Source organism: Andrographis paniculata, unplaced genomic scaffold (assembly GCF_009805555.1).
Source record: "Andrographis paniculata isolate CXL003 unplaced genomic scaffold, ASM980555v1 Contig69END, whole genome shotgun sequence".
NCBI classification, from domain to species: domain Eukaryota; kingdom Viridiplantae; phylum Streptophyta; class Magnoliopsida; order Lamiales; family Acanthaceae; genus Andrographis; species Andrographis paniculata.
The window spans coordinates 4,579,862-4,651,950 of record NW_026137605.1 but is presented as its reverse complement, the minus strand read 5'-3'; the positions used below and the strand labels follow the sequence as shown (position 1 = coordinate 4,651,950).

At 32.3% G+C, this 72,089-nt stretch overlaps 4 protein-coding genes and 1 pseudogene across 6 annotated transcripts; all 5 read left to right on the top strand.

The window, feature by feature from the left end:
* Window positions 1-4,284: 4,284 nt before the first annotated feature.
* LOC127263922 (WUSCHEL-related homeobox 11-like) lies at window positions 4,285-6,279 on the top strand. The gene is made up of 3 exons (XM_051293230.1): window positions 4,285-4,915; window positions 5,139-5,314; window positions 5,986-6,279. The coding sequence occupies exons 1-3, from the start codon at window positions 4,300-4,302 to the stop codon at window positions 6,007-6,009; spliced, it is 816 nt and encodes a 271-aa protein (XP_051149187.1). The 5' UTR covers window positions 4,285-4,299; the 3' UTR covers window positions 6,010-6,279.
* A 17,352-nt stretch (window positions 6,280-23,631) lies between these two features.
* Window positions 23,632-27,896, top strand: LOC127263949 (ABSCISIC ACID-INSENSITIVE 5-like protein 2; annotated as a pseudogene).
* Window positions 27,897-30,401: 2,505 nt separating this feature from the next.
* LOC127263868 (pentatricopeptide repeat-containing protein At2g34370, mitochondrial-like) lies at window positions 30,402-32,526 on the top strand. The gene has a single exon (XM_051293139.1). The coding sequence runs from the start codon at window positions 30,520-30,522 to the stop codon at window positions 32,137-32,139; it is 1,620 nt and encodes a 539-aa protein (XP_051149096.1). The 5' UTR covers window positions 30,402-30,519; the 3' UTR covers window positions 32,140-32,526.
* LOC127263869 (metacaspase-9) lies at window positions 31,967-36,266 on the top strand. Of its 2 annotated transcripts, none has more exons than XM_051293140.1 (3): window positions 31,967-32,110; window positions 33,434-33,803; window positions 35,551-36,266. In XM_051293140.1, the coding sequence occupies exons 2-3, from the start codon at window positions 33,455-33,457 to the stop codon at window positions 36,156-36,158; spliced, it is 957 nt and encodes a 318-aa protein (XP_051149097.1). In that variant the 5' UTR covers window positions 31,967-32,110; window positions 33,434-33,454; the 3' UTR covers window positions 36,159-36,266. The 2 variants fall into 2 exon arrangements, with proteins under 2 accessions (XP_051149097.1, XP_051149098.1); XM_051293141.1 differs by having other exon boundaries at window positions 32,041-32,154.
* A 7,539-nt stretch (window positions 36,267-43,805) lies between these two features.
* LOC127263819 (uncharacterized) lies at window positions 43,806-51,140 on the top strand. 2 transcript variants are annotated; one of them, XM_051293055.1, is made up of 8 exons: window positions 43,806-43,973; window positions 45,351-45,462; window positions 47,785-48,032; window positions 48,316-48,468; window positions 48,574-48,727; window positions 48,905-49,044; window positions 49,367-49,402; window positions 50,079-51,140. In XM_051293055.1, the coding sequence occupies exons 2-8, from the start codon at window positions 45,384-45,386 to the stop codon at window positions 50,838-50,840; spliced, it is 1,572 nt and encodes a 523-aa protein (XP_051149012.1). In that variant the 5' UTR covers window positions 43,806-43,973; window positions 45,351-45,383; the 3' UTR covers window positions 50,841-51,140. The 2 variants fall into 2 exon arrangements, with proteins under 2 accessions (XP_051149012.1, XP_051149011.1); XM_051293054.1 differs by having other exon boundaries at window positions 43,806-43,979.
* The last annotated feature ends 20,949 nt before the right edge of the window (window positions 51,141-72,089 follow it).

The window sequence follows — 72,089 nt, the reverse complement described above, 5'->3', positions numbered from 1 at the left end:
CGGGACGGGTTGTAAATTTTGAGTTTTAGACCCGGCCGGGTTCGGGGCGGGTTACGGGTTTTATTATAAACCCGCCGCATTCCAGACCTGGACTCGAACCCGGATATTTAATAATTATTATAATTTATTTATATTTTTATACAATATAAATTATATTATTTTTTTATTTAAAAAAATTTAAATATAAAATAGAAATTTAATTTTAAATTAAATTTATCTTCGCATTTATTTCTCCTACAATTCTCTTTATAATTGCTACTACAATTTTAACCCCGAACCCTCCGGGTTTAGGGCGGGACGGGTCCTGCGGCCGGATTGAAGTGGAGCAAGGCGGGTCTTAGGTCCAAATATTTTCTAACGGGCGGGTCCCAGGGCCTGCAAAACCCGTCCCGAACTTGCCCGTTGACATCCTACTTTTGTCCGAGTATGTATGTAGTTTATCTCACACACATATGTAGCTCTTCATTAAGTAATAAACCATAAATTTGTCACATGTGAAAATATTCCATTAATCACATAACTCTGCTTAATTATCTAACAAAATGCTCCATCCGTCCTACATTGTATGTCTAGATTACCGTAGATATAAAAATTTAGGATAAGTATAATTAGTAGATAATTAAGAACGTACTAGTAAAAATAATTATTCTGCAAGATTAATAATTATACATTAAGATTAAAATAATTAATTAATTTAATTAAAATTTTAAAAATTAGAAACGACAATTTGGACATAATAGGTGGACGGATGGAGTAATATTTTATTCTATTATCACATAAATGCAAAAGACTTGTTTAGATAATGACTTTTAAAATTCTTGACATTATCCACCAATAATATTTTTTTATTAAAAAATTACACTATTAAAGATTTGTTTTCTATATAAAATATTTAGTCAAATAATTATTTACATCACAACAAATTTATTTTTATAAATTCTTTAATATTCCAAAATTTTTATTTAAATAGAGTTTTAAAATGCTACTTCCTTCATCCCACATATCATGTCACACTTTCTATTTTTCTTCGTCTTAAATGTCATGTCATTTTTTTTTTATTGAAAAGAATTATACACTTTAATTGCATTTTAAATTTTATAATTTATATATTTTTTTTATTTTGATTATACTAATAAGTTATCTTAATCTTAATTTATGATTATTTTTATTATATTATAATTATTTTTACTAATACATTTTTAATTATGTACTATTATACTCCTCCTAAACTCTCGTGTCTACCGTAACTATGACATGATATCCAGGACAGAGGGAATAATATTTAAATGATAAAGAAACCCTCTTGATTTAAACAATTTTGTTTAACCAAAATGGATGAAGTTTAATGTTGAAAACTCTTTGCAAGATTTAAGAAGCAACTCACCTAACACCAATTCAATCAAAATGAGATGATCAAGTCCCGTAATTGATAGTCTGATGATGTGGAAATAAACTTGTGACCGTGAATTCAAATTTTTGACGCATTTAGGTCTTGCCTTCCAATATTGCACGATAAAATATAATATATTGAATTATTACTTTCATTTTGTATATTATTATTATTATTATTATTCCACAAATATATTTTTTGTAAATCTCAATCGAACCATCTTAATTGCTTTAATTTTCAAATCACACGAAAAATAATTATACTCCCTATGTCCTATTGAAAGGTTGTTATTTTCTATTTTCGTCCGTCCTAAAACAAGGTTACAATTTTCTAATTTAGTAATTTTACTACATACCTAATGTAATAAATACCCTTTCAACTTACATTATATTATATAAATACCATTACTTTTATATTACACAATACTAATAGGGGTATTTTCGTCTTTTTCACTATAATCCATTTATAATACTAATTTTTAAAATTTTACGTGCAAAAAATAAACGGCAACTTTGCACCGGGACAGAGGGAGTAATCAAAATTGCAAATATCCGAAAAATAAATAAGATCAAAAATTCCCATCAGTAAATAAGAGAGACTCGATTAGGAATGTTGGTGTCGATTAAGGTGGATTGGGAAGACAAGAAATGAGACATTAAAAATTGTTTTGGGGAGGATTAGGTGGTCGAATTGGGGGCCAAAAGTGTAGGGAAAAGTAGGGTTTGTCCAAAGCTAGGGTGGAATGTGGGGATGTGCTAAAAGCACCGGCAAACCATATTGCCATGTTTTTGTAATCATTTTTAATTAATTATCAGACAAAAGCCTAATTAGCTAATTAATTAATCAAACCAGCAGGTGGCTCTATTTTTATATTTATATCTTATAATCATTATATTAATTGTTTTTATCCAAACCATTTAAGTTTGGCTAATTAATTATTATAACATTAGTAACACTAAATACTTCTCGACCAAAAAATATCATGTAAAAAATTATCGTAAAAATATGCCAAGAATGACGACTTACACACCATTATAAATTATCCACTACAAAAAAAAATAGTATATTTGTAACGGAATTTCGTTCCTAAATTTTACGTAGATAACGTAATTCCATCTCTAATTCCGTCTCTAATATCATTAGTAACGAAAAAAGTGAATTTAGGAACATTTGTTCATTTTTTTTTTCATGGTCGAATTCAACTTATAGGAAATATAATTCTCTTTTTTTCTCATAGGATATTTAATTTTAATTTTTTGTACTAATGAGTTGAATTAATATCAAATTAGTGATTTCGGATTTATAAATCATAATTAAGAATGAACAACAAAAATTATACAAAAATAATTATATGGGTAATATTGTAAATGTATAATTGAATTTGTTGCGTGTAAGTTTGCTACAACCGAGTAAATATATCAAAATATTTGTAAATATAAATAGGTATTATCGTAATATTTTTAAATAAAGAATTAGTTATTGAAGATATTGTTTATTAAAAGAATAATAAAAAAGAAATATAATATTTTATAGAAATAAATATTATAGATTATATATAGTATGAAACCAAATAAATATTTAATATTATACTTATATTTTTCTTTTTAGTTTGGATATATGTTTGAGTTGTTTATTAAAATAAAATTTGATATGATATTTTATAAAAAAAATAATAATTATAATTAATATAAAGTCCAAATAATAAATTTAAATTTAAATTTATATTTATATTTAAACTCAAAGGAAATACACTCTTTGACATTCCTTCTAATTTTATCAAATATTTTTATTTGTTTATATATTTGATATTATTTCAGTAGATATTTAATTATATTTCATTATTAATGATACAATAAAAATGACTGTAATGTATTTATTTTTCAAACAACTTTTGTTTTTTGTGACGCAATTATGATATTTATGACTATAAGAAATTATTAAATAATTATGAGATAACATATTACATGGGTGTGTTCTTTGGGGGGATTTCTCCGTATTTATATTATTCGTCTAATCTTTTTTCTCCAAAAATATCAAATCAAATACCTATTTTTTATTTTTTATATTATATTAAAAATTAATTTTACATTCAAAACATCAGATCAAAACCTATTTATATCATATTATACAACTATTTTAATTCAAAAATTTTACTATTCAAATCTCAATTCATAATTCAAACACCCAGAAAAGCACACCGTATAAATCAACATATTATTAGAATCCACAATTTTAGAAATATTATAACACAAATAATTTTTTCAATATATAATTATATATTATTATGATAATAATACTCCAAATATATTAATATTATAACAAAATCATTCTTAGATGATTTCAAGCATATTACTATATAATGTGTAATATATTACAACTATTAAATATAATCTACTCCTTTCAATACAAAATATATATATATATGTATATGTCCATAAATTTGAGTATAACATATGCGTGCATATATATACAAAGAAAATGTCATAAATTTGACCGACGAAAAAAGTATAAATATTAGTCAATGTATAATTACATTGAAGAATAATAAAATGTATTATAAAAATTTGATTAAGATAATTTAATTCACGATCACATAGACAAGATCGAGTTAATATTCACACAGGATGAACGGTTTATACAAATTTAGGCTTCAAAATAAAATGTATCATATGAACCTTAAAGAGAAGAAAATAAATGGAATTAATTCATGTAATTTGTAGTAAAATTGTGAAAATTAATATGAAATTGCAAAATTAGGTAAATGAAATATTTGATTAGTGTATTTCAATTAGGGGCAAAATAGTCATTTCACTTTGAGAGAGAGTTTGCTGTTGCAGTATATATATATATGTGCCTAGGTCGCCATTATTATATTGTAGAATGTATAGATGACAACAAATTGTGAAGGCATGGGAGACCGTCAAGCAGCTGAGGCAAACTCCAAGTTCGGCAACAACGGAGAGCCGCCGGTGAAGTCGCGGTGGACGCCGAAGCCGGAGCAGATCCTCATCCTCGAGTCGATCTTCAACAGCGGGATGGTCAATCCGCCCAAGGACGAAACCGCCCGTATCCGGAAGCTTCTCGAACAGTTCGGCGCCCTCGGCGACGCCAACGTCTTCTACTGGTTCCAGAACCGCCGATCCAGGTCTCGACGCCGCCAGAGACAAATCCAGGCCACTCTCAACAATATCGCCGCCGGTGGCGTTGGAGAGATGAATCCGCAGCAATATCAGCTTCCGCCGCCGGCGCCGGGAGGGAATGTTATTGATTTCGATCAGAATTACGCGGCGGCGGGAGGTTTTCAGGAGAATTCATTGTGGAATTTCCCACTCCCGACGAGCGGGATGAATACTGCAGGCCTGGTAGGTTCATCTTCTTCCTCCGCCGGCGGATTTGGGGGAAATTCCTCCGACGAGTTCTTCTCATTTTCCGGCGATGCTCATCCCGACCTCCAGCTGCAGTACGATCTCAACTCCGATCTCTGCCTCACCGATGCATCCACTTTCCAAAATTACCAACCTGCAGGTGAGAAATTCGTCACTTCAATTCTGTTTTTCCATCAAATTCCCTCCCCAAATTTTCTGAATTTTCAAAATTAGGGTTAGCTACACAAACCCTAATTCCTATTTCCTAATTCCTCATCCTCCAATAATTCAAATTCATCGCTATTCTACAACAACTAATTACCAATCTTCAATTCTCACATATATATATATATACATACATATCCAATTTGCTGTTGTTTCAGAGGTGATGACAGTGTTCATCAATGGAGTGGGGACGGAGGTGGTGAGGGGAGCTCCGGTGGACCTTAAGGCCATGTTTGGTGGAGATTTTGTACTGTTCCATTCGTCAGGAGCGCCAGCAGAGGTGAACGAATACGGATATGCGGTGCATCTGGAGCATGGAGAAAGCTATTTTCTGGTAATTATATATATAATTAATTAATCATCAATTAATTAATACTATTTTATACCAAAATTTCAGCATTTAAATCATTAATTTAATCAGTTTTGCATTGGGAATCTGCATGTCTGAAAATATCCAGATTTTACTAGTCGTTATATTTGCACTGAATTCCACTGTCTTCCTCGTCACTTTCTGCTCTCTTTTTTTAAGCTGTAAAAATCATTTAGAGCTATTTGAATTTTAGAAATGATTAAAAAATCAAACACACACATACATAGAAAATGTGTGTGTTTACACGTTTAGATATACCTATAAATATGCATATATTATTGGTTTTGTCAGTAGGATTTGTAATTCCGAAGAGATGAATTGGAAGAATAAAATTGAAATCCTTTTGTTCATAATCAAATAACAAATTAAAGACACATACAGATATATATATATATGTATATGTATGCAGAATTATTATTCTTTGTATTATCAGTAGGGTTTTTGGTTTAGAAAAATTTCAAAATTTGTTCAATTTATGTTCATATTTGGTTCTTGCAATTTAATTATGGTGAAGATATCTTATATGTTTTTACTATCACAATACATCCACTTTCTCTGTTGTATTAATTTTTCTGATTTGTGTATATATATTTATTCCTCTCTCTCTCTATACATACATTTATGTATATATTCAGGTGCCAAAATGTTCTTCAATTTGAGTTGAGGAAGTGATGTATGGGGCAGTGGAAGTATCTGCATATCTGTTGAGAGACATTTTAATAAAAAATCGTCAGGTATTCCTATCAGAATAATATATTTATATATATATTTAATTTGTTATGGTCATCCCGGGATTTCTTGTTTCGATATTGTTGTTTTGTTCCATGCTTTGCTAAAAGATGATTATTAATGTTATATATAAATGCTGATGAAATATATATATATATGTATGTATATTTGTATTGAATATGGTAATGAGAATCGTATTGCATATTTCTGTTTATTGTCCTTTGTCTACTTCAAAATTCAATACCAAAGTTTGTATCTACTGTCTTCCTATCAATATATATATATATATATATATATAAACACTATCAAGTAGTTCTAATCTTTCTTCCTCTTTTTTATGTTATTTTCTAATCCCTTGCAAAATTGTAACATAAATTTATTCACATATACCAAATTGAAAATCAATTAATAACCGTGACTTTTTTTTACAAAATACTATATAAAATTATTCATCAAATATTTTTTAGATACAAGGTCACTACCAATTTTTTTGGTAGTGTCAAGCCGAAAATAAACACTCATCAATTTTTTTTATTATATAAATATCATATTTAACAATTATTTTTATTTTGAAATTTTTTGGAATTTAGATAAATATTGTTGTGAGATGAAATAAATATTTTTATTATGATATTAAAGTAACGGGTGGAGCAAAGTAGAGATGAATTTTATTTATTTCAATTTCAATCTCAACAAAGTTAAAATATAAACACATTAATGCATCATTAAACATATGGTTCTAAAAGTAAATTTACAACCAGGAAATTTAAATATGTCATTTTAAATTAAGTTAATAATTAGGCAACTAATAATAACTATAATTAAAGCCGAAAACTTTGGGAGTATCACGTTTAATATAATAATTATTATTATTATTATTATATACAATATATAAGTAATTAACCAATGGGTGTGGATGCTGGATCTTTACTTTTAATCACTAATTATTTAATTTGGCATCCAATAAATATATATATATAATAAAATAAATCTGATTGCTATATATTATTATAATCTATTTAATAAATATTATTGCATTATATTTGTGTGTATTAATGTAGTGTCTTTTATGATCATCTTTGAAGGTGACAAGGTACCAGAATCCCTTGTCTCCCTACAACATTATGAAATAAAAATAAAAATATCTTATACTACATATATAATTATTATAAAATGTAATTGATTGAAATTTAAAGATTTAGGGTTGCTGAATTATATAAATAAGATATAAGTTGATGACAAACGAGTGTATTATCCTACACTACGTCAAAAAATCACTTTTGTAACAAAATTTTTTTTGTCTCTAAATCTATTTTTTTTTCGTTACTAATGATATTAGAGACGGAATTAATAATAGAATTACATTAGCTACGTGAACTTTATGGACGAAATTCCGTTACAAATATATTATTTTTTTGTAGTGCTATTGCTCCATCGGTATATATATATATATATTCATTTTATTATTTTAAGTTATTCATAATCAATGTATCAAATTTTAAATTTAGTAAATATAATTTTTTTCAAAACAAACATGCAATTAACTACAATTATATCACTTTATAATATCGACTATAGTTTTGAATACATTTAGTCGATATACTGAATATTTTTAACCTAAATGAATGCATAGCTAAGATTTCAAATGAAGAAAATATCAAATATATTTAATACTACATTCTTGATTTGACAAATTTCAATGTTTGAAGATTTTTAAAAATATCAAATTTTGTTAGTCGAGACTCATCCGTCTATTCTTTAGAGGTCGGTTGTTTACCTTTTAATTGATTACTATAATAAGTTCACAACGACTTACATTCGATGTCGAGTGAAATGGTACTTTTCGATATTTGTTAAAATACATTGTGTTGTAATGATTTCAAATATATCAAATAAATTGGATGAAGCTGAGTGCTTATTATTATAATTAATTGTTAATTGATTAAGTCATCGAAACATATTTACTATTTATATGTTTTAATTAAATTTAGCTAATTAACATATATGGATTCCATTAATTCTTTTAGATTAATAATTACAATTTCTGTTGGGGTGCAAATCCAAGTCCCACATCGAAAATTGCGAAGAAAATTCGACACCTTATAAGTCCCAAGTGAACTCTACTAGTATGAGGCCTTTTGGAGGATATCCAAAAACAAATCCGTGCGGTTGTGACGAAGTGTTTGGTAAATTAACTTATTGATATTAGCTGTTTACATGTGAAATGACAGTTAAGGGTATTTTTATATTTTATTTTGTAATTATTATTTATATGTATTGTGTTACATATTGCTTAAATTATGATTTTACTAAACTTATAATTCCAAATTATTTTATTTTATTATATTTTATTTGTTTTCAACATAAAATTTACGTGCTAAAAATATATAAAAATAAATTTATATATTTTACAATAAATGATTTTATGCGTAAAATTAAATAACTTTAATTTCTTTAAATTCCAAAACTTAAAATTATAATTTAACAAAAATAATTACTAAATACTTCAAAAAAAAAAAAGAACACCGAAACATAATAAAATGAGAGTCACATAATATATGCATATTTAAAATATGCATAATGTAGTAAAAGTCATCCAAACTAAAATTCAAAATATAACACAACCTAAAATTGTCTGCGTCGCTTATTTGGTTGAGTTGATATAAGACCATAAGCTATATTGTCTCGAATTCTAGACATTTGTTTGGAGGTAGAACTTCCAACATTTTCATGCTCGAAAATAGCTTCAAGATCAAACTCATTGCGAATATCCAACGGGACAAAATTAGGATCATCATCCATAAATTTAAATGCAGGATCAACAATCTTGCTCAACCTGATATAGTTATGCAAAGTAAAAGCTGTACAGATGATTAAATTTTGTACTTCCACCGAATATTTTGGCATTGCTTTGAGTATTTTCCATCGAGCCTTGAGAACTCCAAAAGCCCTTTCAATAGAACTCCTTAACGATGAATGATAATAATTGAAGGTTTCTCGATATCCCCTTGGACCATTGCCACGAAAATCCGATTGATGGTACCTTATCTTCGAATATGGTGTCAAAAAACCATCTCTCTCTGGATAACCTTTGTCTGCTAAATAAAATTTTTCTAGAAATGCAACAAAATTATTGTGTAATAAAACAACTGTTTCTAAATAAACAAGCAGAAATAATGTGAAATTAAAAAGGAAAAAAAAAATACCTAGCGGGGGTTTTGGAAAATTTATTTTAGGATCATTGATTGTGTCTAGAAATATCCGTGCATCATGTGTGGACCCCTCCCATCCAGTCAAAACATAAGTAAACAGTAAGTCAAAATCACATACGGTAAGAACATTCATAGTTGGTGATCCTTTTCACTCCTATATCATAGTTGTATTTCTTCGGGAACAACTACAGTGATATGTGTGCCGTCAATAGCTCCGATACAATCCTAATGATATATGCAAAATTTGCAAATGAAATTGAAGAATATATATAAATATATAATTTTGAAAGAGAAATTAAAAAAAAAAATATTACAAATACCTTGAAATGTGGCATGTATCGAGGATTGTTAATGATATATGATGGTATTTCCCGGAATTCAAAATCTCTTGGCTTCAATATATCTCTCGAAAGACCACCAATAGCATTCAAAACTTCTTTAAAGATTCGACTCACAGTTTCTCCAGAATGTTGAAATCGCTCTTGCATATCTCTATTCGAAGCACCTTTACTAAGTACAAAAACAAATATTCCAACTTTTTCCAAAATTGACATTTTGTATGAAGCTCTTAATCCATACTTATTTTCTAAATCAAAGCATAATTTTCGAAAAGTATTTTGATTCATTCTAAAAGTATTAAAACATCTTTTTTCATGTCCACTAAGCAATTCGTTTACCCATCTTTCACCGGTGAAGTACGAAGTGAAACATGGCTCTTTACATAAATAAGTAATATAGTAATTCATAAGACAACCAATTGCACATGCAATAATATCCCAATAATTATTCTCAACTTCTATTATTTGAAAAAGTTGTAGACAAAACTCTTTGTCTTGCAAGAGTCGTCTATATAATTCTATCAAACCACTGTGGCTCATATCTGCAAGCATAAATGAACAATAATGTGTAATAGTATAAATAAAAAAAAATACAGAGAATACTAAAGGATATAAACAATTTATAATAAATAAATGAACTTAAAAAAATTAATTATCAAACATAAACAATCAAAATTCAGTAACACAAAGTAAAAATAAAAATAAAAAACCTAGGGAATCACACCTCAAATAGCAAATCTCAACAATTCACAAAAAAAATAAAAAAAAATAAAAAATGCAAAGATATTACTATTCGTTCTTTCGCTCACTATACATGAACTTAATCCATCCAAAAATTCCCATATTATTTGGCAAATTAGCTAAAATTAGCCGCTTTTGTGGGTCTTCAATCATTGTCACAGCAAAGCTAAATTCCGGACTGCCAGGTACTAATTCTTCTAAAGTACACAACTTTGCTAAAGCATCTGTAACAATGATAGCTTCTTTATCCTTAGAAGATGAGGATGTAGGGACATTCATAGCGCTCAATGATTGAATAAAAGAAGTCATCGAGTCATTTCTAGTTGCAATTGACTGAAGAATTTGGTCAAGCTTTTCATTGATGAACTCTTTTCCTCTTGTTTTCTTAGTTAAATTAGTTCTTGCAATCTTTTCATTTCCAATGTCACTGTTTTCAAGGCTCCGCTTTCCTTTGATTTTCGCACGGTCAGTACTTGTAAGACCATTGAAAGTAGAGGTATGTTCTTTCCAAATATCATTCCACGCACAATCAATAGGATTGTTGTAACTAGTACCATCATATATAGAATCATCATGATGGTCATATGACAAATCTACATGTGGTGTATCACCAAATATTGAGTCATCAACATTAATAATACGTGGTGAAGAAGAGATATGAGTTCTTTCTTCATTATCTTGTGAGCAATAATACCCAGGGGTGTATTTATGTTCTCCCGTTGCCAATAAATGAGCAAAAAGTGAATCCATTTTAGACTCTAGCTCGGGCTCTATCCCTTCTTCTCGAAAACTTTTAAAATTGTTATTTTCCTAAAATAATATATATATAAGGTATATACGACTTTAGAAAATATAATAAAATAAAAATATGTCAAAATAAAATTCTAACCTGAATTTTAGCATCCCACCACTCATCATTTGCGCACACTGTTTTTTTTTCATGGTCCCATCCTAATCCAGATTCTTTTCCCTTTAGTTTTTTCCAAAGACTCCATCTAGTTCTCATCCAATCATACTTATTTTTCAATTTATTTTTTTCCCAAGTTTTTTCTGTTATTTTCTGAAACTTTTCTTGTAACTTTTTCCATGGCATCATTTGTGAGATTGTTGCACCTGATTTTCCTTTATTCTTGCTAAGACATTCGATGCATAAATCAATAAATATATGAAGATCCGATGTTGTCCAAATTACTCTTCCTGAGTCTTTTCCTTTATCAAAATCTCCTCCATCACTAGTTTTGGTCAACGTCATCTAAAAAAAAAACTAACGTATAAAAATATAATTTAAAACATATATGTGCAACTAAAATTGTCTAGCACAATGAAGTTGGATTAAACAAGATTTTCACTACTTAAACAATTTTCAAGATGGTGTTTAACATTGTAAGTAAAATACCTTACAATAATTGTTTTTGCATATGCTCTAAACTGCATGTTCTTCCTTATTAAACATAGAAAGAATTCTTAAATTATTGATGTTTATTGGCAATGACCGGTACTCTTTTATATCCATACTTACACGATAGGATATGATGGATGTTATTGATCTTGTCTGCAGTACAATACAGTAAATAAAACTAGAAACCCATCTCATTCCATCACTCCGTATGCAATGCATACCAATCAATACATGCATACACATACATATATGGATTCACTAACTCAAATTTATTTTTTCTCTTTTCCCCTTCACAATATATATATATATATCATCACATCAGTCTCACCCCAATCCACCCCACCTAGTTGCGTCAATCAATGAATCAATCATCCTCAATCACAAATATATAGATATCTATAATTATATACTATAGTACTACAACTCCATCAATTCTAATTGAGTTGTTTTGTATAATGTCGTATCTATAATTTTGTATACTGGCTACTTATTCTCTGTTCTTGCAGATTTGAAATAATCAATTCCTTCACACAACTTTCCTATATTGCATTTGCATGTCCAACCCATAAGTAATGTATGGTTACTGCTGTTACTTGATATAATGCACCAAATCCAGTTTAATTCAATTTTTTCCTCTTCTGTTAACATTCATTCTATTTAAATGGAACCTACACGTTGAGTAGAATTAGGATTACATCCATTAATGTAAACTGAATTGATTGGAACTGAAATATAATTTGTGTTACTAGTGTCTGAAATGATGAAATGATGTGTCTCTCGATAACCTAATTTGCCTGAAGTTATGATATGTGTTCCTATTCTAAGCAATTTTCTAAAAAAATATAGATACTAGCTAACCTTAAGATCTTTCCAAGGTCTCAAGCTATTCAATATAATTGTATATGTGTTAGAGTTCTATAATGCTTGACATGTTTAAATATCAAATTAAACTCTCGTTATCTAAAACCCAACAAATTAATTTTAAATCTTCTATCATCATCGTTACCACTCCTTATCTATTTTTTTCTCTAATCAGAAATAGAAGTATCTAATTAGCTTTATATGTGGCTAATTAGGATAGCAGAGCAGATTACAGAATGCCAACAAAACGGCTGCGAAAATGACGAGAGAGAAACTTAAACCCACACCAGGCATACGCCTCCCACAGATCATGAACAAAAATACAATAATAATAATAATAATAATAATAATAATAATAATAACATACCTCAATAGAGAAGAACGAACGGCGGCACAGAGAATAGAAACAAGAGAGAAGAATGATGGAGTGGACGAGATCAAGGAGAAGAACAAATAGTGAATCGCAAAAAAAAAGAAAAAAATAATAAAAGAAGAAAATAGACGAGTGTTATAAAGAAAAAGAGAAAAATGGATAAAGTTATGGTGCAAGGGTAAAATTGGAAAAAAGATAATTAAAATCAAAACACTAATCCAAAACGATGGAATTTACAGCTTTTTGAAAATTAGTGTTTTGGATCCAATTAGCTATTCCAAAAGCTAATTTACCAAAAATATAAATTAGCTTTTTAATTGATCAAACAGCTAAAAGCTATCCAACAAGCTAAATGCTCTTCAAAAAGCCATTTTCTAAACACCCCCAATCTCAACAATTTCTATATTACTCATTTTGAATAACGACGTGTTGGTAAAATTACACTTCCATTTTACAAATAAATATTTTATCATAAATTGACAAATGTGTTTGTTGGGATCTTCAATAAACTTCACATAATGTTATATACATATATATTAAAAATTATAATATCAAATATTTAGTTTTTATTTAACTACAGTCCCTTTGATTTGCTTAAAGAAATAAAAAGAAGTAAAACCAGTTCGATTTTGTTTTTGGATGAATCATTGTAAAAACAGCTTTTTATAAAAAAAAAAAAAAAAAAAACTGTTTTGATATAATAGAGTTGAAAGTACTTTTAAACTATCAAAATTACTGACATGTTGTGAATAAAATTATATTTTTCTATATAAAAAATTATTTTTAAATTTTTTAAAATTATATTTAAATATTATAAATAAAAGTATAGAAAATAACTTTCTAAAATGTAATTATTTATATTTTAAAATTTTAATTTACAGAAAATATACAAATTAAAAATATAATATTAAAATATAATAGGAGTATTAAATTATTCATATTTTTCCATTTATTTTAAAATTTTATAATTTATATTAATAATTTTAGTATAATTAAAAAAATTGTATTCTTCTATTTAAATTTGGTATCTCAATTATAATTTAAAAATTGAATTCAAATACACTTCTGAAATTATTATTATTATTATTATTATTATTATTATTATTATTATTATTATTATTATTAAAGATAAAACAATAATTTTAGTTGAAAAGTATTTTTGCTTATTTCAGAAGCTATTCTCAAAAGCACTTTTCAGCCTCAAAATGTGCTTCTGCTTTTGGATATAAGCTAATGCAAGCAGATACAAAGTAATTTTTTTTAGAAGTAGAAGCTAAAACCAGCTGTTGTTAAATGTCAATCCAAACGTATATATATTATATAATAAAAAAATATTATAATATATTTACATTTTTCTATAAATTAATAAACTATCCCAAAATAAAATTCCATAGTGCTCTGAAAATATATAATTACAATATCAATATGACAGTTTTGATTAAATATCATTTTTCTAATGTCGAAGAATAATAATAATAATAATAATACTAATAATAATAATAATAACAACTTGGCCTTAAACGAAAATTAATTGGACTTCATTTTGAGTTCATTCTATATTCGAAGTTATTAAATAAAAAATAAATATACATAAGCTCAGCCCTAAATAAAAGTAATTTTGACGTTCGTCCAAACTTCATTTTACATTCAAAATTATTAGGTTAAAAATAAATAAATATAGATTCATATTGAAAATTTAATTTGGGCTTCTATCCAAACTCATTTTATAATTGGGATTATTAGGCTAAAATAAATATTATCTTAAATAAACAATAAAATTATTAGTAAAATAGAATGACAAAATTTTTAAATAAAATAAATCTATACTATATTGGATCAATTGCTTATTAATTTGAATAGAATATCGAGCTTAGCAATAGGAATGCATCAAACCTATTTTATATTATTTTATTTTATTTTTTAAATTTATAATATCAATAGTATTTTATTATTTATTACAATTTCTATAAAGTCATGTAGAAATAGAGGTATTTTTCATGAAATATTATATTTAAATTAAATTATAAAATAAAAGTACAAAATCAAACTCAAGATGAATATGTACACAATATATAAATTTAGACTAACTCGTCCATCAAATTTATGATACTTTTTTTTTATTAAATTTATTCATAATCATTTATAGGGATTTTTTTCTTTTACCATTTTAAATTAAAATTAATACTCGGAAGGATAGAGCCCAACTTATTCTATTATATACGGATATTCCTTGTCTTTTTGTCTCACATACCCCTACAATATTTTCTATTTTGATTTGTCTTGCATATTATACAATATTTTCAAGATAGAAAATAATTAATACTAATACATTTTATCTCATCATACAAATCAAATAAAAATATAAATATACATTTTTACCTCTCATCAAATCATTTAACGACTACTACTCATTTCGTCCCACTTATCATATTCACCTTTTCATTTCCGTTTGTCTCACTTATTTTATTATTTTTCCTTTTTAAAAGAATTATACACTTTAATCGTATTTTAAATTTTTTAATTTATAACTTTTTTAATTTTCATTAGACTAATTAATTATCTTAATCTTAATTTATAATTATTTTATTACACGATAATGAGTTTTACTAATATATTTCTAATTATTTACTAATTATATCCCTTGTAAATTCTTGTGTATACAGTAGAGTGGACATCATACCGGAGACGAAGAGAATATTTTATTCCACCTACTTAAATTGTCGTACAGAAATCAAAATATTGTTTTATAAGAGGGGGTACTATTTATCTTCACATTTTCAATAAAAATCAAATCAATATCTCATTTGAAATCAATTTCAAAATAAAACCAAATAAATCTTATTTATTCACCCACAATATTTTACTTGTTTGATTGTGGTTGAAATTAATTTGAAACAAGATGTCAATTTAAAATTTTATTTAAATTTATTTGAACGTGTATCATAATTGAATAGTATAAATTTATTAAAATCATAAACAAACAAATCTTTATTATTTATTTTTAACAAATGATAATTAATTTTTTTATTATTTTTTAATAATTTTTTATTACTCTGTTGTACTTCATCCGTCTAGTTAGAAAGTATACATATTTATATTTTGGGACGTTCAATGGCAAAGTAAATATTCCATTAAATACTTATTTTTTCCACGGATACTTTTACTTTACATCACATCATTACTTTTACACAAAAAAGTACGAGCAAAAGTCATTACAATATTTTTAACTATCCATTATAATTAAGGGTAAATTATATAACATTCACTTGTGTTTTAGTGAAAATGCACAAAACACCATGTGAATTATTTATTGCGTGAAATCCCTTTGTGTTAATGTAAATTTTCCACGAAACATCCTCATTGTTCAAAATTGATATTCGTTTCTAAATAAAGACCTAAATTATGCAAGTTTTATAAAAATAAAAAATATAAAATATCTTAAATAATTTTTTAATAAAATAAATAAATAAATATTTGATCAATAATTTATTTTTACAATTTTTGTAAAATTCAAATAACAATTTGTTTTCAAAAAGTATAAAATGAAGAATTATTTATTTATTTATTTATTTATTTTATTCAAAAAAATTATTTAACATATTTTACATTTTTTATTTATATAAAATTTGCGTAATTTAGGTTTTTATTTAGAATCGAACATCAATTTTGGATAAGGAGGGTGTTTCATGCAAACTTTACATTAACACAGGGAAGTTTCATGCAATAAATAAAATAAAGGGTGTTTTTTGCATTTTTACTAAAACACAAAGGGATGTTATATAATATACCCTATAATTAATATATTATTATTTTTTAAATATCGTGCCAAAGTAATAGGTGGGAGTAGTTTTTATTCATGTACTTTTTATATTATTATTATTATTATTATTATTATTATTATGTCCAACCAAATAAATTAAAATTGTCTAATTACCTATCAAATCTAGGACTTAAAAATCAAACGTGTGGTCAGTACAATAGATTTATGTATACTTTCTTTCTATTTTCAACCCAAAAGAAAGAGTACAGTGTACAGTGTGCACCTTTCTTAAAATCCAAAAGAATTGGAAATGGAGAGAAAGGGAGAGAAAATATGAATATATATATATATGTTTTCAAGATTTTTCGATTCCAAGGATGCACATGAATCGGTAACTATTTCTTTTTATTATTAATCAGTTGCTTTTGAATATAATAATTGTTTCCGTTACTTTATTTTTATCAATTTCGATTCCGTTTTTATTTCTATGGGTTTTTCGTTCATATTATTTTTCGCGAACAAAATATGGGTCTGATTTCCCTGTTGCATACAAATTTGTATATATATATAATGTTGATTCGGAGCTAGCGCTCTGGTTTTGCGGGGTTATTTCGGGCAGAGACGAAGAAATTTCTGTCTGCATGAACACTCCAATTGATGCCAAAGCTTTCGATATTTTGTTGTTTTCGAATCTCTCATGGTATCTCACTTTCGTTTCTACTTTGTGGATTGCTGGATTTTGATTTTGATTTTGATTTTAGTGAAAATTGAAAGCCCTAATCTGTGTATCCACCGTATATTCAATTAATTTTTTTCCATCCATATTTGTGTTTGTGGTCTTTGTTATGTTAGAAAATAAACATATAATCAAATATGTTAGCGGAAGCGAAATTTAAACAAACCTCCAGCCATTGTTAAAAATTAGATTTGTTCTTGAGATCTTCTTCTTCAAGAACAGTATATTGGAACCGTAGGAAGATGGTGTTGTCAGACTTTGGAACCCTTGGGAGGATGTTGCCAAACTTTAGAAACCTCCGAAGATAGTGCCAGATCGTGGAACCCTAGGATGGTGTTGCCAAACCCTGGCTCTCAAATAGCGATGGTGTATTCTAATTTTCTGATAGTAGGTTTAGTAACCCGTATGTGAGAGTATTTATAATAAAAAAGAGAAACCGTCCATCACGATTTTTCTGCCACTTCTCACGTATATTTTGAATGTGATAGACTTAATGGGAGAAAAGTGGGCCACAATTTTAGGTTAGTTTAATTATATAAGATAATTCAAAAATAATCAAAATTCAAATATGATTAATTAATTAATTAAACAAACATTCTCCCACTTGGCCCACTCAAAATATCACAACATAACGAGAAACCTTACATACGAATCATGGTGGTAAGTCTTCTATAAACGAATGTTACCTTCCATGTATCACGATATGTCAAGCATCTCAAACTAAATTCACAATCTTAATGAATAAATCATATATTTATTCCGGGTTAAACATAAGCGAGTTTTCTCAATAATAAACAAATATGTGCACAATAAAGCGAGAAAATATCAAACTGAATAAGAGTCTCAAATAACAATGTGTGCAAATAAACTACATTGTAGAATCAAGTCCCATACTTGCTACGTGATCCCTGAAACTCTTTAGTGGCATGCCTTTAGTCAAGGGATCAGCAAGCATCAACTCTATACTAACGTGTTTAATGACCACTTTATTTTCCTTGACACGTTCTCTTAAAGCTAAATATTTGATGTCGATGTGTTTACTTCGACTCCCTCTCTTATTGTTTTTAGCCATAAACACCGCAGCAGAGTTGTCACAGTACAACTTAATCGGTTTGGAAATAGAGTCAACGACTCTAAGCTCGGATATGAAACTCTTCAACCATACACCATGCGAGCTAGCCTCGAAACATGAAACAAACTCAGCCTCCATAGTGGAAGTAGCAGTGATAGACTGCTTCGCACTTCTCCAAGAGATAGCTCCACCAGCCAACATGAACACATAACCCGATGTGGATTTCCGAGTGTCAATGCAGCCAGCGTAGTCCGAATCGGAGTAGCCAATCACTTCTAGGACATCAGTTTGTCTATATGTGAGCATAAAACTTTGCAGCTTTCCAGTGGTCAACACCTGGATTACTCTGATATCTCCCTAATACTCCAACAGCATATGCTATGTCAGGCTTGGTGCAAACCTGAGCATACATAAGACTTCCTACTGCTGAAGCATAAGGGATATTGCTCATGTGTTCCCTTTCAAAGTCATTTTTCGGACACTGACTCAAATCGAGCCTGTCACCCTTCACAATGGGAGCTACACTCGGTGAACAATCTTTCATATTAAATCTTTCTAGAACTTTCTTGATATAGGCTTCTTGAGACAAATCCAAAATGCCTCGATTTCTATCTCTATGGATCTTAATGCCAATGACATAAGATGCCTCTCCCATATCTTTCATATCAAAGTTCCTTGAGAGAAATTGTTTCACCTCATATAACATCCCTTTATCATTAGTTGCGAGCAAAATGTCATCCACGTACAACACAAGGAAGCAAATATGACTCCCACTAACCTTCTGGTATATACAGTGATCCATAACGTTTTCTTCAAAGCCGAATGAAGAGATAACATCATGAAATTTCAAATACTACTGACGGGAGGCTTGCTTTAATCCATATATGGATTTATTAAGCTTACAAACTAAATTTTCTCCACCACTAGAGGTAAATCCTTCAGGTTGTTTCATATAAACCTGTTCCTCTAGACCACCATTCGGGAATGCTGTTTTCACATCCATCTGATGTAACTCAAAATCAAACTGAGCTACTAATACCATAATCACACGGAGGGAATCTTTCTTAGATACCGGAGAAAATGTCTCGGTGTAATCGATTCCTTCCCTTTGAGTGAATCCCTTAGCAACAAGTCTTGCTTTATGTTTTTCGATGTTGCCATCAGAGTCTATTTTAGTTTTGAAGACCCATCTGCATCCGATGGCTTTTACACCATCAGACAACTCGACAAGATCCCATACCTTGTTTGATGCCATAGAGTCCATCTCGTCTTTCATAGCACCATGCCATAAATCGGATTCTTTAGAATTCATGGCTTGTGAAAACGTTTCAGGATCATTTGCGGCTTTTATATCGTAATCCGATTCTTGAAGATACACCATAAAGTCACTAGAAATAGCTGATTTTCTGACTCGTGTAGATCTTCTCAATGTTGTCTCATCATTATCATGAAGAACTTGCTGACCAAGTGATTCAACAGCATGTTGTTCAACATTTTCTTGATGTTCCTCATTAACAACTTGATCTATATGATCATTTTCATCAGTTTGTGGAACTTCATTAGTTAATCGTTTAACACGCGTTGGAACTTGAGGAGCGTGGAAGACAATCAATCTATCACTCGGCTCAGTAGGTTGATCTTTATAGTGATCTATTTCAGAATGAGTATCTGAAATATGATCACTCCCACTAACCAAGTCATTCTCGAGAAATTTCGCATTTCTCGATTCCACAATTCTATTGCTATGAGATGGACAATAGAATCTATATCCTTTGGACTTTTCGGCATATCCAATGAAATACCCACTAATAGTCCTCGGATCTAGCTTCTTTTCTTGTGGATTATAAATTCTCACCTCAGACGGGCATCCCCAAACACGTATATGTCACAAACTCGGCTTCCAACCCTTAAATAATTCAAAAGGTGTCCTTGAGACAGCCTTGGTTGGTACCCGGTTCAATACATACGCAGCCGTCTTTAGCGCTTCAGTCCACAAGAAGTGAGGAAGTTTCACATTACTCCTCATACTCCTCACCATGTCCATTAATGTTCGATTTCTTCGTTCTGAAACACCATTTTGGTCCGGAGAACCAGACATAGTGTGTTGGGCAACAATCCCATTCTCTTGAAGAAATCTAGCAAATGGACCGGCAGCTTGTCCATTTTTTGTGTATCTGCCATAGTACTCACCACCTCTATCAGATCTGACGATTTTGATCTGTTTTCCACATTGTTTCTCTACTTTAGCCTTGAAAACTTTAAAGGCTTCTAAAGCTTCATCCTTAGAATGAAGTAAGTAAAGATACATATACCGTGAATAATCGTCAATAAAGGTGATGAAGTATCTCGGACTACTTGCATTCATGTCTGGACAACAAATGTCTGTATGAATAATTTCCAAACGATTCGAACTCCTTTGTGCACCCTTTATGGACTTGTTAGTTTGCTTGCCTTTAATGCAACTAACACAAGTCTCAAAATCAGTGGAATCCAGGGTACCAAGTATCCCTTCATTCACTAATCTCTTAATTCTGTCAATTGAGATATTTCCCAATCGACGGTGCCATAACACTCATGAGTTCTCATTCATAACACATCGCTTTAAACCAGCTGTGATATGCAGTGAATCAAAAGTAGTGTGATTTTTCAATTTAATCGAATAAAGACCATCATTAATTTCACCACAACCAACGGTTCTAGATTCAAAATCCAAAACAAAATTAGAATCCACAAAGTGAAACGAAAAACCCAAACATGATAGTCGCGATACAGAAATTAAATTTTTGGAAAAACTAGGAACATAAAAAGTCTTTTCCAACTTCAAAACAAAACCACTACTAAGCACTACACTGCACGTCCCAATGGCTTCCACAGGCGAACGCATCCGACTACCGGAATAGATGAACTGTTCACTTCCCATTGGTTTCCTTAGGCTTTCCATACCCTGCAAGGTATTGGAAACATGGATTGTAGAATCAGAATCAATCCACCGTGTGTTATAATTAATATTTACCATAGTGGATTCATAACAGACAAATGCAGAAGGGATACCTTTTTTTTCGAGCCAGGTTTTGAACTTAATGAAGTCCTTCTTCATGTGTCCTTTCTTTTTACAGAAAAAACACGTAAACTCCTTCTTTATAACCCGTTCAGCTGGCACAGGTCCCTTCCCCTTTGTATCATGCTTTCTCTTCTTGCCATAGACCGTTAGGTTCACTTTCTCACATTCCTCCATCAACAGTCTCTCCTCCTCTTGAACACATATGGTCATCAATTCATTAATGGACCATTTATCTTTATGTGTGTTATAGGATATCTTAAATGGACTGTATTGATGAGGTAGAGTGCACAAGATGTAATGGACAAAAAAGGTCTCAGACATGGTCACCTCTAAGTTTTTCAGCTGCGCCGCAATGTCCCGCATGCGCATTATGTGCTCGCGCACACCCCTCACACCCATGAACCTCATGATGGAGAACTGAATGATCAATGTGCTGGTAAAAGCCTTATCAGACTTGACGAATTGTTCATCAATAGCCTTCAAAAGCTCTCTAACATTATCATGATGATCGACAGACGCACGGATACCAGCAGAGATCTTAGTCTTTATGAGCATCATGAAAAGACAGACAGATCTCTCCCATCGCTCATAAAGATCCACATCATCTGGCTCGCTGGTTTCAGTAATAACCGGCGGCTCGTCTTTCCGTATAGCATAATCAATGTCCATCCAGCCTAAATGAAGGAGAATCCTCTCCTTCCAGATCTTATAATTATCACCAATCAATTCAAGAATATCACATTTAATGTCAGAGAAATTCATAGGATTAAATGCTGCAAAATTAAACATACATGCTCATCAATAATTGAGACAAATAAATTACATGTTCTACCAATGTAAATACGTTAAGACATGAATCTGAAGACATAAGACTTGCCTGTGGACTAAAGTTTTACTCAATTAGATTCAAACTTTACAATAAAACTATCAAATTGTGTTCCTTTTCTCAATTCCTGTGGGTAGATTAAGAAATACAACTCGATATTTTATCCTAATTACTCATACAAATATAACAAAACTCATGTGGGTAGATCTCATCACATCGTACATGATAATTACAATTGATGTCTATTAATGTGATTTCAAATAAATCATAAATAAATTTTAATTTATCGAGGATGTTGTGGCTATTCTCCAATTAAATAAAATTTAAAATAAATCACAAACATCATGAATGTATAATATGAAGTTCACATAAATAAATGCATGCACAATAAAATTAGATTAATACCTACAGCATACTTCAATTAAGAATGTAATGCAGATATATGCAAAATAATAATAATAATAATAATTATGCATGCCTCATCATTATAGTAATATTCAGTATAATAATAATAATAATAATAATAATAATAATAATAATAATAATAGTAACAATACTACTGCACAAACAATTTCTCATGCCACATCATCACAATAATATTAAATATAATAATAATAATTGCAACAAAAGTACTGCACTGCACCTTCCATTATGACGATGATGATAATAATAATACTACCACTGCACCAATAATACTGAATGTGGCACGAAACCCAAAATACACTTCTTACATATTCTTTAATGCATGAATATCGAGGCATCATATTCATTCCGTGCTTATAATTTCAATTGCAACGCAGGCGTGATTAGAAATTTAATATTTGCGTAAACTAATTTCAAAATAAAATTCAAAATTTTTCTCAAAAACAGAATGAAATTTTCTCAAATCGCAGGATCGGATCTTGATAAAAAAATATCACAAAGCAATTGTTGTAAAACCAAAATATTTCCAAATAAGAAATTAAAGCGAATTTTGATCAAGAATTTGACGAGAAGAAAATTCAAAGCAAGGCAGAGGCAAAAAGAAGCTCTGATACCAAATGTTAGAAAATAAACATATAATCAAATATGTTAGCGGAAGCGAAATTTAAACAAACCTCCAGCCATTGCTAAAAATTAGATTTGTTCTTGAGATCTTCTTCTTCAAGAACAGTAGATTGGAACCGTGGGAAGATGGTGTTGTCAGACTTTAGAACCCTTGGGAGGATGTTGCAAACTTTGGAAACCTCCGAAGATAGTGCCAGATCGTGGAACCCTAGGATGATGTTGCCAAACCCTGACTCTCAAATAGCGATGGTGTATTCTAATTTTCTGAGAGTAGATTTAGTAACCCGTATGTGAGAGTATTTATAATAAAAAAGAGAAACCATCCATCACGATTTTTCTGCCACTTCTCACGTATATTTTGAATGTGATAGACTTAATAGGAGAAAAGTGGGCCACAATTTTAGATTAGTTTAATTATATAAGATAATTCAAAAATAATCAAAATTCAAATATGATTAATTAATTAATTAAACTAACATGTTAGGGATTTGTTGGTTAGGGTTTCTGATTGGACATTTATTGAGGAAACTTTCACTTTGGGATGGGTGGAGAGGTTGAATGGTAAGTTAGAGGATGGGATCTCAACTGGGATGAAGCAATCACATTGGGGGAACAAATGATTGTGTCCTGATCGATCCGAAATCTTCAAATCCATTGACAAGGGAAGGATCATTGTACAACCTCACTCTAGATGAGGTGCAGAACCATTTGGTTGATCTAGGGAAGCCTCTTAGTAGCATGAATCTGGATGAGCTTCTGAAGGTTGTTTGGACAGCCAAGGCCAACAATCAAGAATCGAGGGCGGTAGTAACAGCCAATCTGGTATGCCGGTGTCGGGCTTGTCTTTAAATCGACAGTCAAGCTTGACATTGCCAAGGGATTTGAGTAGAAAGACAGTGGATGAGGTGTGGAAGGATATTCAGCAGCAACAAATGAGTGGCCTCGATAGAAAAGGAACACTCGGGGAGATGACTGGTAGCCTCAGTGCTTCCGATAAAAATTCTCTAACACCACGTGCAGCAAGTGATGCCGAGGTCGATCCATAGAGATTGTGAAGTTTAATTTCTGTTTTTGTCACACATTATAGTATTTGAGGGGGATGGATTAGCAATTCACTAAAATAATTGAAATAAGTGATGAGAAATAAAATTTAGATTTCAAAGAGATTAACTTCTAGCCCAATGAGTGAATAAGAAACCGGATTAAAGGTTCGATCATTTATTTTAAATAATTTTGTTATTCTATTGATAAATTAGTTATAGGCATTAGATACGATCACAACATCGAATTTTTCCTTACTTTATTGGCGGCAATAGTACGACCAATTAACCGCATCCCTAATCAAATAAATAATCTAGGTACGACCTTAAATTAATTTTTTCAATTGAAAACAGTACGAGAAAAACCCAATTCAAATATTTAATCAATTATAAAAAGATTGAATAATTTGATCATGCGATTCTTAGACTAAGCTTGTCAACATATTTATCAGTTTATGAAACACATGCACAATTACGGATGTCAAAGTTCAATTGGCACACAATTGCTAAACCAATCTAAAATCCGGTCACGATAAAAGATTAAATAAAACAATTGCAGACATGAATCGCAGAAATCGCACAAATATCAATTAACTAAACAAGATTCAAATTAAATCAAAACACAATCTCACAAATCTCAATCTGAAATCTACATTCAACCTTGGACTAGACTAGGAATTTAGCTACTCATGCTTATAAATAAATAAAACAATAAACTTGATGATCTACCAAAAGTGCTTTCTTTTCAAACGGTTGTCTCAATCCTCCGCTTACACTATGAAATGTGAGTGTGAATTGTGATACACATCCAATGTCTTGGCCCCTCTTTTATAGATAACCGGGTCCTTAATCACTCATTTAATTGCTCATTCTTAATCATGGTGCCAACAATCAAGCTTTAATCCCTATAATCCACCTATTTCCTTAGCATGGGAGCTTAATTCAACTCTTTTCAAAATTCTAAAATCGAAAATATAGCTGGGTGTGAATAACTCATTTCCCTTGAACAAATCAATACATGCCAAAATGAGTATGAATCTATCCAAAACATTGATTAAATCTTATAATTTATCTCTAGAAAATATATAAAAATATATATTTATCAATGACCTTGGAAGATTCCGTGGTTAAGGCGGGTGCAGTGGGTGGATCAACTAGTTATTCAAATCCCCCGACTCTTACGCTGCCACAGGTCCAAAAATTTAGTATGCTGCATATTTTTTCTACAGGCCATCCGTTGCATCAACAGTCAACTTCGCTAGGTGGGAATCCGATCATGGATGCTGCTTACTTGAAAAGCCAAATGGCAGTGTCTTCTTCCCCTCGGATGGGAGCTTTATCCGACACCCAATCACCTGGTCGGAAAAATGGTCCTCCTTCCGAAAAAGTTGCTAAAAAGACTGTTAAAAGGAGACAGAAGAAGATGATCAAGAATTGAGAATCTGCTGCAAGATCACAAACAAGAAAGCAGGTGAATTTTTATGCCACTCGATTTTTGTTATATTTTGGTTTTTTCGTCTAACCATTAGCTTTATGTTCTTTGTTTGTGATGCACAGACCTACACCAATGAGTTGGAGAACAAAGTTTTTTCTTTTTGTTAGCAGAGTTGGAGAACAAAGTTTCACATCTTGAGGAGGAGAACGAAAGGCTTAAAAGACTACAAGTGCCTATTTCATCTCTATAATCTTTAAAAACTTTTTTTACGACTCGTTTAATAGCAGTGTCTATGTAATGATCATTACAAATTAAGTGGGCATGTTTCGTGCACTTGTTTTTTAATCTTTACTTTATATGGTGTGTTTTGCGTGCTTGAGGTCTCATGTGTATATATCAACTTATTTTGTTCATATATTTCACGCTTTTTATCATTACATTTTTTATGGCATATAATGAACGTTGTTGCATTCGTGCTGATCTACAATATTTGAATATTTATCATTTGTAATCATCAATTTGCTTGTGGTTTCAAAAAAAATTCAGGCGTATTTTGTGCGCGTATTTGTTTATCTTTCCATTCTATGGGTGTATTTGTGGGCTTTTAATTTCAAGTACTTATATTTAAGCTAATTATATTCTGTTTTTCCATTATTTTCCCACATAATATTTGTGTATTTATCATTGGTGATCACCACTTTGATTGTAGTTTCAAAATTTGTCCGGGCGTATCTCGTGCACTTATTTGTTTGCCTTTTCATCCTAAAGGTGTATTTATGAGCTTTTAATTTTATGTACTTATATTTAAGCTAAATATGCTATGTTTTTCCCCTTCTTTCCCACATAATATTTGTGTATTTATCATCGGAATCACCATAAATGGTCCTCTTTGATAGGCTTCTTGATGTGGTAGGATGTGATGCTCCTTGACCACTCTGTCCTTGCTGGGATGGTTGATATTCACGTCGGCTTTGAGACATTTTTTCGGTCGTGTTTCATGTGTTTATTTGTTTGCCTTTACATTCTAAAGATGTTTCTCATATCCTTGGTTATCACCACTTTGATTGTGGTTTTAAAATTTTTCCGGACGTATTTCGTGCACTTACTTAATTTGTTTACCTTTACTTTCCTATGGGTTCTTTTGTTGGCTTCTAATTTCAAGTACTTATATTTAAGCTAATTATGGTTTGGTTTTTTCTTTATTTTCCAGCATAATATTTGTGTATCATCACTTTGTTTGTGGTTTTACAATTTGTCCGAGCGTATTTCATGCGCTTACTTGTTTACTTTTGCTTTCTATGGGTGCTTTTTTGTTGGCTTATAATTTCAACTACTTGTATTTAGCTAATTATGCTTTGTTTTTTCTTTATGCCTCACTTTATGTGCTTCCGTTTTAGCGGTCAATAAAATATCTGATTTGTTGTTTGCTTGCTAACTCGTCATACCTTGTTAGGAATGTTTGTCGTTTTACTGTCCATTGTTTGCAACTGTGCCTATATGACATTATGTGTCCAATTTTTCATATGTTCCTAATCGATACCCTCATTGGTTCGCTAAATAAAATTTGAAAATGGAAATAAATCAGATCGGATATGCAATTAGTATTTTTACAACTATTTACTTTACACGCATTGTTGGACTAGCACACTCTCCTTTTATTTCACTCTATTGTTAGTTGCATCGCTCTTTGAGAAGAAAAAAAAAAAGAAAAAATAATTGATTGAAAGAAGATGCTTCCCATCCTCAAGAAATTCTCTATTTGATCCGATTCATTTTATTTCATGGTTATTGGTTCCAGAAATTGAAATATTTTATAATAAATATTTGTATATTGGGCAGGAGTTGGAGAAGGTGTTGCCGAGCATACCTTCTATGCCAGAGATCAACTGCGAAGGACGAGCTTGGCTCCCATGTGAATGAGTGAGTAAGGGAGCGAGCTCGTGTGTATGGATTAAGATTAGTTCGCAACTCTTATTATTATTATTATTATTATTATTATTATTATCATTATTATTCATACTGGCTAGTTTTCGCTACGCTTTCTTATTTTGTGTTTTTGTTTTGTTTTACTGTGTTGTTGAGTCGATAAGAGAATTTGGAGCTAAACCTTGAGGCGTTGAGTTAGTTCTTTTCATTCAGTGTCTATCTCTGTTGGTCTGTCTGTACATTTTTTTATATAATGGAACCAACTATTGTTATTGTAGTAGTAATAAATATTAATGTAGTTTTGTCTTGTTATATCTTTGGTTTGGAAAGTTTGCCATCACATTCACCATGTTGAACGAGCCCCTTGCGACTACAAACAACAAAACAGGGAGTAAACGTGTCATGGAAGCTCCACACAAAAGTAGGAGGAAGGCACCGCCGAAAAGTCGCCGGAAAAACACGTGAGAGTGAGAGAGGGAAAGGCTAGAGAGAGGGCGAGTTTTAGAGAGAGGAAGTATGAGAGTGAATAATGAATACGCCCCTCTCTCACTCCATATATATACTTAGGTCAAACAACATCGGACGGCAAAGATCAAATCGCCAGATCGGACGGTCAACGCACTGTCTAAGAAAAACGCAGTGCCCCAACAGGTCAAGGTCGAAGAAGGACGCGGAGCCCCAGCGAGTCAGGGTCGCGGGCTCGAGCTTGGGTCGTGGGCTTGAGACGTGGGTCAGGGCCAAGGTGTTATTTGGGCTGCTTAGTGAGTGTGTATTGTGTTTAAATTATGATAGATCCAAAAGACTATAAAATCCAACAGAAGTTTTGTGCAATATTTTTTATATCACAAGTAAATTTTATGTAATTTTAGGACCATGAAATTTTCAATAAATCCAAGAAACTATAGAGATTTTTCTTTTTTTTTGCTATTTTACGTGCTAATTATCTCTTCGTCCTTGTTTGGAAATTTTAAAGCCTTAAATAAAGATAAACTTTTATGTTTTGAAAAAAAACATTTATAGAAAAATTAATTTTCTAATATAAAAATAATAGTTATGTAATACTATTTTTTAAGTAAATTTTTCATTTTAAATATACTAAATAAATATAAATTATTTTAATTAAAATTTTAATACAAAGATTTACTTAAAACCACTTTTCTTTTATGTTTTTTATAAACAAATAATTTTATTTATATTTAATTTTTTTAAAAAAAAAATTAATTTAAGTTAATTATAAATAACTAAATTTATTTTTATTTATTTATTTTTATTATTAAAAATTATCTATCTAAAAAATGATATTTTATTATATATATTTTATTGAGATATATTGTTAAAAATATTTGAACACACATGTTATAATCTTTTAAAATCATACATATATACGTATATATTAATTCCGTCCTAAACAAACTATTAATTTTTTATTTTAGTTTGTCTATGATATCTCCATTTAGAGATTTATAGACCATTAAAAAATAATAATATTTTATTAGTTAGCGGAAATGTAACAAATTTGACATTTTTGTTTTTTTATTTTATAAAAGTAAAAGTTAAAAAATATTTTTGTATCGGTGGATAGACAAAAGTGGTAAAAATATACTTAGAGTTGACAAGTATTTATTTATTTATTAATAATAACGATACTATTTATCTAAAGTTCAAAATATTTTACATTTTATATTATATTACATAAATATTATCGTATCTATATCATGTAATATTGGTAAAATTATTTTTGTTCATTTTCTTTTAATTTATATATCAATATTATACTAATAATCATAAAAGTATCTACGAAAAAAAATGCATACCTATTTTTGGAATTTAAGTTCGAAGATGGAAAGAATTAAAATAATATCATAATTTATTACTACTATTATTATTTTATTTATTTATTTTTTTATAACGTGAGAACCAACCGCTATCCGAAAGTATGCATTAGATAAACCCCGATCGAACCTATTTATTACTCCTATTATTGATTTAATAAACTATGGGTGTGTTTCTTCAATGTAGTTTTGTCCAAAACTAATGTATGGCCACTATTCGCCCAAATTTAGCGCATCTTTCCCGTACCAGCTCTGTGTTGCACAGAATTTGACATATTTTTTTATATTTATTTAAATTATAAATATTAATTTAAATATATATAATTTAATGATATATATAATATATATATTATTTTGAAAAGAATAAAATATTTTATAATATTGATAAATAAAAAATTATAAATATATATAGATATAATATAAATTTATAATTAAATTATACAAATTAATACATATTTATATTATTATATTTATTACTCGTCAAATCAATCGTATCAAAACTCTCCAAATATCCAAAACAAATCTAAATACAAAAAAACATCGAAATTTAAAAAAAAAAAAAAAAAAAACAAACTCCAATTCAATCCAAAAGGCTCATGTGAAAAACACAACCTATATTTTAAATCTTTATCACTAATCAAAGGCAGTAATACATACCAAACTAGCACTAGCCCATTCTTTAGATAAAATGAGAAACGCTTTGGAGGTGATTTCTCTTCGTGATTTGGGTTCTCTTCTTCACCCTTCAAAGCCCTAACCCTAACCCTAAAACCTCCAATCGATGTACGCCGGAAGAGCCAGAGCTGCTCCTCTCTACTTCAACCATCTTTTCAACGTCCGCACAATAAAACCCCCTCAATTTCCACCTACACTTTCTGGTTGTGTTAGAAATCTCGAGACCGCCGCGGAAAGATCGGATTCTTACGAGGAAAGCAGTACATACAACCCAAATGATAGGCACCCTTACGGTTGGAATTCGAATTCGAGTGGGGGTTACGGCCAGCACGCGAATTCGGACTCTTTTGATGGCGGTACTGGGGTTAGGGCTGGGAATCCATTGAATTTTTATTCCGGTAATCACAACGCTCCGTTTGTTGGCAGCAACTTGGGCGGGGGACCTGAGAGATACCGAAATGGAGAAAAAACGCCTAATGTTACAGCTCATCATTTCCCGGTGTTAAGTGATGTTGAAGCTAGTCAAACAAGAAGCGAATTGCAGGAGTTACATGAGCTAATTGCAGTGGGGAAATTGAAGGAAGCGGTGAAACATTTGGAGTGGCTCCGCAGTGAGGGTATCGAGATCGATCTGTCTCAGTATGTGGCATTGATGAAGTCCTGCGGAGAGAAGTGGGCATTGGATGAAGCCAAAGCAGTCCACGAGCACCTTTCAAGGTCGGGGTTGCGTCTTGAAGTCTGGACGAATAACCGGATTCTAGAGATGTATTCAAAATGTGGTTCAATGGAGGATGCTCTTGTAGTATTTAATCAAATGCCGAAGCGGAATCTGACGTCGTGGGATGTTATGATATGTGGGCTTGCCGAGAATGGTTGTGGGGAAGCTGCTATCGAATTATTTACAGAGTTTAAAAGAACATCTGGATTGGAGCCGGATGGACGGATGTTTATCGGGGTGTTTTCTGCCTGCGCGGTCGTGTGTGATGTTGTTGAAGGGATGCTACACTTTGAGTCCATGAAGAACGATTACGGCATCGTTCCAACTATGGAGCACTATGTTAGTATAGTAGGCATGATGGGAAGTGTTGGATGTCTGGACGAGGCTTTAGAGTTCGTTGAAAAGATGCCGGTGGAACCTGGCGTAGAGATTTGGGAAACCTTGATGAAGTTTTGTAGAATTCATGGAAAAACAGAGCTTGGGGACCGATGTTTGGAGCTCATCGAGTGTTTGGATGCCTCACATGTTGATGAGCAGTCGAGGGCCGGCCTCATAGCAGTAAATCCCTCTGATATTGCACGGGAGAAAGAAAAGAAGTTAAGCGGCGACAATGGCGGGCGCGCAATGAGGGGTGTCCATGAGTACCGAGCAGGGGACCGAAGCCACTCGAATTCCGAAAGGATATACGAATTGCTTTGGGGATTGAAGCAGCAGTTGAAAGAGGTGGGTTATGTACCCCAGACCAAATTTGTTCTCCATGACATCGATGAAGAGATGAAAGAAGAAGCGATTATGAGTCATAGTGAGAGGCTCGCGGCTGCTCATGTTTTCTTGACCACTGCAGCTCGGAACCCTATGCGCATAATCAAGAACCTCCGTGTTTGCAATGATTGCCACAATGTATTTAAGCTCATCTCAAAGCTAACCGGCCGAGAAATTATAATGCGAGATAACAAGAGATACCACCATTTTAGAGAAGGTTCGTGTAGCTGTAATGATTATTGGTAACATGGATATGTCGAGGTACTTGATGATTCTTTTCTCCTTTAATATATAGATAGATATGAATGATGTCATGAATTTTACCATATGATTGGGCGATCTCTTTAGTTCCCCTGTTTTGGTAAGGTTGAAGCATTATTATAGGATTGGTGAATTGGTTTAGTTTCTTAGAGCACATGCTTGTTGAGCTAATTGAATATCAACTTTTGAAGGCAACATTGTTACATGATGTTTACAATTTTCTTCAAACGAATTTTGTTGTGGAGAATATTGCATAGCGTGCATGATTGAGAGTAAATTGATAGTAGGCTGATGCTGTTGTTGGTTGGTTAAATACGGTACAATTTGTAGATCAATGGGCTTCGATTATCAAGGATTACGTTTCTTGCTTTAGTTTGAACTTATGGACTAATTCTTTTTCCCTGTTGTTTTAAATCTCGAGTATGGTTCTCTTTGATGAGTATTGGGTTGAGAAAGAGGGATCGAGGTGTCTAGTTTGGCTTTCGGGTTTGAATTTTGGTAAATAATGATTAAATGTAATGTTTTATAAGAAAAAATAATACTACATTTTTATTTGGGAATCGATAGAGTTGTTTGAAAAAACAAAACTCAGATAGTGTGAAGGAAAAGTTTGGACACTTTTACATGGTATAAAAGCTTGTTTCGAGTTGGTGGCAAGAACATTCAATATGTTGCATATTTTTCATACAATTAAAAAAAACTAGTAAAGGAACAGGATTATTATATTTATATTTCAATTATTATTAAATTAATCTTGTTTAATTTAAATGTATTATATAATACTAATTTAATAAAAATAGAAAAATAAATAAATTATCAGTTGCTGAAACCACACCAAACTGTAATTAGTATAGCTTTCAAGTTATTTCCAAAGATAGATTGTTGCTTAAAAGGCTTTTATTGTCCATTCCAAAGCAAATATTGTTTTATATTAACTCAAAAATTCCCCTCACAATTGTCCAAAACGGAGCTTAGGTCATGAAAGATTTGTGGAGTGTGTATAATAATAATTATTATTATTATTATTAAGAAATAAATAAAAGATGATCATTTGTATCACCAAACTTGACGCAATAAACTTCAAATATATCTGAAATATGTCACTTGAACGCAACCCCAACTTCTTACCAGAAAAAATTTGTGACATAAATAAATAGAACCATAAATCACATAATAATAATAACTATTACAATTATTTCCATCAACAAATCCCTTGTTCATTTCCAGACAACAAAACTACACACATAACATTCATTTCATCTGATCTTGTTTCTTGCAGGTAAGAATTTTCGATACGTCCATGGACAGAGGCGGCAAGAAAATGGCTCTTCTTGTGGGCTGCAACTACCCGGGCACGCCTCACGAGCTCCGCGGCTGCCACAACGACGTTCTTGCCATGCGCGACGTGCTCATTGGTCGCTTTGGGTTTGATCACAGCTGCGTCGAGCTCCTTGTGGACAAGCCCGGTAGCCCCATCATGCCCACGGGCACCAACATCAAGAAGGCGCTCGACAAGATGGTCAACCGGGCTGAACATGGCGACGTGTTGTTCTTTCACTACTCAGGCCACGGGACTTTGATCAATTCTCGTCACAATTTGTTTGGGAAGGAGGAAGCGATCGTTCCGTGCGATCTCAATCTCATTACAAGTAAGTTGGCCGGTGATAAAATTCGATCCGCTATGCAAATCAATAGTTTTATTAAAAAGTTACTGTTAGTTTGAAAGATATTCATTTTGTTATTTATTTATTTATTTTATCATCCAAATAGAGTTACTATACATCTATATATATATATATATATATCAAGCGGGAGGGATTGAAGTGCCGGCCAGTTTGGATTGGCTTCTGGTAGAAAATAAGTAGAAGTACTTTTCAGTTAAAATTACTGTTTTATCCTTAATAATAATAAATACAATAATATAATATAATATAAAAATAAATAACTTATATAATATATTTTAATACAAATTAAAAAATATAATTAATTTATTATTTTTAATTTATGTACTATATTTGGATTAAAATTTAAAATTTAAATACCGAATGTAAATAGGAGTATATAAAATTTTTAATTATACTTAAATTACTAGATATAATTTATAAAATTTTAAAATAAATTATAAAATACAAATTATATAATATTATACTGTAATTTTATGTTTAATTGATATATTATCCTTAAATTAAAATTTTAAAATATAAATAATCAAAATTTAAAAGTAAATTTTTTATACTTTAATTTAAAATCTTTAAATATAATTTATAAAATTTAAATTAAATTATAAAAGTGTTATAGAAAAATACTAGTATTATATTAACCGCATGTCCTTTTAAGTAATTTTAACAGTTTAAAAGCACTTTCAATTATATAACGTCGAAACAATTTTTTACGAAAAACTGTTTTTATAATGATTTATCCAAATACAAAATCGAACTGCTTCTGTTTTCCAAACGGGCCTAAGTCTAATTAGTACATATTTTCAACTTACACATTACATGCTATCTTACTTGAAAGCAAAGCATGTGTTGACAATTATATTTTATATTTTTTTTATGTATTTATCAATAGTAGTATATTGTCAAATGTGTTGTGATATTATTATAGAATTACTAACAGAAATATTAATTACTTCTATCGCTAACTACTATTTTATATTTTATATATAATATTATATATATTGTGTATGTAAATATATATATATCGATATAAGTGTGTGGCTTGTGTATGTAATGTTATATATATATATATGTATGTACTGTGTGTGTTTTAGGTAGTAATGTATATATATATATGTAATATGTGTTTTCGCTATGTGAGTAATAAATGCAGTGAGAGAGTGAGTGGAGTAAGGCCCGATAGAGAGAAGATTTTGGGGATGTAAGTTTTATTTATTGATTAGGCCTTGTTTATAGACAACAGAAAGGCTACATAATACATACGAATTGCTACGTAGCTAAATCAAGGCAAATAAAAGTAGGATTCAGAATTCATACACGAATTTATTATGTGTACATTTCATGAAAAAATACTGTTAATTCATTTGTTTTGTATTATAGTAGTACTTCCGTCCGACTCTAAGATTCTTATTTACTTTTTGCATGTTCATATTTGAATATTAATATGAAAACATAGTACAAATTAAGAAAAAATGACAAAAAGTACAATCACGCGAAAAATAAATAAAACCTTTAAACCGGACGGAAGCGTATTATTTATAAACTATGTACTACTAATTTATGATATATGTGTTGTCTACAAATATTGAATATGTTGTCAACATAGTACGGAATAGTAATATTTAGTAGCTACATTAAGTATACTTTTGTATTTAGACTTATTTACATCGATAACATTATATTAAATCAAGATATTAACAAAAATTTTCTTTCACAGGCGTCGACTTTAGGGAGCTCGTCAACCGCGTGCCTAAGGGCGCGACGTTCACGATCCTCTCGGACTCATGCCACAGCGGAGGACTTATCGACAAGGAAACCGAGCAGATCGGCCCATCCAACCCGCTTGACAACGGGGCAAAAACCGTCGATTCCCCCGCCCCCAAGCCGAAACACATCCCATCCGAATCAATACTCGAACAATTGACATCTATAACGAGCAAGCGCAGCTGCACGGACATCGGCGCACACTTGCTCGAGCTTTTCGGGTCGGACGCCAGCCTGGCATTCCACGAGCCCACCGGTCGGCGGCTTGGGCCGGACGAAGGGATACTACTCAGCGGGTGCCAGACCGACGAAACCTCTGCCGATGTCGAGGAGGCCGGCGAAAACGGGATTATGAAGGCGTGCGGAGCGTTCAGCAATGCGGTGCTGACGGTGCTGAAGGCGAGGCTGCCGGAGGCGGCGGGGCGGATGAGCAACCGGGAAGTGGTGGTGATGGCTAGAGAAGTTCTGGCTCAGCGGCATTTTGTCAAACAGCATCCGTGCCTGTACTGCAGTGATCAAAATGCTAATGCTCCTTTCTTGGGCACGTTTGAAAAATTATAGTAGCTCATTTAAGTATTATTTATATTTATACATGTTCCGATTGCTATTTATGATAAAAATTATAAATACATTGATTATCTCTGGTACATGAAATCAAAATTAATACTAGTATGTATGTGTTTGATTTCTTCGTGCAAAATCATGATATCAAATAGACCTGCAGTCAATCTGTTTGGTTTAATTTTAATACCTATAAGAAAAACACTTAACACCAAAAAATAAAATAAAATAAAATAAAATAAAAATTGATATATATATAAATATATTTATTCTACTTAAGAGAAACACACACACACATATATATATATATATAAAATTGCAATTGAGTCGTATTTTGAGAAATCCTAAAAAGTATATTAAATGATTTTGATATGAATAATTTTACTGTATTTGGTTTGTAGTTCAAGTTATTTATGTGTTCTAGTGTGTTTGTTTGGGGGGTTTTGGATTTTGAGTTGGGATTTTAATATTAAAAATTTTGAATTTGAATAGTTGTATGATGTGATATAAATAGGTGTTGATGTGATGTTTTGAATGTAAAATTGATTTTTAATATAATATAAAAAAATAAAAAATAGGTGTTTGATTTGATATTTTTTGGAGAAAAAATTGAGATGAAGAGTAGAAATCTAATCCAATCCTCCAAACAAACACACCTTAAAGTTTATCTTTTTTTTCTCGAATATACTATTCCAAAAATTAATACACTATATTTTTATATTTTCAATAATTTTCTTTTTAACTATTTCAAAAAAACAAACGCACCCATTTTTTATTATTCAGTTTATATTATTTTTAATGAATACAATATATTATTTATTTTCAAACATATTACTTTAAAATATCATTTAAATCAAAATTTAAATAAAAAATTTAAATAGAAATAGCATAAATTAAACATGACCAAATAACATGTGAGATGCACGTTGTGTGATTGGTTTGTATTTCTTAACACAAATTAACGCTATTTAGTCTTTTCTATTATCAATAAAAATATTTTTTCTCTATAGTAAATTTTTTATTTGTCATTTTAGTTCATAAAAAAACACTTTTTATTATTAGTATTATTTTTTAAAATAACTGTTAGTTAAATATCAAAATATTCTTTTTTTTTTTTCACATTACTTGTAAAATAGATATTATATTATTTTATCACTACATATCTATAAACTAATTTATCTGAATGCAAAAGTCAAAAAAATATAAAATACTAATTTATTTGAATGCTAAAGTCAAATAAAAAATTTACTAGTCGACATGGAAAATATTATTGTTTTTTTTATATATAAGATACTTTTTCCGTCTCTTAACAAAGTATATATTTATTTTTTAGGTTATTGTATTTAACATTAAAAATATTATTATATTTAAATAATATTTTATACAAATATCATTGCATTTGTATTCTAAAACACTAATAAAGATATTTTTATTTTTAATTTATACTACATATATATATATATATATATAATATTAATTTTCAAAATTCGATACGCCAAAAGACAAACGAATAGCTAATTCACCAAAATAATATCAAATTAAAATAGTATTTCAATCAAAATCAAACAAAAGCTCATTGTAAAATAAATGGGTTGAGAAGGCCAGGCAAAGATGCCCTTAATATTTTGAAAATTTCAAAATATAGAAACAGGTTTTTTCTTTCTTTTGTGTTTTTTAATTTTAAGGCATGCAAATTTATATAATAATATAAAAAATATTTTCTTTGTTATACTTACTTTTTATTTTTATCCGTCTCATATAAATTGTATTTTTTTTAAAAAAATATATAATTATGTACTTTAATCATATTTTAAAATTCATAATTTATAATTTTTTAAATGTTAATTAAATTATTTAGTCATCTTAATCTTAATCTATAATTATTTTTATTAAATTATAATTATTTTCACTAATACACTTATTAATTACTTACTAATTACATAATACCTAAAACTTTGTACCTAAACTAAAGAAGACAAATTAGCTGGGACGGAGGAAATAATTACATCAAAAAATTATTTTTTGTAAAAAAAAATATTATTTATATTATATAAATATATATTACTTTTTTATTAATATTCATCGAGATTTGTATCATATATTGGGTGAACAAACCTTATATTTATAAATATTCATATTAAAATATATTTTATTGAATGGAAACTTTTAAAATAGGAGCACTGGATTTAAATCCCAATTACCTTAAAAATATTTTGGTTCAGTCTCTCCTTATATTGCACTTGTAATGTACTACCTACTTTTTATTTTTATTTAGACTTGAAATCATAATACCAATTTTATCCTTGAAATTACCATATAATATAACGAATATTATATATACTTTCGTTATTATTCTATAAACTTATATTATCCAATTTTGTACACCAACTATCTATCAGAGTTATATACCTGGAATTTTTTTATTTATGTATAGAAATAAGTTTCAGAAATTTAAACTAAAAAACAAAATAAAACCCTAGTAGAACCCACCTTCTTGAGTCGTTGATATTATATTTCTTCTAAATCATTCGAAGCCATCAAAGCCCCCCGTCGAAATAGTTGCCGTTGAGCCTCCTGTAGGAACTTTCTTCACTGATGTTATATTTTTTCTTTATATTTTTTGCGAGTGTCTCCCATTATCTTTGGTGTGCTTGATTGTTAATTCATATGCTTCAATTAGAAGATTATTTACCTTCATAGTTATGTCATAAATTTGTATTTGTGTTGGATGTACTCATAAAGACATTTTTGTTTTGAAATGATGATAGACCTGAAAAAAAAAATACAAAGGCTTACCTCCAAATTTTCTATACCTTTTTTTTATATACAAACATTCATGAACTTAAAGTTGGGATGAACGACAAATGGTTGAAAGCTCTACAATTCATGCCGTTTAGGTATTTTTTAGATTTTTCGAAAATAAAGCTACCTTGACATCGGTTGTGAACGATTATGAACATGTTTGACATCGAATCCCAGTCATTTAAAATTAGCGATGAAAGTGGAATAAAATTTTCGCTAAAGAATTTTTTGTAGTTCTTGGTTTACACTCAAAAGGTGTGTATGTGCTGAGAATATCGTTGCATTATGTGAAAGATTTTCGAGATTGTTCGGGGGGGAGATGAGGTCCGTATCCAGGATTGAGATTTTTGTGAAGTTGAAAGAAACTATGGCTGTTCAAAATGACGTTGTGGCTATCGATGACTTTTTCAGATTATATACTTTGTGGCCAAATAGGGGTACTTATCCATTAATGTTATAGTTTAACATAGATTGTGCTAAACACAAATTATTTTGAACTAACATATGATATTTTAAGAGCTTGTTTATATGTACTTATATTTTGGTCATGTATACGTTTATATATATGATAGGTGATACAAACTTTCTAATATATACATCAGTCTGTAACTCCGACACCCAAATCACGTGCACAGATGAGTAGGGGGGGAACAGGTACTTACATAAGTAGATAATATACTCTAGGTGGCAAAATTCCATGATTATGTGTCAACAAACCCCTAAGCACAAGCCATATACCAGTAGTGATGATATTTGTACCTTCATATACTAATTTATATACCTCTGAACTAATAAAATATATTCGTACAAAGGAATATGATCTCTAAGTAACATTAAATATATTTGACGTATGTTTAGAAGTTGTGTACTTATCAAATTATTCTGAAAGGACCGGTGTACTCGCCAAATTGTTCTGAAAGCACCGTTGGACCGATGACATAAAACCATCAATGACTAAAACATTTCCTACAATGTGGAAAAGTCCAATATGTCTTACAATTAATACTTTCTATCCCTTTCTACTCCATTACTCTTGTAGGACATTTCTTCTCACTCTCAGGAATGCTTGGATGAATATTCACAATACAAAGAATATATTACGTCATTAGTTATGCACTGACTTCATTTAGATCCATTAGTACCTTAACATATATTACTTCATATCTATCATATGTGACATTCGTCTCCCATCATTGAATGTATAAATATAGATTCTTTTGTATATCAGCTTGGAATTATCCCTTATTGCACACTAACTGTCCAAAAAATAGGTATGATGTAATCCTATCGTAGTTGTTTGATCCAGTTACAATTATTGAAAAATTATGGCATGTTATTTGAATACACGTGTTTACATCAATAATACTTGCACACGAATATAAATACTTCAATTGAAAAAGATGCACCCACTTACTCGTATTATGTGTACCCCCTATATTAATAGATATATTTCTTAAACGTCACAAAATACTCGTATAGTCATTGTAACAGCTTCATAGAATACAATTAATACCTAAAGACGATTCATTGTTAATATAATTTGAGATAAATTATGGGAACACGCTGTGGGCCATGTGACACAGTACGAAGCACTTAGGGGACATAAATCACCTTAGGCATTACGTTGAATTTAATGATCCAAGGTCTATATCTAGTGTACTGTCGTTGTTAATAGTTGTTATCCCTGGCATATTTTATACAACTATATAATAAGAGAAAAGCTTCTTGCAACTTCGTCGGTTATATCCTAGATGACCACAATAACCACATCTTTTTTATGGTTTCACCTGTTGTGATTCAAACCATCTTTTCTTTTGCCAACCCGGTTAGACAGATGTTGTAAAAGGAATTATCTCTACCTACGAGTTGTTCTGCATCATATTCATATCATGAGTCGGCACCAGGTTATTGGGTTCTTCATAAGTTTTATTGTAGCATTCAATGCTGTAATATTCATCGAAAAAATTATATATAGACATATGCACATTTGATACATCATTGTTGTACAACAGCATAAAGTAATTATTTTGAATTGGTGTTATAAATTAAAGTTTTACAATTTCAATGGTAACTACGTTCCATCATTTCGATAAATTACCGTAAAGATCTGCGAGCAATGTATTCTCTTCTAACTCGACTACGTGAAGCTCCCCTTCATATGTACGTATGAATAATAATTTGGGACCACACTCCTCTTTATCCATTGAAGGTTGTTAATTCACCAAACACAAAGTATAATTCTTCAACTTCTTTTCAACGGAATTACAAAATCAATACTATTGACATACAAATTACAATCATCAAAATTCTTTATATAACTATTCTATATCAATACATATCAGCAATAAATATTTATTTTTTCAGTACCTCAGAATATAGATCACATACATGACATCCAAACAATAATGATGCTCTATAATAGAAATCTATCCAAAAAGTTAAACCTAAATGATATTTTTTCAAAACTTAAACTTATAATTTCATACTAACAAAAAGCTTTACATTTTGTCAATATCTAAAATAAAATGAAATATCTCCAAGAACCAATCGAAAACATAGATCGATCATACAAATCATTTTCACTTATCGCGGTTACTTATAATGTCAAATAATAGTAAAATGATCGATCATACCTGAGTTTCTATCTTTGTGGGTAGGATCGGTCGTGAGCCCTAACAACACAACTGTAATCAACCAACAAAATTAGCACAATAAAGGAGCATTCAAAATTGAAATTCGCCTTACTTGTGTTTTTTTTTAGGCGAAATAAACTTAACAATTGAAATATGGATTCAAAATCGGTATGGATCACACACAAATGAAACAGAAGACTGAGGATTTAACGGAAATTCCTTTGAATAAAAATAACATTAGGAAAGATGAGGGTAATATTGTAATTGAGATTATGGCAGAGAGTTAATACTAATATAAATTTAAAAAGTAAAAAGTGCAGATTACGTGTAAAGTGTCAGTGGAGACTGAACTTAAATGTCAAAAGAGGAATATGCAATTTTATCCAATTGTCCGTTTAAAATACTCTTAAAATGCATAATTTATTTTAAGTAAAATATATTATATTCTTTATTAACTTTTAGGATAAATTGCATATTATCTCATTATATTTTAGTATAAATATATAATACATCTTGTGTTATAATTATTACTTAAAGCTCTTTGTGTTAAATTAATGTAAAAACAAAACACCATATCAGGTAAATAAATTGATCAATACTTATTATTATTATTATTAATTTTGTAAAAATTATGTAACAATTAGTCTAAAAAAATGATTGATATATTACTTAGGTATTTCTTTGTTCAGACAATATTATTTAATATATTTTAATTTTTTTTTGTATAAAATTAGTATAATTAAGTGTGTTTATGATCAAATATCACCTTTAATAAAAGTATATTTTGTTTATAATTTAATTTAATATAAAACTTTATTGCAATAAATAAAACAAAGTATTATGTGCAATATACTAAAACAAAAGTTAAATAATTTACCCTAATTTTTAATTTATTTCTTTGTGTATAAATTTGAATTTAAAGTTTATAAATAATAAAAATTTAAATTGCTATCGATGTTATATTAGTAAATATTTGACATAGCATTTCAAGGGTGGGTTTACTTTAATAGATAGTATTATAATAAATTAAATAATTACATATTAATTAATATTATAATATTTATTTTATTATATCAAAAATATTGAGTAAAGCTATGCATATGTTTATTTTATTTGATTGCATGACATGATTAATTTTTTTCTGTTTTACCAAAATATATTTCATAATTTATTTTATATATTTATGTTGGACAATAATTTATTTATATATATATATTTTTTAATTAAAACAAAAATATATTAAATTATAATTATAATATTATATGACCATATATAAACATGTAATGTAAAATAGTTTTTTTATTTATTTATTATATATAAATTAATTTTTGAGAATATGTTATACCTCGTTCTTACAATTTTTTTTTATATATATTTCATTGATTAAAAGTATTAAGATAAAATTCAAATACATATTAAAAAAAATAAATAAATAAAATTGGTTGATATTTATAATATGGTATCCTCTTGTCCCAGTTAATTTGTTTATTTTAATTTTTTTTATTTTTTTAACACACGCATTCACTTATGATCGAATCTGAGACTCATACCTCAAACGAAGAATATTTCATGGCTTGATCTACAATAGTTTGACAATTTGTTTACTTTAGTTTAGACACGGTGGTTTAGATATGATTATATAATTTTTTAAAAAAAGGAAAATATAACAGAGTGAAATAGAAAGTGTGAAGAAATTAAGGAGACATCAATTTAATTTAATAGTTTTACAAAAAATTTTCTTTATGAATGTAAAACTAAATCGAGACTTAAATAACTTAAAATTCCTCCAAAATGGGTCATCTGTAATATATGATTAGTCTAGTTCGATTTGTCTTGTTAGATCTAGAGTGCACTCGTGGAACTATGGATTCCCACTTTATAGAAATAATTCCTCCAAAATAGTTGTGTTTGTTCAGTAGATTTCTATAAATTTTTACTATATTATTTTTTTTTAAAAAATATCAAATTAAATACTATTTTTTATATTACTATAATAAAAATTAATTATATGCAAAATATCAAATTAATATATCACATGGTATCATTATTAAATTTAAAAGTTTTACTAATAAACATCCAAATCCAAAATCAAATACCCAGACAAACACGAATTGTTCAGATATTTCGAAAGGGTCCCTATACTTATTGGACATATCTTTATTGCCCATCTTAGATTTATAATATTCGATTGCCACCCGGAATCCAACAGTGTTTTCCGCCTCTGAATTACTTGAACAAGAACAACCCAACTCAAACTGAGGGTTTTTCGTGTCTCTTCCAATTATTTATTTTTCTCAACTCGAAGTAAGATCACAGCGTCTCGTTTTCAACCCTAGATTCTCTGGGTTCTTCGATTCCGTTGCTCTACTCAGGCTTATTTGTGAGTGTAAGATGGAATCGCTCTCTTCTTTTGATTAATTTGTAGTTTCTTTTGATTCCCACTCTTTAATTTTTGTTTGTGGGGTTTCTGCGTTGAGCCCGCTTAATGGAAGTGTTTTCAGTGGAGGGTCTGATTGAGGTCGTTATTATTATTATTATTATTATTATTATTATTATTTTTGGAAGAGAGGGGGGGGGGGGGGGGGGGTTCTTATGTGTTTGTGCTGTGAAGGTTCATTTGAATGAAGTATTTAATACGTTTTGGTTGCTCGGTTTCTTAAACCATAGAATTTTGAAGCACTTACACAGTTGATTCGTATCCTGTGTGTTTATTCCTTTTATGTTTTGATTAACTGTATTTTCTTAGGTTGGAGGTCTGAATTAATTGTCTATGAAATACTAAGGGTGAGTTTACTTATGTTTTGGATTCATTTTTTGGAATTATTATATTATTCTTTTGAATGGAACATAGGTTGTGGATTTGATGCTCTTGGGCAGAAAAATAATTTCAACTGCATAGAGGGAAAATAGGAAATAGGAAATGGAGATGAACACACAAGTGAGCACACCCCTATAATCTAAAATTGGGCATGAAAAAAAATGGCTGACAACTTTAAGAAAGATGTTTTGCTCCTGAAAATCATGTGAATCATATAATTTTATCTCAAAAACTTTGGAGTCTATTAGAGTGGTCATTTTGTATCCAATTGGGTGCTTAAAACCTCCTTAAAAGTGTCATTGGACCTAAACATGTTTGTTTGGTAGTTTGAATTTTGAGTTTGGGTTTTGAATAGTAAAATGTTGAATTGAATTAGTTTTTTGATGTGACATAAATAGGTGTTATATAATGTTTTGAATGTAAAATTAATTTTTTGTATAATATAAAAACTAAAATAATAGATGTTTGATTTGCTGTTTTTTGGGGATATTTTAGATGAATAGTAGAAATCTTTCAAAATCCCCCAAACAAACACACCTTGTATCTCATACAGGGAACAATTTATTAATAATGTGATTGGGCTGGGAAAGTAGATCATTTCATTTCTGTGGTTGGACTGATAACTTTTATGAACTTTTAGCCTTGTCTAAGTGTGAATGGAAACTAGTGTTAAATGTGAAGGATATAGCTTTAGACATAAGTCTTAGTTTTTAATCTTTCTTATATTGGATTCCAATTTAGCTCCAGAGAGTATTTTGGTTTATGTTTTATCTTCCATCATTATATTTTCATTGTATACTATGATTTCTATGCTGCTACGTGCTTCCTCTCTTCACTCCTGTCTTGCCTTTGTAATTAATCGTCTTATCTAGAAGTCCATACAAAACGAACTTCCATTTCCCACCTTTTTAGGTTCTAATATTTCATGCACTGCTGCAGGCAATCCTACACAGATTCATTTCAAACAACCTAATGGGTGATGAGAGTTTTGATGAGAAGTCATTGACTGAGAAACTTTCCAAGCTCAACAGTTCTCAGCAAAGCATTGAATGTATCCTTTCTACTTGGTGGTTGAAATTGTGTGTTGATTTTGTGGAAATTTATCTCATTGCAATGTTAAAGAAGTGTCTTCATGTAATTGAAGTCTATAGCTATATGTATTGCTTATTAGTTTTGTATGAATGTAAGGCTACTCTTTATTCAAAGTTCAAAGGAAACATAAAGAGTTGAGAAATTGATTGTGAACTCAGAGTTGTTCTGCATGAGTAGTTCATGAAGATCCTCAGAGATGTGCTTGGCACTAGTTAGAAAATTGTTTTTGTTTTTTTATATGTTTTGGTTAGAATTTTACAATCTCTTTTCATAGAATTTACCTCTAAGACAACTAACAAATATATTGATTCTATATAGCTAATGAAATGTTTTAGTTTTGATTGCCTTCTTACATGTTAAATGTGATAATTACATGTACATACAATATTGGATAGAGGAGGTTTATGATATATTGACAACTAGGATGAAATTTTATCAAACTTCGGATAGTGATTGTGTAGAACAGAGTATAAATTTTTAGGAACTCCCTACCTTATGGTGTGTGTGCAACTGCAAACTGTGTTGCATGACAATAACTGCTTCATAAGCCAGGTGTAGTGCAAAATAGGCAAGAGTATCCTTACATTAATGAAAGGTATTTTAAAGAAAGCCGTATGAGATATAATTATAGACTTATAGGCTTGGTAGTTTCAATATAGAATGTCAATTTTGATCAAATTATTAGTACTATGAGGAAGGATGAAGTTTTATGTACCTTTAGGAAGTTAAATGGGTAGGTGCCAAGTGTTAAATCCTTTTTTTTTTTTTTTTCATTAGATACTACAATGGTATATGGAAAACAACTAGGTGTGTGATAGGTATATTATGGATCCTAATTTATTGAAACAGCTTGTAGTCAGAGAAGAGGAATACAGGCTAATAATAATAGTCCTTGAAACTAGATGAATCTGCCGGACAATAATCTTGGAAGACCTAGAGACTGTTCTAGATTATCCCACAAAATAGGAAATAGTACTAGATGTGTTTGAGGTGAGGTATTGGTGAGTAGGATGTGTTACATAAGGGCTATAATGTGAAATAAAAAGGGTGGAAGCATCTTAGATGATGCATTATCATTTGGATATACGAATGGCTGATTTAATAGTTGTTATTTATGCAGAGATGATTGTTTAAACTATACATAAAATTTATTAAATTGCACATTGCATATACAGAAGAGATGAGGACCAGATGACACGTACTTGCGTATAAATTAATTTTCAGCTACAAATGCAGAAAGCTTTAAAAAGATTGCAAGGCAATAGGGGAAGATAATCTCGCCACTTAACATAAGTGGCTAGTTTGTAATGTAAAACAAGATAGTAACCAGCAACAAAAATATTACCTAACTTACCTAAGTTTAAGTGGTTCACTTTATATGAAAAAACCATGAATATTATTTTGGAAAAACTCTGTTTACATACTATTAATTGCGAAGTTGAGTTCACATTACAGATCACATGAAAAATGTGACTTGATCAAATAAAATGAAATGTGAGGAGGGTGTTGCCAGAGTCTCTCATTTTATTGTGTAGTATTTAATTGATTAAATATGCTACAGGTTAGAAAACAAGTGAAGGAAAAACTAGAAAGGCATTTTATATAGAAATATATTTTGATTTTTTAATCTTTGTCATTATAAATGCAGGTATATTTTGATTTATAACTTTTGGCACTCTATTGGTGCATTTGTTTTTATTGAAATATAGCTATTGGGTTACTTGTGGGTATATACATATAAATGCAGGTATATTTTGATTTATAACTTTTGGCACTCTATTGGTGCAATTGTTTTTATTGAAATATAGCTATTGGGTTACTTGTGGGTATATACATTTGACATAAATATTGTATCACCTATACATTTGTTTTTAAATTTGTCAGGAATGGACACGAGTCACTGGCTTGTGTAGCATTTAGATCTATATTGTGGTCCATCTATTTATGACAAGGGGCTGAGTTATAATTTTTTTTTTGCCTGTAATAGATAATTGTATTATTCTGCAAATTCATACAATAGCAATAAAGAATTTAAAAAGACATTTTCAGTGCCCCAAAGGGGTGCACTGATGCAGACTAGCGTTTAGCTTGGTGGTGCATTTTATGGTGCTTTGTTTGTGTTTATAATAGTTGATAATTTTAATAGCAATAGATAATTTTAATAGCAATTGATTTCATCTGGATCGACATCTTGTAAGTGTATTCAAGTGACTTGATGTGCATTTTTCTATTCACTTATTAATTGTATTCAATTGTTTGTTCTCTTTTAACATATCATCAGCTTTGTCTCGATGGTGCATATCCCATAGAAAGAAGGCCAAGCCAGTTGTTGAAACATGGGATAAGATATTCAAATCCGTTCAACATGAACAACAAGTTTCATTATTGTATCTGTCCAACGACATCATGCAGAATAGCAGGCGCAAGGGCAGTGAATTTGTAAATGAATTCTGGAAAGTTCTACCAGCGTCTCTCAAACTTTTCTTAAATAATGGCGATGAGAATAGCAGAAAAGTTGCCTCCAGACTGGTAATTTCATCGCACAACATTATTTTTCTTTTTTCTTGTGTGCTCTGCATTATACGGCTTCATATTGTCTGAGTTTGTGCCACTTTTTCTTATGCATAAACTTCTCATTCTCCTGAAATCATTTCAGCATTGAATAAAGTTGTAGTGGAGGTAGAATTCATGAATATTGCTTGTGTTTTATCATGTGTTTATCTTACTTTCTTGTCTTTGTTTGGGTGACATTTATTGCTCTCTAATATCCTCCAATGGTGGTTTCCTGTGGGCATTATGTGCATTGTATCAGATTGATATATGGGAAGAGAGAAAGGTTTTTGGTTCAAGGGGTGCAAACCTGAAAAATGAATTGCTGGGGAAAAATCCTACTCCAATCATCAACGTTGTAAAATCTCCGAATCCTATCAAGGTGGTGAAAAGAGATTCCACCTCGTTGAGAATAGTAAGTAAAATGTGACCGTATTGCTGTCATGTTCTGCTGATTTGTTGACCTAATTGGTGATGTTGTACTGCTTAGTAGGATCTTACAATGTTCTCTTGAATCTAGAAATTGGCTGTTGGAGGTTTGCCAGAAAAAATTCTAACTGCTTTCCATTCGGTGTACGATGGTGTTGTCAATGAAGATTCGGCCTTGAACAAATTCCATGATGCTGTTTCTTGTGTACAAGAAATAGCGAAGGATGTTCTGACTGCTTCACAAGGTTTGTCAGGATTTACTGTTTACATAATGTGCGCATCATTATCTTCTCACTGAATTATCTTCAACATGGTAATTTACACAAGCTGATGTTAATAACAACGTAGGTTTTGAAGGTTTATTTAGTTACTTACTACACAGTCTCTTTTAACCTTGAATCTTGATCTTCCTTTATCCTTAGGAAGCTTGGATGTGTCTGATATTGTGGACAATATACAGAAACAAGAGAATATAATTTCACAATGCATCAGTGACCTCGAGAATTCTGAATCAATTAGAGTTGCCCTTCTTTCCCATCTTAGGGAAGCACTTCAGGAGCAAGTATGGTTTAATTTTTGCAGATTATACATTCCGAGTTATTTCATTGGATATGGTTGTTTTAGTGGTGGTTTTCAATCCCTCAAAATGGTTTCTCGTGATGAGTGGCTATATATATATATATATATATATATCAACTGTGTAGCTTTCGCTTCTTTCAGATCGTCGTTTTGTTTGTTTAAATTGGAATATGTATACATGATCCTTATATACAAATACTTTGATGTAATGTAGTTTGTAAATTCATTCCGAAAGCATTGATGGGTGCATAAGTTAATTTTTTAATTGGTGACCTATAAACCCTTAACAAATTGTAACTTTGTAGGAGTCGAAGCTGGAGCAGATTTGGGATAAGATACGTGTAAGCTCTCTCTTAATGAATTGCTTGCTTGCTCAATTTCTATTTTTATCATCATTCGAGAGAAATCATTTGTTTTTATTGTAATTGTAAGTTTATCGTTTTCTTCAAGGGGAATACATTAAGCATCTAAGCTGAATTTTAGCACCCACATTTCTGGGTATATTGTTTGTGTATGGTGCATGTCACAACAAGCTTGCACTAGTCTAGTGTCCTATGGTGTGAAGATGCACGTTGGTGAACATGAGCACTTGTTTCCTTTTCATAATAAAATGCATTGAAAATTGTTTTTGAATTTTGTCCTTGTTTTTGCAAAAAACGGTTAGTTTTATTTATTTTCCTTTATTTGTATACTGCCGTGAGTCTGTGACACCTTTAAAGGGACACATTAGGCTATGTGACAATGCTAGGTATATATGATATTGCATCTAATGTAACCATGTATTTTCACGCTGTAAAACTATGCATTGTATGTGATTCCTAGTTTGTTTGGTTTTGATTTGAACTTGAGTTTTTTTATTTAAATTTTAGTTTGATTAGTATTTTGATGTAATATTTTGTTACAGAAAATAATGTATTTTTCTAGGGAATCGTGCAGGCCGAATAGTATTGATTTGTGTTCAGCTTGTTTATATTTCACTAACGGTTCTCCCTATTTACACAATCATACAATGTGCAGGTTGCACGCGGTCAGGTCGAGCAAGCAAGTAATATTCGTCTCCAGCTAACATCAACCTCATCTGCCCCTCCACCTGCGGCCCAACAGCAGGCCGAGGCCACTTTCAGCCTTTCCCCAACAGCAATCACTGCCACCACAATGTCTGCGCCGTCAATGACATTTACAAAATCCGGCGAGGAGGAGAGCAAGAAAGCAGCTGCGGCCGCCGTTGCTGCAAAGCTGGCCGCATCAACATCTTCTGCACAGATGCTCACATCCATCCTCTCGTCCCTTGTTGCAGAAGAGGCTGCTGCATCCATGACTGGTGGTGGTCTGAAAAGACCGAGGGTAGAGCCACCCATGCCCGGGAACAACGACGGCTATTTTCTGACCAATATGATGTCGGGCCCTACACAATCTACTTCCCAGGTCAACCTACCTGCCCCATTCCTCCCACCTCCCCTGCTCCCACTGCCACTTGCGCCTCCGGCAACTGCCCCGGCCAATCAGTTTGTCCAGCCTAATATGATGGGGCTGCCTTTCAGCTACAGCTCAAGCAACTTACAGCTACCACTACCTTCAAATCCGGCCATGGGACTTGCCAGATCAGGCCCTCCACAACAGCCACAACAGCCACAGGGCGGCGAGCAGTCTCAGTTGCAGTCAGCCCAGCCACCACAACCTCCACAGCCACCTGCAAGTGGCGGATTCTTTAGGCCCATTGGAGTGGGATTTTATGGACAAAGCCATCAGCCGCCAACCCCGCCTATCCATAGACAGTGAGATGGGAGCTCTTGCTATTTTTGTATATTGATAGTGAATGGTCACTTGTGGCTAGATGCTTTTCCTGTTTCTCTTGTTGTATTTGTACTTTTTTGTTGTTGTACTATGAATTGTTGGTTAATTAGGACTGATGTGGGTGATGTAGAATCTGAATTGTTCATTTAGATATAAAGAAAAACAGCTAAGACAAGAACTTTGATGGCTATGTTTTTTAGGCAGGCTTTGACCATATTTTCCTGCCATCAAAATTTTATTGTTGAAGTCAGTAGTATGGGGTGGATAAAGTTACGAGTTTGTACTTCTGATACTTAGCTAGAGTGTATTAAAAAATAGTTGCGTGATCTCGTGTTTATTCTTTTCAATTTGACAAGGAAAAATGGTAGAATTATTATATCGAATGTTTTAATAATCAATAGTAAAGAAATATTGAGGGTAGTATGATTATAATTTTAGTCTAGTTAGGCCATTTTCAATTGCAACCCCATAAATGGAGTTGTCACTCTTCAACCTTCTTGTGTGTATATATGTTTTTTAAATTTGTATATTAATTAATTTATTTATTTTTAAATTTTTTTATAAAAAAATATTAATTATAGATATAAAAAGTAGTTTAAAATAATATATAAAATAAAATATTTGAAGAATATTATTTTTGGAGTAAAAAATAGAGTTATGGATTGAGTAAAATTACTAGTAATTACATTTTTGGAGTTTTAATGGCGTAAATGGAGTTGGTCGATGGACTTAGGGTTTCCCAATTTTAGTTCCCGATATGCACAATTAATTGTACAGAGATTTACGAAGATTCCAATTGGACGGCTGGAACTTTTTACCCTCTTGGCTTCCATGTTCAAACATTTTCATTCTCACAAATATATATATATATATATATATTAACAAGTAAAACTAATTATATTAAAAATTTGCGATTGTAATGCAAAACCGCCATAGACTCCATCACAAAGCATGAGTTTAACTATAAATTGGAAGAGACAAATGACAAGTTCATATATATGAGTTTTAGGGCCATTTTTCGCATGATCGAATATGTTTAGTCTTTTATTACATGAAACTAAGGCCTAATATTTTTATTCCAGTCTCTCTCATTACACTACTTTCTTTTAAAATTTTATTACAATAAATTACTGGAATAATTAGAAAGTTGCTATTTGTATACAATATACGCTTCCGTCTCATAAAAATTTGTTTATTTTTATCATTTTTTAGTTTGTCTACATAAAATATGCTCATATCATAAGTATTTCTTCAGTCTACTTGATAGGTATACATTTTGCTATTTTTTATTGTATAAATATAAAATATTCATTTCATTTTTAATATGTATAAATTCCATGTTACATTATAAATACTATTACATTTATACTTATGTCCAGGACGAAGGAAGTATCATTATTCATTAAATCTTTATGTGACTTCATCCACTAACTTTCTATTTATTTACACAATCAATGACTCCACAAATTTCTTATATATATATATATATTCTACTTTAGTCTAAAAAATTACATTGTAATACTATAAAATTCTAATTCTACATTTATAAAAAATATAAAATATTCTCTTTTTGTCTGCATGCAAGAGTTATATTTATTTTGCGTAATTGTACTCAATATTAAAAATATTCTTATATTTGTATAATTTTTTTTATATATATGTCATTATATAAGTACTTTTTGTTTTTGCCATTTTTCCATGATTTCTACTATATTTATATAATAATTAATATTCAAATATTAATAAAAAAAAATAAATGTAATTGTTGCAACGTGGGCGGATGTAGTATTATTTTTTAAATCTTAGTGTAAAAATATTTCGAGCTTTTATAAGAAGAGAAGTTTATATTTTCTAGTATTATCAAAATATGAATAAATTTGAATTTAGTCTAGATAATTAAACAATAATACTTAAATATTAAAAGAATGTTGAATGATTCAATTTTGTTTGGACATGAAAAACTGTTTTATATATAACAAACATAATTTAACCTAACCAATCTGAATATGCTTTTTATTACAATGAGTTTGAAGATACATATATTCCTATTAGACGGCTAAATTAAAATTTTCATCCTCTTGTCTTTCATGATCAAACATATTCAACAAATAATTGTGTAAAAGTAAAAAATAATTATTGAAAATTCAAGATTGCGACCATAAAAGGAAAACATCGCTCTCATTCCAAATCACAATATTTGTTTCTTTCACACTAGACAAAAATAAGGCATCTAAAGAATCTTTGCCACAACTCTATATAAACAAGCTACATTTCACTACTCGAACATCATCACCGAGCCGGATAATTAAGTACACTTAATTGTCACCATGACGTCGACTAGGGCAAAGTGCGCGATGCCATTGTCACTTGCATTGTTGATAATGGGCTTTGCTTTTTGGAGCTACCTTAGTGTCAATCCCCTTTCTCTTATTGCATTTGATGTTGCAAATCATGCATCGAATGATCATCCCTTGTTTTTGGCTCGTCATACTAATGACACGATGATTCATGATGGTTTCTCGGACAAGGGTTTGGTTAAGAGCAACAATAGGAAGCTACACCAATGTTATTGTGAATGTGCTTGTGGTTGTGCTCCGAGACTTTGCTTGTTTTGTTGTGGAGCTAAGACAAAAAATGGAACCGCGTGAGTTCAAGATATATCCATGCGGCGCCTATTTTAGTTACTCGTTATCTTTTCCTTTCTATGCATTGTTTGTGTTTAAGCTAATGTTCGATCATGAACATGATTGACGTTGTGTATGCTTGAAATAAGCGCGCGTATGTGATACTTTTGTGGTGTGTGAACGATCATCTTATTTTAAGTTTTGTACCAACACAAGTGTTTTAGTATTTTTGGTTTTAGTCTTCATTAAAGATTTATTTACCCATCATATTTAGCTATATAGTTATACTATATATTCAAATCGAAAATTTTGATTTTACCAACTAACAAAGAATGATGAAAAAAGAATTGTGAAATTGTTGACTTTAGTTGTTAGATTAAGAGCATTTATAATGAGCACAAATCTTAAGTTGCATTGTGCCTACAGCTTATTAGCTTTATATTCAATTATATTTTTATCTATCTCCCATTAATGTTTCCCTATATATATATATATATATATATGGCAAACAAATGTATTTATCAAACAATCGTTGTTTATACATATATATATATATATTTCTATATATATTTTTTGTATATATTCGTTTTGTACTTCTTTTATAAAAAGATTTGCAATCTTATTAATGTACCACTGATGAATTCTCCCAAAATACTACACATACGAGCAAAACTCAATGCTGCATAGTGCGAGACAAGTGTTATTAGTTGGGAGTTTGAATTTTAAATAGTAAAAAAAATTGAATAAAAAATTGAATTTGAATAAGTAGTATGATAAAATAAGTGTTAGTTGATTTTTTGAATTTAGAATTAATTATTAGTATAACATAAATAAATATATGTTTAATTTGATATTTTCAGAATTTTTTTAATATGTAGTAAAATTTGCCAAAATCCTTGAACTAAACACACTGCAATAGTCGTTATTTGCAATGATGAGAGAAGTTGATTACCGAGTTTAACAACAATTGCTTGCGTTTGGGGACTTCTAACCCATATTCGTTCATACTAGTTTCGATTGACTTCTGGCAGCGGCTTTTGACTTCTGTTTCTAAAAAACACTTTGTATTTGATCGTATTGGCTTCTGTCCAAAAGTAGAAGCAGTTTTTTTAGGATGAAAAGTGTTTTTTTAAAAAATACATTTAGGGTAGCTTCTGAAATAAGCAGAAGCACGTTTCAACTAAAATTACTATTTTATCCTTAATAATAATGACGGTCCCACTAGATATATTTTTACACTTTAAACTCCAATCTTGATTACTCTTGAACGATGCAGCGGAATAGAATGCAAACTCAAAAGGTTTGCTGTGTTTAGAGTGATGTTGTTTGCTTGAGATTCGAACAACAAACAAGCAATAAGAAGTGCAGTGCAGAGTGAATCGAAACAAACAACATACCAAAGTTTGTTGACCCAGTTCGGCCCTTAGCAGCCTATGTCTGGGGGTACCAACCGAGGGCGATTCCACTATGAGTAAGACATAAACAAAATAAAAAACTCCTCACACAAACTCCACAAATCTCTAGCCATAAACACTCAACTAAAATGTATTGGTTTCCCTACCACATGCAAAGGCAAGTGTGCAAGGTCGCAACCTTCGTTGGCTTGTGCTTCGAGATGAGATGAGGGTGTAGGCAGCTTCCCATTTCCTCCTTCAACTCTCCTTGGAATCCCCTTTGCACCAGCCAAACACTCGGCGGTTTGTCGATACAATAGACAACACGATCCCTTCAGGATTTGATTTTTGGCTTCGAATCTCCAGCAACTTCGACCAGGTTTAGACCCAAGTTATAGATAAAATCTTCACATAATTTTCTACTCAAAATATGGCCTAACCTCACAACAAAAATCCCTCAAAATAAAAGAGTACACTCCCCTCAACAAGAAGTATGACTCAACTTATTACACCATGGGAGTTCAACTTTTCATAAGGAAATATTGATGAGAAGAAATTTTCTAAGTTTCTAGTTCTAAGCTCACGAAACTCACTCCTAGTTTCTCTCTCAATGAATGATGAAAAGCTTGAAGAAAAACAAACATAGGAAGTATGTATATATAGAATATACAACATTTCCTTTGGCCAATAAAAAATCAATAAAACAATCTTCCAATGGGTCAAACAAATTTGGACATATTCAAAGACATGTCTCTAACCATAAGAGACGAAATTTGACATGTGTATACCCTCATAAATATCCTAGGAAGAGATGATAGTCAAATAATCTCTTTTGGTAATGAAAATGGTAGACTTTTTATTCCTTCAAATTTGACCTCTTTGCATGCAAGCTCGTGGAACAAAACTCTTTTGTCTTTGCATGAAGTAGGAGAGCGAGATATATTTTGTCTCACTTTGAAGCTTTTTCAATGACTAGAACATCAGACTTTGAACTATGAACTCGAGTAGGTTGCAGTTTGCAGACAGCTAATTGGTTGTCTGATCTTTCTACAGATAAAAAAAAGGATTGAGTGTCCCTTGCTTTTTCTTCGTCACTTTTTGACTTTCCATATGCTTGCCCAAGTTCTCATGTACTTTTTGCCTCTGAAATATGCAAGATTTGAGTTGTCATTTTACTTTTCAAAAATACTTTTTTCAACTCAAAATATGTGGCAAAACACTTCACATCAACAGACAACATGGACAGTTTAGCACTAGTTGATTGTCTGATCATTCTGGGAATCCTCGATTCATCAAACAAAATTGTATACCAACAAATAATAACAATAATAATAATAAATACAATATTATAATATATTATAAAAATAATTAATTTATCTATTATATTTAAAAAAGTAAAAAAATATAATTATATTATTGTTTTTAATTTATATATTATATTTGAATAAAAATTTAAAATTATAATTGAGATACCAAATTTAGATAGAAGTATATAGTTTTTTAAATTATACTAAAATTATTAAATTTAAGTTATAAAATTTTAAAATAAATTTTAAAATACGAATAATGTAATACTCCCTAATATATTGTATTTTTATTTTTAATTTATATATTTTAATTAAAAAATTTAAATATATATAATTTTTATAGAAAAATACAATTATATTAACAACATGTCTTTTTAGTAATTTTAACATAAAATCGTACTGCTTTTACTTACTTTTTTTTAAGCTAATCCAAACGGGTCCTAAGAGTCCTATGCCTGTACAAAAATTACTATGGCACTCACATCCCGACTCACGACCATACATGCCATTCGGGTAGACAAATCAACTCGGATTGACCAGAAAAACAGAAAACAAATAACGAATAATATCAATAAGCAGAATAAAAAGCATGTTTAGTTAATTGATTTGAAATGAAATATTGATTTAAATAAAAATTTAAATAGTATTTTGATTAGATATTTTGTGATAAAAATAATATATTTTTATTAAAAAATAGAATTGATTTTGATTTGAATTACTAAAAGAATAAACCGTTCTATATTTTATTTTTGATATTTTTTTTGAAGTTGTACAATCTACATAATTTTCTATAAAATATATTAATTTTTCAAAAAATATTGTATTAAATTATCACTTAAGTATAAACGAAATATACTTAAATAAGACAATGACGCAAACTTCATGGTGGAAAACCTCAGATTTGGGAGAAAGATAGAGAGAATTGTGAGTGTGTTTGTTATGTGTTTTTAGTTTAGCGTATTTTTTAGATTATATATTGAAAGCATGTGGTTGATCACTGTTGGCCAAAAAAATAATTTTCAGTCTAAAATTTTCCGCTGGAAGTATTGATGGGTTCCCGGGCAATTCGATGCGAATCTCCGGTGGTATGCGATAAATTTAAGAACAAATCACACAAAAATAATTAAAGAAAAGACGGCGGAAACAAGTTGTATTGATTTAAAATCGATTCAACATTATTCTAAAGAGAACAAAAGAAGAAAATATACAAGGAAAATGTACAAAAAATGAGGAAAATTTTGTGGATTGAGATGTGTTCCATTCTTGCTGGATTGGTTCTCTTTTTGTCCCAAGTCATCTAATTAATTTTTGCATTAAGACCTCCCCATGATTTCACCCCCCAACTCTTTCATAATTGCATGTAGCATCTCATTAGGAACCTCAAAAGGTCTTTTAACCTTCTTGCATTATATAAAACCATCAAACCTCCTTATTGCACTCATCAAGACTTTGTTAATGACAATTAACTTTAGGGGTCTCCACTCCACTCGTCAACCCTCCCATATCATCGATTAAGCCGGTTTTTCATTGGTCTCGCATTTTTTTGGGCCACCACTAACATTATCCACCATCAATTTGAATACTTGGAACTGACACTAATAAAATTATATTACGTCGGCCTAAGTCATTTTGATCAAATCGATCAAAAGTCCTCCAAAAACGGCCCGCCAATATTGATGGAATTTTCATGTGGCAACATAATGCCCCCCTATATTTCACAAATATTGAATATTAGACATATGAAATGAATTTTATAAAATATACATACCTAAATCGCCCAAGGGGAACAACTGATTGACTTGCCACAAAAGTGATAGCTCGCTGGAATCAGTTTCTTTTTATTGGATCGACTTGGCAACCAACCGTACCAACAAATGCCTTACTAAAGTTGTCGACAACATTCGATGCCAACTTCATATAGCGAATAGTTAAACTTGACCTAACCTTATCATAATTTTGCTTGACTTGATTGGAATGATCAACTCCAAAGTAGACATCATGGGCGGCAACCTGTGCGGTTGACAATCTATTTTCATCGACAATAGATGCTCAACCACCTTTCTTGTCAGCCTCAACTTTCCTTCGAAAAAAGCAATCACAACATCAGCGAGTCAAGTCTTTTAAATGCTAATGATCAAAATCAAAATGTTGGGCGGAAATCCAGTTTGTTCCATCATGTCACCAAGATTTATTTTCAACAATGTATCTTGATCCCCGAGCGTTAGCGATATTCTCAAAGCTTGAAGGAATAGCTCAAGCCCACTATTTTTTCTTGCTCGAAGAACATCATTGAATTTTTGCTTGATCTGCCCATTGCTGAATCCGCAGCCTTATTTCAAAGTCAGCTGCGTTTAGAATGCATTCTACGCCAAGCTCGTCATCGCACAATTTGCCAACTTTTTGTTTGACATCCTGCCTATCGACTTTGTATTTTCCTTTTACTCCATCTCTGCTTCCGTGAATCGCAACTTCTCCAAACTCCTTGGGAGCATCTCAATGTTGAACCGAAAGTTTGGGACTAATCGGTACCCATTTTTTTTTTATCAGCGATTGGCTTTTCGACGATCTAGCACTAATTGGAACCCATTTTTTACATGATCACTTTGGCGACTGCTCAAAAACTTGATTATCCTTCATTTTGGACATTTGACGATCAAGTCGAACTTCTTTTTGCTCATGGGAACTCGTGACTTGCTCAAATACTCTCATTGTCGCCCATCTCCTTTCGCCGCAGCCCGTTTGGTGACCAAGTTGAATTATTTTCCGTCCATAGCAACTCATGACTTGTCTAAATCCACTCGCTGCTGCCAAGCCGCCCATTTGGCGACTAGATTGAACTATTTTTTGCTCATGGCGGTTAATGACATGTTCTGATCCTTTCGCTGCCACCAATTTCCTCTCGCCACAGCTTGTTTTCTCACCTCCTCGGGCCAAATGTTTTGATTGATCATATGTTTTATCCAACATGCGCCCATTTTGAATTTCTTTCGTCAGCCTCTTCCTTTGGAGGCGTCTCTTTTGCGTCTGTGTCAAGTGTTTCAGCCCTTGAACCATCGGTGGTTTATGGTTTACAAGCCATTGATCTGACGATAGTACAATTGGCGGTTTCCTCATTGAATGAGGATGAATATTCACCTGATCGATAGTGGTAACATCATAGGCATTTCCATTTTTCTTAGCGCCAACTTCCAGAATCATTGCCGATGGGCGCAAATGACCATTTAGTATTGGCATATCCGCCAATGATATGACATTCATACCCGCCGCAAAAGAATCGCTATCTAACTCCTTGTTTTGTTTTTCGGCTCAACAAAATCGTCATCGTCAAAGATGATAAAAGATTGATTGGCCGGCCTAAATTTATTGGCATTATTTCTTTCATTTATTACTTGCTCAGCCCGAATGGCACAAAATATAAGTTGCTGGAAATCACTGAACTCTTGCAAAGCGAGCTTTTCATTAAGTTGTGGATGCATGTTTCTCACCGCTATATGCATCGCTTGAGTATCGGGAATATGTATATTGTAGCGATTTTTCAAATGTTGAAAGCGCTTTATATACTCGTCTACCGGTTCATCAATTTGTTGCTTTGCATTCATCAAATCAAGCAATGTAACTTTAATTGGCGGAATATAAAATCGATCATGAAATGCTCTTTCCATCTCTTTCCACGACTGTATGGAGTTTGGCGGTAGCACCAAATACCAATTGAATGCAACGCTAGTTAACGATTGTGAAAACATTTGAAGTTTATGCCAATCGCTAGCTTCGCTGCATTGTGCAATGAAACGGCTCACATGCTCCATACTTGAATGATCATCTTCTCTTGAGAAAAGAGTAAATGTAAGTGTTCTGGTGTCGCATGGCAATGGCATCATTTCGCTTATCCAATCGGGGTAAGGTTGACGATATGATGGCTGATCAATTGGGCGTAGGTGCTGCCCAAATACTCCACGAATAGCCTCTAGTAAAATTTGAGGATCGATGACGGTTTGAGACACCGGAGGGGCTGACGGACCGTCTTGCTGTCCGCAAAATATTGTACTAGCGGCGTTAAGATCGTCTGCTGGAACAACAATTTCCGGCGGAAGCTCACGACATGGAGGCTGAAAATAATTGGTCATTGGTGCATCAATTTTTTGATTCCCCCTAAGGGACCGATGGATCAAACCCGGCGGCTGAAATAAGGGCATTATACCAGCGGCGTTATGATTGCCAGCCGGCGACCTACTTTCATAATTGAAATCTTCTCAATCAAGATTCCTCTGCACTCCAAATCCTCTCGTCACTTTCAAATATAATTTTCTCTCCACCAGACGTTCTCAAGAAAGCAATGCTCAACGCCTCTGATAGTCCACCTCTAACCCCAAAAATAGTTTCGAGCTTTGGGAGTTCTCCGGTAACACTTTCTAATGGATCTTTTTTTCTTCAACCCTCACTCAATCTTGAGAAGACTTTACCGACATCGCCCAACGCCTCTGCTGATTTGAAAAGTGATGTACTTCGTCCCTCTTGCTCATGGTTAAACCCTAATCTTTTCCCAAATTCTCTTGCTCAATTACCGCGAACAAATACCGGTTACCATTCATGGGCAGAAAGGTTGTTAAAAGCTCGCGAAAAGGAATGTCATGATTCCGGTATCTATGATATAGTGAGAATTTCACTCCTTTTTCCTCCTTGCTTAGTAGACATGTTAGCGAGCTTGATTGAGTTTTAGAATAGTGAGATTAACGCTTTTCTCTTCCCGTGTGGTCCAATGTCTCATTCATTGTTGGATGTTCCCGTGATCTTAGGATTGCCTGTAGATGACCGCGAGCTACCCTTGGCGTCCTTAGACTATCCTGGTCTATGGAAATTTGATTTTACAGGAGGTAGTGGCAATATGAAAACTTATGTGACCAAGAATCAGAAGAAAGGCAAAGTGAAACTCGAAGAGGAGATGGTCTTCTTAATGTATTGGTACTATCGTGTTTTTATCTACACCGCGGCTAAAGGCATAGCCAGAGAATGCGAAGCTTTAGTGAAAGCACTGATATTAGGTCAACGTTTTGCCCTTGCTTCCACCTTCCTATCTCATTTATATCTTGGATTGAATCAATTATTGGAGCAATGTGCAACAGGAAAGCCGCCTTCAACTTTATCCGGTCCTTTATGGTTCCTCTCATTGTGGTTACTTTTGTATTTTCTTGACCTTTATAATGACTCCACTCCCACTTCTCGATTCCAACCTGGCCGTATATATGACTACTCCCTAATCAAAACCACATTTCCCCGCAAAAATGCCTTTGAGATCGTCAACTTTCTCTTATCCCAAGAAAATCGCCCTAGCTCCCTTCTATGCCCGCTATTTGATCGAATTTGCGGACCTACATGGTTCATTGGAAACTTGAAAAAAGCTTCAAACTCAGCCCCTCTTTCAAACACATCTTGGTTGAGCATATTGACAGCCCGCCCCTTAGCTAACGGTCTCCGCGTGAAATCTCATTCCTATCGCATCAAGCTTGAATCATATCTACCTCAGTACTGTGCACGACAATTTGGTTTGACTCAAAGTATTCCAATTCCTTCTCTCTTCATTGGTCTTCCACTCTCGCCATGTGTATGGGATGATGGGCTGACAGAAGCATATATTCACCTTTGTGAAGAATTCAGGTCTTGTATGCACACTTTCGAGAACATTAGTTTCGACATGTCACCCAAGGAAACAACTCATTTCAAAGATTGGTGGACTCATATGTGGAGCTTAGCCTTTCCCGAATTAGTTCATACCTATTTGGGATGGCTGATTGATGTTCAATCCGAGTCTGAAAGTTCAACCCGATTGGATAACGATACACGATCCCTTGCTCCTTTATCCCCAGGTATTATCAACATCCATTCAGTGCTTCTCTTTCTAACCGTGTTAATGTTCTTGTTCTTTATGTTTAAGCTCTGGTGGCTAACCTTTATGATTCGCCTTCTCGCCAAATAATTCGGTGATCAACACGCCAAACAAAACTTTCAGCTCCAGTATCGTCTGGGGAAAAGACAAAACGTAGCACTGACCCCTTTTCTCAATCAAAGGTATAACACTATTTAGTATTATTGTTATTATGATTTTGACCAACTTCATTCGAATTTAACTTGTGACGAATTCCTTCACAGACCATTTCCAAGAAACCCAAAGGAATGCCACCTCCAGCTGCTCACAGTTCTATTGATCATATTCCGGCTGCTCCCCAAACTATTCTAGCAACTATTCCAGCTGAAGCAGTAGTCAAGGAATACTTCAAGATTACCACCCAAAGAGGAGCTGCTCCACACATTTCAACACTGAGCTGCTTCAGAACCAATCTTTCTTCCATGCAACACCATCTTCAAGAATTCCCTTCTAGCCTCGAAGCTCTAACTTCAATCCGCTTGGCTCTAAGTGATATTGCCAAACTTGCTCCTACTCAGGCATCCCAAATTTTAGCGCTTGCATCTCAAATATAGGAAATGGGACAACGACGCCGAATCCTCCAGGACCAAAGGGAAAAAAGCAAATGTGCTCTAGCCCGATTATCTACCCTCCGAGGTAACAAACAAGCTCTCTTTCAGAACTTCGAAAAGGTAGAAAAGTATATTTCAGCCAAAACAGTTCAGTTAGCTTCTTTTCAACATGAGGAAATGGTACTACAAGATGAATTATTGCGGGTGCAAACTCGCCTAGCAGAATTAAAGCCAGAAATTGAAGGATTAACCCGTGAATTATCGGTACAACGAGAATACCAATATGAACTTTACCTCCAATTTGTCAAGCTTGATCCTAAAATTGACGAATTAGCAACACAAGAATCTTTGCTGACCAATGACCTTCGTCACAATGATCAAGGGCTCGCTACTCTTGAAGAAGAATGGAAAATAGTGATTGCATTATGAGATTTTATTGTCCAGACTGAAATTAATACAATGGCGTCCGCTTTTGCAGCACCTACTTCTCCTTATGTTGGGATCATCCATGCTCCAACAGCCTTGTCCTCGACTCCTGACCTGCCATCCCAGCTGTACCTAGAACCAAATGTCGACACATCGCTTCAGCTCGCCATTATACCGGTACCTACTCGCTTTTCAGGAAGGAAACAACCCACTAGGTCTATTTGATGCACACTTGCACGCAAAATGACTGACTAACTCAAATTGTTTCATATCCTTTTGATCACCATTTTGACACTGGTTTATTATCTAATATATATATGTGTATTTTTACTAGTCAATTGTTTGATGTGTGCACCAGATAAAACATGAACAATCTTTGCTAACAATGCAACACACAATTTCTCTCACATTTATTCCATCCACACTCTACTCAACATTCTCGATAGGCATGTAGTATGACTTTAAAAATCTTGCATTCACAGCCCCTTTTAATTCCAACCCACCAGGATGCATTATCCGATACGCTCCATTTGGTAGCACATCACTAATCACATAAGGACCTTCCAAACTTGGAGACCACTTTCCTCTTTGATGATCTTTTGTCCCGATCGGCAAGACATATTTCCAAACTAAATCACCAACCGTAAATGATCGTCCTTTAACTTTCTTGTTATACCATTGTGCCACCTTGGCCTTATGTGCCCGTATGTTTTCCAAAGCAGTCCATCGCTCCTCTTCCACTTGATCCAACTCATCAAACAAGGCCCAATGATATGCCTAGAGAAGGAACCGTGATCTCTATTGGCAACACATCATCCTGCCCATATGTTAATCGGAAAGGCAAAAAACCAGTCGCAGTGTTCTTGGTGTCCGATATGCCCACAAAGCCTCGGATAAAAATTCATGCCATTTTTAAGGGCTATCTTCCAACGCCTTTTTAACGATCATCCCCAGATTTTTATTTGTAGCCTCGGCCTGCCCGTTGGCCTGAGGGTAGTACGAAGATGAATGAATTAATTTGATCCCATATTGAGCGACAAATGCTTTGACTCGCTATCCAGTAAACACTGTCCCTTGATCAGCCGTAATTGTCTGAGGAATTCCAAAGCGGTTAATTATATTCTCTTTGATGAACCGGATAACATGCATTTGATTGATGCTCACATATGGAGCCGCTTCCGCCCACTTCGTAAAGTAATCAGTCGCCACAAGAATGAAAGCATGTCTGTTTGAGGATGGCGGGTGAATCTTCCCGATGATATCCATCGCCCAACGTCTAAAAGGCCATGACTTAATAATGGGATGTAATTCATCAACTGGCGCTCGACTAATGGTCCGTGCATTTGACAGGCTTGGCAACCCCGAGCATATGCAACACAATCCTCTCCCATCTTTGGCCAAAAATATCCATACCGCACCAACGACCATTTCATGTGTGGGCTTGCTCGATGTGCTCCAAAAATACCCTCGTGTATCTCTCCTATTGCCTTTAACGCTTGCTCTTTATCAAGGCATTTCAACAATACCCCACTGATAGCTCGTCAGTATAATTCTCCGGCGATTAGCGTATACCTGAGGGACTTGCGCTTAGTTTCTGAAGACACATCCTTGGAAGGATCAATAAGAAATTGTATAAAAGGTTGTCGCCAATCTTAATCCTGACCTTGGCTTGCATCTTGGCACAAAATTTCCATCGGCTGGCCTGCCGATTTAGCGGCCTTACGATAACCCGACGCGCCTTGCGCAGGATCATTTGCCTTATCATTATCTCACCTCGACACATATGTCATGGCGACATCATCAAACTCATGTAACAAAGTTCGTGCCTCATCATACAAATGTAACAAGTTTAGATCCCGACATTGATATTCGCCAACAAGTTGGTTAATCACCAACTGTGAATCGCCTTGAATCAATATATGTCGTGCCTCATGAATCGCCAACATGCGCAATCCGAAAATGAGAGCCTCATATTCAGGTTGATATTCGTACTTTCTTGTTGAAGTCGAAGGGAATGCCTCCAAATTTCGCCACAAGGGCTAAATATCACGACGCCAATTCCTGCCGACGTATGAGTCCTTGACCCATCAAACTGTAAAATCCAAGGGGCTGCTCCCACAAAAACAACATCAGCACCTTCTATTGATTTAGAAGTTGAGTGCTCGACAAAAAGTTCGGCAATGGCCTGTCCTAAGGTGGCCTTCAAAGACATATATTTCAACTCAAAAGGCATTAATCGAACAACCCATTTTACAAGACGACCCTTAAGAACAGGGCGATTCAACATATACTTAATTAAATCGACCTTGCAAAAGACATAAACATCATGCCGAACAAGATAATACTCGAGTTTTGTACATACGTAGTACAACGAATAGCACATATTTTCTTTACTAGAATACCTGCCTTCCGTATCGTTTAATGTTTTGCTCAAGTAGTATATCGCTATCTCTTTACCTTCATTGTCATCTTGCGCCAACAAACTCCCAATTGTTTCCTCAGACGTTGCTACATAAAGTTTCAAAGGCCTGCACTTTTTCGATGGCACCAAGACCGGAGGGCTGGACATAACCTTCTTCATCTCGTCGAATGTAGTCTGCTGCTCTACCCCCCAAATAAATTCAGCCGATCTTTCTCCCTTTCAAAAGCATTGAGAAAGCCTTCATCTTTCCCGCTGCGTTTGCAATGAACCGCCTCAAAAAATTTATCTTTCCCATCAAACTCTGTAACTCTTTAATCGACTTCAGAGGAGCTGTTTCAATGACGGCTCTTGCTTTATTTCGATCAATTTCAATTCCTTTCTCATGGATAAGAAATCCCAAAAAGTTTTCCGCCGAAACATCAAAAACGCATTTTGCAGGGTTCATTTTCAGCTGATGACATCTCATTCGCATGAATGCTTGTTCTAAATGCTCCAAATGAATTGCCATCCTATCAGACTTCACCACCACATCATCAATGTAAACTTCCATAAATCTTCCGATGAGATCATGGAAAATCAAATTCATGGCGCATTGATACGTAGCTCTGGCATTTTTTAAACCAAAAGGCATAACAACCCACTCGGATAGACCAATTGCCCCTGGACATCGGAACGCCATCTTGGCGGTATCTTCCTCGGCTACAAAAATCTGGTTGTAACCCGAATAACCATCCATAAACGATAATATGCCATGATTTGCTGCTGAATCAATTAACATATCGGCGACTGGCATAATGTAATGATCCTTCGGCATTGCAAGATTGAGATTTCTAAAATCTATACATACTCGCACTGCACCACTTTTCTTCTTAACCGGTCCAATGTTTGATATCCATTCCGGATAGCGGCTAGTACAAATAAACCCCACTCTCAATAGTTTTTCAATTTCCAATTTGATCACCGGAAGCATTCGATGCTCAGCCAATCCCCTAGTTAGCCCCGGCATCTCCGAATAATCCCAAACGAAACAATCACGATACTAGTGAATCAAATACTCCACTCTCAAATGGTCATGATCAGACAATAGTGCACTGATTCTTATAGTCCTCGGCTCTTCAGGCGTTCCAAGATTCACTTCCACTAAGGGGTCTTGCGCCTCAAATGTTGACTCTCTTCTCTGTAGCGGCGGGAGTGGCTCAAATCCCCCGGTGTCTTCTTGTTCAATTGCCATTATTGAATAACAACTCTAGCTGTCCGACATTCAATCCGCGGCCTTATTTCAAAGCCAGTGGATGTGACACACACTAGACACCTCTTTGCACATTATCCTTCAACACAGCAGATAATGGTTGCAAATCGGTTAAATAATAAGGAGCATCCATAGCAGCCAATTCAGAAGCGAATGGATCGGCTTGAGCATCAACCGTTTGAACCGTCTCTCCATCCCAAAAATGCACCTGTTGATGTAAAATTGATGGCACACACTTGCACGTGTGGATCCAATCTCTTCCCAACAACGCCGAGTAAGCCGGTTTTCCTTCAATAACTATAAAAGCCGCTCACATTGTTTTTGTCCCAACTGTTACATCGGCTTTTAACACTCCAGATGGTTTATGCGCATTTCTAGTAAAATCCATTGTTTGAATCCAGGTTGGAATAAGATCTTCTCGTGTCTTCTCAATCTTACGAACAGTTGAAAACGGCATAACATTAGCAAAAGCCCCTCCATCAACCAACACTTTTCCCATAGGGCGCCCATCGATCAACGCCCTTAAATACAAAGGCTTGAGATGATGAGTTTATTCATCGGAAATTTTTGGAAACGCCAACATTTCTGGAAAAACATCATCATCACCAAAAAAAAAGCAGCCACTTCTGCCTCTTCTACCTCAACATCTCCATCCAAACGGTTAGGCTGCGAGCATTTGGGATAGAATTCAGCAGGAAGTATTCTTAAAACATCTACCTCGTCGTGATTGATCATGCTAAAACGTTCATCAACTTCTCTCTCGATAGCTTCTTCATCAACCTCAATTTCATCCTCTAAATCATCATCCTCACTTACTACCGATTTTTCAAGTGACTTGCTCAAATTTTCTCATAGTCCCATTGGGCGTGCCAATTATGTTGGCCTGGAAAATAATTTCTGACCTAAAACTTCTCGCTGGGAGAATTGGTGGGTTCCCGGGCAACTCGATGTGAATCCCTCGTGGTATGCGATAAATTTAAAAATAAATCACACAAAAATAATCAAAGAATAGACGGCACAAACGAATTGTATTGATTCAAGATCGATTCAACATTATTTTAAATAAAACAAAAGAAGAAAAAATACGAGGAAAATATAAAAAATAAGGATAATTTTGTAGATTGAGATGTGTTCCATCCTTGCTCGATTGGTTCTCTTTTTGTCCTAAATCATCTCATTAATTTTTGCATTAAGACCTCCCCATGATTTCACCCCACTACTATTTCATAATTGCATGTAACATCTCATTATGAACCTCAAAAGGTCTTTTAACCTTATTGCATTATGTATAACCATCAAACCTCCTTATTGCACTCATCAAAACTTTGTTAATGACAATTAACTCTAAGGGTCTCCACTCCGCTCGTCAACCCTCCTATATCATCGATTAAGCCGGTTTTTCATTGGTCTCGCATTCTTTTGGGCCGCCGCTAACATTATCCACCATCAATTTGAATACTTGGACCTGACGCTAACAAAATTATATTACGTCGGCCTAAGTCATTTTGATCAAATCGATCAAAAGTCCTCCAAAAACGGCCCGCCAATATTGCTGGAATTTTCATGTGGCAACATAATGCCCCCTTATATTTCACAAAATATTGAATATTAGACATATTAAATGAATTTTATGAAATATATATACCTAAATCACCTGAGGGGAACAACCGATTGACTTGCCACAAAAATGATAGCTCGCCGGAATCAGTTTCTTTTTATTGGATCGACTTGGCAACCAACCGTACCAACAAATGCCTTACTAAAGTTGTCGACAACATTCGATGCCAACTTCATATAGCGAATAGTTAAACTTGACCTAACCTCTTCATAATTTCGCTCGACTTGATTGGAATGATCAACTTCAAAGTAGACATCATGATCGGAAACCTGTGTGGTTGACAATATATTTTCATCAACAATAGATGCTCAACCAGCTTTCTTGTCAGCCTTTACTTTCCTTCGGAAAAAGCAATCACAACATCAGCGAGTCAAGTCTTTTAAACGCTAGTGATCAAGATCAAAAAGTTGGGCACAAATCCAGCTTGTTCCATCATGTCGCCAAGATTTATTTTTAACAATGTATCTTGATCCCCGAGTGTTAGTGATATTCTCAAAGCTTGAAGGAATAGCTCAAGCCCACAATATTTTCTTGCTCGAAGAACATCATTGAATTTTTGCTTGGTCTGCCCATCGCTGAATCCGTGGCCTTATTTTAAAGTCAGCTGCGTTTAGAATGCATTCTATGCCAAGCTCATCATCGCACAACTTGCCAACTTTTTGTTTGACATCACGCCTATCGACTTTGTCTTTTCCTTTTACTCCATCACCGCTTCCGTGAATCGCAACTTCTCCAAACTCCTTGGGAGCATCTGAATGTCAAACTGAAAGTTTGGGACTAATCGGTACCCAATTTTTTTATCGGCGATTGGGTTTTCGACGATCTAGCACTAATTGGAACCCAACCCATTTTTTGCATGATCAATTTGGCAACTGCTCAAAAACTTGATTATCCTTTATTTTGGACATTTGGCAATCAAGTCGAACTTCGTTTTGCTCATGGCGACTCGTGACTTGCTCAAATCCTCTCATTGTCACCCATCTTCTTTCGCCGCAGCCCGTTTGGTGACCAAGTTGAATTCTTTTCCGCCCATAGCAACTCGTGACTTGTATAAATCCACTCGCCACTGCCAAGCCGCCCATTTGATGACCAGATTGAACTATTTTTTGCTCATGGCGGTTAATGACATGTTCTGATCCTCTCGCCGCCACCAATTTCCTCTTGTCACAGCTTGTTTTCTCACCTCCTCAGGCCAAATGTTTCGATTGATCATATGTTTTATTCAACATGCGCCCATTTTGAATTTTTTTCGTCAACCTCTTCCTTTGGAGGCGTCTTTTTTGCGTCTGTGTCAAGTGTTTCAGCCCTTGAACCATCGGCGCTTTATGGTTTACAAGCCATTCATCCGACGGTGGTACAATTGGCGGTTTCCTCATTGAATGAGGACGAATATTCACCTGATCGATAGTGGTAACATCATAGGCATTGCCATTTTTCTTAGCGCCAACTTCTAGAATCATTGCCGATGGGCGCAAATGACCATTTAGCGTTGGCCTATCCGCCGATGATATGACATACATACCCACCGCAAAAGAATCGCTATCTAACTCCTTGTTTTGCTTTTTCGGCTCAACAATCACATTATTTAGAAAATATTGATATTATATTGATAGTTGGTAAAAAATATCCTAAAGATTTTTTTTTTTTTTTTTTTTTGCTTTGTGTAAACAACAGTGATATTTGTATAATAATAATAAAAAGTAGTTTTAGGGTAATATGATTATTTATGAAAATAAAACTATTATTTTGAGATGAACAAAAATAGTAAATAAGACAATTATATTGAGAATTATATATTTTGTGGGATTATATGTATATGTTTTTTTTTAGTAATATTTTGTGTCAAGTTGAAAATTGTAGTTAGAAGTTTGATTTAATGTTTGAGTAGGGTTGAGTTATGATTTAATATATACTATGTCCGTCATCCAATTTTGTCCATTTGCAAATAACAAAAAAAGTCGAAAGCATAATGCAAATATGGAGTCCAACCAACAAACAGATGGGGTTTTATTGTAACGAAAATGGGGCTCAATAACAATAATCCGCAATGACGATCATATAGCATTATTTATATGAGGAGAAGAATCATGACTAAGCCATTTGTTGCCATCCTAATTACCCGTATTATCCCCATGATTACGATGTCATCCAAGTCGAAGTCGGGATTCTTCTGCAACTTTGCTGCGTTGCATACTTGACTTGAAAGTGGAACCCCGACATGGCACGAATAAAGGGACCGCATGTCGTCAACCTCCCACTCTGTTTCGATGGTGAAGTATCCGGTTGAATTGGTCGTGGCGCGACCTATTGTAATGGTGCTGTCATTACTGTTAGGACATCTGAGGTAGGCCGTTGCATTGTCTGCACCTTGGCCGGGGCACTGTCCGAAAGGCGCGCAGCAAACTTGCCCGGATAACCTTATTGTGTATTGGCGACCGTGTGCTGTATTTACTGCACCAAACAAGGAAACAATAATAATTAGATGAATGGAAGAAGAAGAAGAGGAGTAGCAAGCCATTGTTCATATATATATATATATATATGTGTGTGTGTGTGTGTGCTCTTATTTAATTTTGTGCAATGTGAAGGGCTATTTATGTATATGCATGCATCTACGTACTCTTGCTTCGAAAATTTGTTGTTCTTCATGATCGATTCCATTAGTTTTAAACGTCTCAAAATGATCACATAGAAAAGAATAGATTTTGAAATTTCCTTTGTATGTTTGAATTCCAAGAGTTGAAAGTTTGTCCTAAAATAAATATTGCTGTCCCATTTTAGTGTACCTTTTATTATTATTATTATTATTATTATTATTATCATTATTACTTCATTCGTTCCAATTTAAAGTACTCTATTATCATTTTCATCGATCTCACTTCAATGTATTGTTTTTCTATTTTAGAAAAAGTAATCAATATACTAATAACAAATTTCTACTTTAATTACAAATATAACATTACACATGCAATTACAAAATTGTAAAAAAACTCTTACACTTCCACTCTCCAATAACATATTATTATTTTTTAATTTACTATAAAATTTTTCAGAAAACCCCTTAAATTGGGACGAAGGGAGTATTTTTTCTTTTATTATTATATTTTTTATAGTAGATTTAAAATTAGCAATATTTTATTGATTATCATAAGCATATAAATTAAACTAATAGTATATATAATGATATATTTATAATTTACATAAAATTTGTATTTTGATATTAATGTTATAATATTTTACTATAATAGAAAAAATATAAATTTGAGTGAAACAAAAAAAAAAAAAGTAGTAGAAAAAGTACCGAGACCCCCGAGAGTATGTCTTTAGAGAGAAAATTGAAAATTTATTCTTGTATATATGGTCAGTTATCACTGTTTATCTTTTATGATCAATTATCACTCTTTATCCTATATGTTTTCTTAATTGTGTTTTGGTCCTATATCTTACAAAAAAAATTGCTCTTTGGTCCTCCGGTCTCCAAAGTGACAAAAAAAAAAAAAAAAGACAAAAAGAAATCGAGTTATTTTTCTTTCAAGGTATACCACTAAAACACAACCAATAAAATATAGAAAATAAAAGTAATAATTGACTATAATTATATCACTAAATTCACAATTTCCCTCCTAATCGATATGCCATCATCTGTTCGGGAATAATAACTATACTGATTTTTAAAAATCAACATATGTAAAACAATTATATAACAAAGATAAAATAGATAAA

Coding starts and splice junctions, on each gene's coding strand:
- LOC127263922 (XM_051293230.1), top strand. CDS start 4,300: ATGGGAGACCGTCAAGCAGCTGAGGCAAACTCCAAGTTCGGCAACAAC. Junction 4,916..5,138: donor CCAAAATTACCAACCTGCAG/GTGAGAAATTCG, acceptor CTGTTGTTTCAG/AGGTGATGACAGTGTTCATC. Junction 5,315..5,985: donor ATGGAGAAAGCTATTTTCTG/GTAATTATATAT, acceptor GTATATATTCAG/GTGCCAAAATGTTCTTCAAT.
- LOC127263868 (XM_051293139.1), top strand. CDS start 30,520: ATGTACGCCGGAAGAGCCAGAGCTGCTCCTCTCTACTTCAACCATCTT.
- LOC127263869 (XM_051293140.1), top strand. CDS start 33,455: ATGGACAGAGGCGGCAAGAAAATGGCTCTTCTTGTGGGCTGCAACTAC. Junction 33,804..35,550: donor CGATCTCAATCTCATTACAA/GTAAGTTGGCCG, acceptor TTTCTTTCACAG/GCGTCGACTTTAGGGAGCTC.
- LOC127263819 (XM_051293055.1), top strand. CDS start 45,384: ATGGGTGATGAGAGTTTTGATGAGAAGTCATTGACTGAGAAACTTTCC. Junction 45,463..47,784: donor TTCTCAGCAAAGCATTGAAT/GTATCCTTTCTA, acceptor ACATATCATCAG/CTTTGTCTCGATGGTGCATA. Junction 49,045..49,366: donor GGGAAGCACTTCAGGAGCAA/GTATGGTTTAAT, acceptor GTAACTTTGTAG/GAGTCGAAGCTGGAGCAGAT.